Genomic DNA, 72,089 nt, shown 5'->3' on the forward strand with positions numbered 1-72,089 from the left:
TTAGTAATTGAATAAACTATTTTTAAATTATCTTGCGGATTGTTAACTCTGTGAATCATGCTGATTTGAATAATTATAATTTATTCTATTTATTATTGTTGACCCTTAGTGAGTGTCAAAGTCGGCCATCTCGTCTCTACCATTTCGAGATTAGGCATGATACTTACTGGGTACACGTTGTTTACGTACTCATGCTACACTTGCTGCACTTTTTGTGCAGGACCTGAGAACAGGTGCTATCGTTGGACCTATCAGCGCGCACCCGCGTTATCCGGAGGCTTAGTGGTGAGATGCTTTCTGAGCCGTTCTGCAGCAACTAGTGCCTCTTCCTGAATTTTTATTCTATCTATTTCATTCCAGACAGTATTTGTAATTTTTGTATAATCTACTAGATGCTCATACACTTGTGACACCGGGTCTTGACACACACACTAGTAGAATGTTTTGATTTAATTATTTTCTTGTTTATTTTAATTTACCAGATCTTTTCATATTGTTTTAATTCTTGCAAGTAAGAAGAGTTTAATTACTCGGTTAATTTTAAAAAAATTGAATATGGATTTAAATTACTAGTTGGCTTGCCTAGCTATAGTGTTGGGCGCCATCACGACCTATAGGTAAAATTGGGTCGTGACAACTTTAAAGGAAATGATGAATAGTATGCTTGTTAGTTCTGGTGCTCCGGATAATCTTTGGGGTGAAGCCATTTTATCTACTTATCATTTACAAAATAGAATTTCCTATAAGAAAACCGGTAAAACTCCTTATGAGTTGTGGAAGGGCTATCCACCTAATTTGAAATATTTGAAAGTGTGAGGGTGCCTTGCAAAAGTTATGTTGCCCGATCCTAAGAAAAGAAAAATAGGATCTAAAATATCTAATTGTATGTTTATTGGGTATGCTGAAAGTAGTGCAGCATATAGATTTTTAGTAGTCAAAAGTGATGTGCTTGAACACAATACTATTGTTGAAACAATAAATGCTGAATTTTTTGAAAATATTTTTCCTTTAAAATTTGAGAATATTCCTGATGCTCCTATTATTCCAAGTGATAATATTTCACATGTTCCAATTATTCAAAATTATTTTGAAAGTGAGGACTTAAGAAGAAGCAAAAGACCAAGGAAAGAAAAATCTTTTGGTAATGATTTTTATACTTATCTTGTGGATAATGATCCTTTAACATATTCTTAAGCTATTTCTTCGTCTAATGCCTCATTTTGGAAAGAAACTATTGATGTAGAAATAAATTCAATTTTACAAAATAAAACTTGGATTTTAGTTGATTTACCTCCGGGAGCTAAACCCATTGGTTGTAAATGGATTTTTATGAAGAAACTCAATCCGGATGGTTCCATTGATAAATACAAAGCTAGACTTGTTGCAAAAGGTTTTACCCAAAAGCAAAATGTTGATTATTTTGATATTTATGCTCCTGTAACTAGAATTTTCTCAATTCGTATTTTACTTGCCTTGGCTTCTATTTATAAATTTTTTATTCACCAGATGGATGTTAAAACTGCATTTTTAAATGGTGATTTGGAAGAAAAAGTTTATATGGAGTAACCTGAGGGTTGTATAGTGTCTAGCCAAGAAAACAAAGTATGTAAATTGTTAAAATCTTTGTATGGTCTAAAGCAAGCACCTAAACAGTGACATGAAATTCTTTATCAAGGATTGATTAATGATGATTTTTCATCAATTGAAGTAGATAAATGTGTTTATACAAAATGTGTAGATGGTACATGTGTTATTATTTGCCTTTATGTGGATGACATGCTTATTTTTAGTTCTAGTCTTGATTTGGTACATAAAACCAAATTTTTCTTGTCTTCTAATTTTGAAATGAAAGACATGAGAGAAGCTAGTGTTATTTTAGGCATAAAAATTATAAGAGATGGCAATAGCTTGATGTTAACTCAAGAACATTATGTTGAAATTCTTAAGAAATTTGATAATTTTGATGTGGTACCAGTAAGCACTCCTTATGATGTTAGTAGTCAATTAAAAAAGAATAAGGGAGATGCTATAGATCGAAATAAATATGCTCAAGTTATTGGTAGTCTAATGCATTTGATAAATTTTACTAGACCTGATATTGCATATGTTGTGTGTAGGTTGAGTAGATATACTCAAAACCCAAGTCATGATCATTGGAATGCATTAGTAAGAGTAATGAAATATTTGAGAGGTACCATGAACTATGGTATTAAGTATAGTAGATTTCCCACTGTATTAGAAGGATACAGTAATGCTAACTGGATCTCTGATTCAGATGAGACAAAATCCACTAGTGGTTATGTATTCACCCTCGGTGGGGGTGTTGTGGCATGGAAAACAGCTAAACAAAAAATAATAGCTAGATCTACCATGGAATATGAGTTTGTGGCATTGGAATTGGCTAGCAATGAGGCCGAGTGGTTAAAGAACCTTTTGGCAAGTATTCCACTAGGAATAAAACCGACACCTTCTGTGTCGATGCATTGTGATTGCCAAGCTGCAATAGCCATTGCTAAAAATAAATCCTTTAATGGGAAGAGTAGACATATCCGATTGAGACATAATATGATAAAGCAGCTGCTGAAAGATGGATTTATTTCCATAGATTATGTGAAGTCAGAAGTGAATTTGGCCGATCCTCTGACTAAACCTTTGGAAAGAAAATTAATATCTGAAACATCGAGGGGAGTGGGACTTTTGCCAATTTGAGTTATATCAACTATGATGGTAACCCAACCTATGTGATTGGAGATCCCATGAAGTAGGTTCATATGGGTAATAACAAGTCACTAGTTGATCAAATGTGCACTAATTAAATTATGTCCCTTCCTATGGTATGTGTATATAGTGCAAGACTGCAAGGAATGGGAGGCTGAGCTATTAAACTCTTAATCTAATAATCCATAGCTTTTACAGGTAGTGTATTGTGCTGCAGAATACACTTGATGAATGGACCTATATGAGTGTGGAGTGGGGCCGCTCCTATGAAATTTATGGCAAAATTTTTTTTTAGAGCACTCATGAAAACCAAGCGTGCGCATGGCCTATTAGCGCAAAACCGCGATAAACAACGAAGTGTGTGCGGGTATAATATGATAGATAAGACACTAAACTTACAAAAGAATTCTTGGTTCATAGAAGTTTTGAACTTTACCAATTGTTCTGTAAGTTTAATCTTATTTTATCTAGGTCTGGTTCATAGTCCAAGAAACACCAAATTCGACGCATTATGCTCATTTGTGAAAACCCAGCAAATTTTTAATATTATTATTTCATTATTTTTTTTTAATATTATTTTTGAGATATATGGGGGATTGATAGAAAAATTATTTTGATATCTCAAAAAGAAATATTCTAAAACTATGTCTAGATTCATTTTGTTAACATTATATTATTGAGTCTTTATAGTAGTAATTATTTTGAATATATTATGTAACATATTATTTGATAAAATTGAATTCAATTTTGGCTAAGTGCTATAGTTATGAGAAAACACGTTTATATTTTGAAAGAAATCAAATCTGACCATTTGATTAGCCTTAATGGCTTTCATTTTGAAACAACATTTTGAATAGTCTTTGAATGACTATTATGAGATTTGTACGTTACTATTTTGAAAGTCAAAATATAACGTTTGCTTAATCTTAATGGATTTGTTTGTTGCCGTTGCTTGCCAGCGTATGTCCACTTTTGGACTATATAATTCATTTTACATTCACTTTGAAAAGTAGAGAAAAAAAGTGTACGAAACAGAAAGCAAAACTCTTCTTCTAAGTAGAGTGAACAAAGTTAAACTTTTCTTCCTTTTTCTTTGTTGCTTGGTTTTCTTTCTCATTAATCTTTATTGTTTTTGCTCCTGGTTATATTAGAAGAGCTTGTTGAATCCCGAAAAATACGCCTAATAATATTCATCACGATATGAGCGAAATATCCTTAAAGACAATGTCCTCGACACGCCTTAAGCTAAACCTTTTATTCTCTATAATCATCCAATTTTTTCCAACAAGCACATCTATAAAGAGAAGTTTCTTTTATGTACATTTACCTTTATTTACCTTTGTCTACTTTCTTCATTAATAAAAGAATAATGTTAAAAATATTCTAAGAGCTCTTAGTATTGAATTTTACTATTAGTTTATTAATGTAAAATCTTAACTAGCTTTTATATTTGACAAAATAGTAATTTAAGTTATTTAGTTTCTTGTATGTATATTTACCTTTGTCAACTTTATTCATTAATAAAAGAATAATGTTAAAAATATTCTAAGAGCTCTTAGTATTTAATTTTTACTATTAATTTATAAGGTAAAATCTTAACTAGCTTTTATATTTGACAAAATAATAATTTAAGTTCTTTTTCTAAATTGTAGGAATAATCATTTAATTATTTTTTTAATATTTAAAAATAGTCACTTTATTATTTTTCTAATACTTAGGACTTTGATCTAGAAATTTATGTTATTTAATTGGAATCCTTCTTATAAACTACATTTAGATTTACCGTATCGAATTCTAATCACTTGAGAAGTATTTTTTTTAATATTAGGTTTTTGAGTATCCTTTTTGTTATAAAAATTTAGTAGTATTTTTTTAATATTAGGTTTATGAGTATCTTTTTTGTTATAAAAGTTCCTTACTTTCCTTTTCATTATAGAAAATCTGGTTTTTGAGCTTCTGCTGTCATCTGGTGCACTGTGCTTCGCGATCGCGAAGCCATTCCTGCGATCGCGAAGAGAAAATTTTAAGCCGTGAGTTTTACTCTTCGCGTTCGCGAAGATAGGCACGCGAACGCGAAAGGCTAGCTCCCAGTACACTGCGAACGCGAGCTCAAAGCTGCGATCGCGAAGAAGGAATGATGCAGAAGCTGAAGCATCGAAATTGTGCTACGCGATCGCATAAACTTGTACGCGATCGCGTAAGGCTGAAAAGTTATTCTCTGCGATCGCATGGCCTTATACGCAATCGCGTAGTGTTAAACAAACCTAGGCAAATTTTGTTCTACGCGATCGCGAACGAATTTCCGCGATCGCGATGAATAAAAATCTAAAAAACAGAACTTGAGTTCTAGAAATGGAGTTTCGACCCATTTTCAACCATTTCTAATTTTTGAGCTCGGGTAAGGCGATTCTTGGGCGATTTTCACGGAAAAATATTGGGGTAAGTGTTCCTTATCCTATATTGATTATATTTCATGATTTCATATTCATTTATATCATGAATCCGTGAATTTATGGAAGAAAAATAAGATTTTTATAAAATCTTCCAAAAACGAAAATTTAAGATTTGATGGTCCATTTGACATCGAAATTTGATAAATTTTGTATGGTTGGACTCGTATCAGAACGGGTGTTCGAATTTCGTAAGTTTTTTCGAGATTTGAGACGTGGTCCCACTGTCGAATATTTTAATGAATTTCGAATTTTTATCCGAAAAATTAGTAAATTCATATGGAATCAATTCGTATGATTCGTATTGAGTATATCGAATTGTTTGTGAATAGATTTAAAGCTTTTGGAGATAAATATAAAATGAATAGTTGTGGTCGAGTGATTGATTGGAATTTGCAAAGCGAGGTAAGTGTCGTGGTTAACCTTGACTTAAGGGAATAGAACCCTTAAATTATTTGTTATGTGAATTGCATGTGAACAACGTATAGGCGAGGTGACGAGTGTCTATACGTCGTCAAATTAATTGTTTGCCTGCTTATTTAAAAAATCATAAATTATTTTAAATCATGAATTAATTATTATAATAATTGTTTCTCTCCTATTCTTTGTCAAATATTAATTCTTGAATTCCTGCATTAATTGTTACATGCTATTTGAATTATGTGCCTTAATTGTTATTTGACATTTAGCATATTAAATATTAAACTACATATTTTCTCTCTGATTTCCATAATAATTTGCTATTTGCCTTTGTTTGTTTCATAATTAAATTATAATTATTGTATGCTTGTTGTCTTATAATTTTATATTAATTATTGCATTTATTGGGGAAATTTCTTCTTTAAGAATTGGTAAATAAATATGTTGGAAGATCGGGTTGCACGCCGCAACAGAATTGATTATAATTAATATATTGGAGGATCGGGTTGCGCGCCGCAACAGACTTATTTAAAAGTCCATATTGGAGGATCGGGTTGCACGCCGCAACAGACTTATTAAAAGTCAACATTTGGGGGATCGGATTGCACGCCGCAATAGACTTATTTAAAATTCAATATATACACTTGATTAAAAATAATTATATGAGAGGATGGAAAATGAATATATTGTGAGAGCGGGTTGCACGCTGCAACAGAATTGAATGTGAATATATTGTGAGAGCGGGTTGCACGCTGCAACAGAATTGATGGAAATGATAATTGGTTATGACTGCTGAATTGACTTCAATTATTATTAATGAGTTACCAGATTTATTTATATTATTGTTGTTATTACTAATATTGCGTACATGTAATGTAAGTGACCCGCCTTAGCCTCGTCACTACTTCATCGAGGTTAGGCTCATCACTTACCAGTACATGGGGTCGGTTGTACTGATACTACATTCTATACTTCTTGTGCAGATTTTGGAGTTGGTCCCAGTGGCGTACCATAGACTTGCTCGGATTTCAGCTACTTAGAGGAGACTTGAGGTATAACTGCACGACGTCCGCAGTTCTAAAGTCCCTGTCTACTTTACTTCAGCTGTGTGTTTATTTCTAGACAGGTTTATTTTATTCAGGACCTTATTTGTATTATTCTAGAAGCTCGTGCACTTGTGACATCAAATTCTGGGATGGTATTGAGACACCGTTATTTTTATGGATTATTCACTATATTTCAGACTTTACTTCCTCAATCGTTCTTTGTTATTAATAAATTTAAAAATTGATTAAAAATTGGTTAATAATATTCTAACGTTGGCTTGTTTAACATGTGAAATGTTAGGCGCCATCATGGTTCGAAGGTGGGAATTTCGGGTCGTGACAGTTGGTATTAGAGCACTAGGTTACATAGGTCTCACGAGTCACGAGCAAGCTTAGTAGAGTCTGAAGGATCGGTACAGAGACGTATGTACTTATCTCTCAGAGGCTATGAAGTTTAGGAACAATATCACTTCTTTCTTATTCCGTCGTGCGAATTTATTCTATCATCAATGATTGAACCATTCTACTCTTATTCTCTCGCAGATGGTGAGAACATGTAATACCTCTATCGATGGACAGGGACCAGAACCCCCGGTGGCAACTATGGTCAGGGGTAGAGGTCGAGGCCGAGGTCGTGCTAGAGGCCGAGGTAGAGCTCAGTCCAGAGCTCGAGCAGCTGCACCTGTTGAAGAACCTCAGGTGGACCTTTAGGAGGAGGTTTCAGTTCAGAATGTATCAGTTGGACCAGTTCAGGTCCCGGAAGGATTCATAGCCACTCCAGTGCTTCAGGACGCTCTAGTCCAATTGGTGAGTCTTATGGAGAGCGTGGCCTAAAATGGTACATTTCCAGTGGCACCAACCGTCTCACAGGCTGGGGGAGGAGCACAAACTCCCCCTACTCCCGCTCCGGAGCAGATAGCTCCCCAGAATTAGGCTCCAGCAGCCCCGCCAGTTGGTGTAGTTCAGCCAATTGTTGCGGCACAGACCGGTGATAGGCCCGCCATGTCTTTTGAGGCCTTATTGAGACTGGATAAGTTTACTAAGCTCTTTCCAGTTTACTTCAGTGGTACACCTTCTGAGGACCCACAGGATTATCTTGAATGCTGCCACGAGGTGCTGCGGAACATGGGTATAGTTGAGACTATTGGGGTTGATTTTTCTGTATTTCAGATGACGGGTTCCACCAAGAGGTGGTGGAGAGATTATACATTGACCCGACTATTCGGATCTCCTGCACTTACCTGGGAGCAGTTCTCTCAGCTATTTCTGGAGAAGTTTCTCCCTATCACACTGAGAGAGGAATTCCGCAAGCAATTTGAGCGTCTACAGCAGGGCAGTATGACTGTTACTCAGTATGGGTCCCGTTTTATAGATTTGGCCCGTCATGCTCTCCTTTAACTACCTACGGAGGGAGAGAGAGTGAGGAGGTTCATTGAGGGACTCACTCACCCTATCAGACTTCAGATGGCCAAGAAGACTGAAAGTGAGATTTCTTTTCAGGCGGCTGCTAATGTCGCAAGGAGGATCGAGATGGTTTTTGCATAGGAAAGAGGGCAGAGGTCCGATAAGAGGCCTCATCAGTTCGGTGGTTTCAGTGGTGCCTTGTCTGGAGGTAGGGGTAATTTTAGTAGGGGTCATCCTCCCAGACCGTTTCATTCAGCACTTCATGCATCTCCCAGTGCTTCAGGGAGTCACGGTCCTATTATGCCTTACTCTAGGCAGCCGACATTCAGTGCACATTCAGCTCCTATCAGTGCTTCACCACTCTAGAGTTACTACAGTGGTTATCCAGCCCATTTGGGTCAGCTTCAGCTTCAGCAGCCACGGCATCAGGATGGGTGTTATGAGTGTGGGAACATTGGTCACATTAGGAGGTATTGCCCTAGATTGGCGAGTAACAAATCTCGGCAAGATTCTTGTGCCATCATACCAGAACTGGTTGCTTCACCGCCTGCTCAGCCAGCTAGAGGTGGAGGTCAGGCCAATAGAGGCGGAGGTCAGGCCATTAGAGATAGAGATCAGACTGTTAGAGGTGGAGGCTATCCAGTTAGAGGTCGTCCCAGGGACGCAGTTCAGAGTGGTGGGGCCCAACCCCGATTTTATGCTTTTCCAGCTAGGCCTGAGGCCGAGTCATCTGATGTTGTGATCACATGTATTATTCCAGTTTGCCATAGAGATGCTTCAGTTCTATTTGATCCAGGATCTACTTATTCCTATGTGTCCTCCTATTTTGCTTCATATTTGGTTGTGCCTTGTGATTCTCTGAGTGCTTCTGTGTGTGTATCTACACCGGTGGGAGACTCTGTTGTAGTAGATCATGTCTATCGTTCGTGTGTGGTTACTATTGGTAATCTTGAGACTAGTGTGGATCTTCTACTTCTTGATATGGTAGATTTTGATGTCATCTTGGGTATGGATTGGTTGTCCCCTTATCATGCTATATTGGATTGTCATGCCAAGACAGTGACCCTAGCTATGCCGGGGTTACCTCGGTTAGAGTGGAAAGGAATTCCTGGTCATTCTACCAGCAGGGTTATTTCTTATATTAAAGCTCGGCGTATGGTAAAGAAAGAGTGTCTAGCCTATTTGGCTTATATTCGCGATCCTAGTGCGGATGTTCTTTCTATGGACTCAGTACCAGTTGTTCGTGAATTTCCAGAAGTATTTTCTGCAGATTTGTCGGTGATGCCACCCGACAGAGATATTGACTTCTGTATTGATTTGATTCCGGGCACTCAGCCCATTTCTATTCCACCATACCGTATGGCCCCACCGGAGTTGAAAGAATTGAAAGAGCAGTTACAAGACTTGCTTGATCAGGGATTCATTAGACCCAGTGTCTCGCCCTGGGGTGCACCAGTATTATTTGTAAAGAAGAAAGATGGCTCGATGTGGATGTGTATAGAATATCGGCAGTTGAACAAGGCCAATATCAAAAACAAATATCCGCTGTCAAGAATTGATGACTTATTTGATTAGCTTCAGGGTGCCAAGGTATTCTCGAAGATCGATTTGAGGTCTGGTTACCATCAGTTGAAGATTAGGGCATCTGATGTCCCTAAAATAGCTTTTCGGACTCGGTATGGGCATTACGAATTCCTAGTGATGTCATTTGGGTTGACAAATGCCCCAACAGCATTTATGGATTTGATGAATCGGGTGTTCATGCCTTATTTGGATTCTTTTGTGGTTGTATTCATTGATGATATCTTGATTTACTCCAGCAGTCGAGAGGAGCATGAGCAGCATCTTCGAAGTGTGCTTCACACTTTGAAGAATAATCAGTTATATGCCAAGTTTTCAAAATGTGAGTTTTGGTTAGACTCAGTTGCCTTTTTGGGGCATGTTGTATCGGCAGAAGGCATAAAGGTGGATCCTAAGAAGATAGAGGCTGTTCAGAATTGGCCTAGAACTACTTTAGTTACAGAGATCCGGAGTTTTCTGGGTTTGGCAGGTTATTATCATCGGTTTGTGGAAGGGTTTTCAACTATAGCAAGCCCACTGACCAGACTGACCTAGAAAGGTGTCCTATTCAGATGGTCAGACGAGTGTGACTTGAGTTTTCAGAAACTCAAGACTGCTTTGACTACGGCGGCATTGTTGATATTACCCACAGGTTCAGGATCGTATACAGTATATTGTGATGCATCTCACATTAGGCTTGGTACAGTATTAATGCAAGATGGCAAGGTGATTGCATATGCATCGCGGCAGTTGAAAGTTCACGAGAAGAATTATCTAGTTCATGACTTAGAACTGGCAGCCATTGTTCATGCGCTGAAGATTTGGAGGCATTACCTCTACGGTGTCTCGTGTGAGGTATTTACTGATCATCGTAGCCTTCAGTATCTGTTCAAACAAAAAGATCTTAATTTGAGGCAGAAAAGATGGTTGGAGTTGTTGAAAGACTATGATATTACAATTTTGTATCACCCCGGCAAGGCCAATGTGGTGGTCGATGCTTTGAGTAGAAAGGCTGTGAGTATGGGCAGTCTTGCGTATATTCCGGTTGGTGAGAGGCCATTAGCCGCAGATGTTCAGACTTTGGCTAATCAGTTCGTGAGGTTAGATGTTTCAGAACCCAGTCGGGTTCTAGCTTGCACAATCGCTCGGTCTTCTTTATATGAGCGCATCAGAGAAAGGCAGTATGATGATCCTCATTTACTTGTCCTTAAGGACACGGTGCGGCACGGTGATGCTAAACAGGTTGTTGTGGGGAGAGATGGAGTTCTGCGAATGTAGGGTCGTAATTGTGTGCCTAATGTGGATAGGCTTCATGAATTAATTCTTGAAGATGCACACAGTTCCAGGTACTCTATTCATCCAGGTACCGCCAAAATGTATCAAGATTTGCGGCAACATTATTGGTGGAGGAGAATGAAAAAGGATATAGTTGTATATGTAGCCCGGTGTCTGAATTGTCAGCAAGTTAAATACAAGCATCAGAGACCTGGTGGTTTGCTTCAGAAGTTAGAAATTCCTGAATGGAAATGGGAGTGTATCACTATGGATTTTGTTGTTGGACTCTCACGGACTCAGAGAAAATTTGACGCAGTTTGGGTCATTGTGGACAGGTTAACCAAATCAGCACATTTCATTCCAGTGGTAGTTACCTATTCTTTAGAAAGGTTAGCTAAAATTTACATTCGTGAGATTGTCCGCCTTCACGGTGTGCCCGTGTCTATTATTTCAAATCGAGGTACGCAGTTTACCTCACATTTCTGGAGGGTTGTACAGCGTGAGTTAGGCACGTGGGTGGAGTTGAGTACAACATTTCATCCACAGACAGACGGACAGTCAGAGTGCACTATTCAGATATTGGAAGATATGCTCTGCGCTTGTGTTGTAGACTTTGGAGTTTCTTGGGATCATTTCTTGCCACTTGCGGAGTTTGCTTATAATAATAGCTACCAGTCGAGCATTCATGTGGCTCCATATGAGGCATTATATGGAAGGCGATGCCGTTCGCCAGTTGGCTGGTTTGAACCGGGAGAGGCTCAGTTATTGGGTACCGATTTGGTACAAGATGCCTTGGATAAGGTCAAGATTATTCAGGATCGACTTCGCACAACTCAGTCTAGGCAAAAGAGTTATGCTGATCGTAAAGTTTGTGATATTGCATTCATGGTTGGAGAAAGAATATTGCTCTGGGTTTCACCTATGAAAGGTGTAATGAGGTTCGGAAGGAAGGGCAAGTTGAGCCCTAGGTATATTGGACCCTTTGAAATTCTTGAAAGGGTGGGGGAAGTAGCCTACACAGGCTTGCATTACCACCTAGTTTATCAGCGGTTCATCCGGTGTTCCATGTGTCTATGCTCCGAAAATATCATGGTGATCCGTCCCATGTGTTAGATTTTAGCTCAGTCCAATTGGACAAAGATTTGACTTACGAGGAGGAGCCGGTGGCTATTCTAGCCTGGCAGGTCCGATAGTTGAGGTCTAAGAGTTATCCTTCAGTTCGGGTGCAATGGAGAGGTCAACTGGTAGAGGCATCTACCTGGGAGTCCGAGTCAGACATACAGAGTAAATATCCACACTTATTCACCAGCTCAGGTACTTTTTCCAACTCCGTTCGAGGACGAACGTTTGTTTTAGAGGTGGAGAATGTGATAATCCAAAATGTCATCTTTAAATTTAATAAGTAATTATGTATTCTAAGATCTCTAAAAGCACCATTTATCATTCCCCGACTTGCGTGCGCAGTCCGTACAATTTTTCAAAAAGTTTTTATGTGAAAAATAGATTAAAATGTGAAATAGAGCTTTAAAACTCAACTGAGTTGACTTTGGTCAACATTTTGAGCAAACGGATTCGGATAAGTATTTTGACAATTCCGGTAGGTCCGCATCGTGATTTGGGACTTGGGCGTATACCCGGAATCGAATTTCGAAGTCCCTAACCCGAGATATGGAATTTTGATAAAAAATTAAAAGCTTGAAAGCTTAATAATTTTAAGAAATTACTGATGTTGGATTTATTGACTCCGAGTCCGTATTTTGGTTTTGGAGCCCGGTATAGGTCCACTATAATATTTATGACTTGTCTGCCAAATTTGGTGAGAATCAGAGTTGATTTGACGTGATTCGGACGTCCGGTTGTGAAAATATAAGTTTTAAAATTTTCTTGCAAACTTCCTTTGATTTGATGTCCGATTCATAGTTCTACGTGTTATTTTGGCAATTTGATCGCGTGAACAAGCTCATATGATATTTTAGGACTTGGGTGCATGTTTGGTTTGGAGCCTCGAGGGCTCGGTGAGTTTCGGATAGGCTACGGGATGATTTTGAACTTAGAAAATCTGATTTTTGAGCTTCTGCTGTCATCTGGTGCACTGTGCTTCGCGATCGCGAAGCCATTCCTATGATCGCGAAGAGAAAGTTTTAAGCCGTGAGTTTTACTCTTCGCGTTTGCGAATATAGGCACGCGAACGCGAAAGGCTAGCTCCCAATGCACTGCTAACGCGAGCTCAAAGCTGCGATCGCGAAGAAGGAATGAGGCAGAAGCTGAAGCACCGAAATTGTGCTACGTGATCGCATAAACCTGTACGCGAACGCGTAAGGCTAAAAAATTGTTCTCTGCGATCGCATGGCCTTATACGCGATCGCGTAGTGTAAAACAAACCTGGGAAAATTTTGTTCTACGCGATCGCGAACGAATTTCCGCAATCGCGATGAATAAAAATCTGAAAAACAGAACTTAAGTTCTGGAAATGGAGTTTCGACCCATTTTCAGCTATTTTCAATTTTTGAGCTCGGGTAAGGCGATTCTTGGGCGATTTTCACGGGAAAACATTGGGGTAAGTGTTCCTTATCCTATATTGATTATATTTCATGATTTCATACTCATTTATATCATGAATCCATGAATTTATGGAAGAAAAATCAGATTTTTATAAAATCTCCCAAAAACAAAAATTTAAGATTTGATGGTCCATTTGACATCGAAATTTGATAAATTTTGTATGGTTGGACTCGTATCGGAACGGGTGTTCGGATTTCGTAAGTTTTTCCGAGATTTGAGACATGGTCCCACTGTCAAATATTTTAATGAATTTCAGATTTTTATCCGAAAAATTAATAAATTCATATGAAATTAATTCCTATGATTCGCATTGAGTATATCGAATTGTTTAAGAATAGATTTGAAGCTTTTGGAGACAAATTTAAAAGGAAAAGTTGTGGTCGAGTAATTGATTGGAATTTACAAAGTGAGGTAAGTGTCGTGGTTAACCTTGACTTGAGGGAATAGAACCCTTAAATTATTTGTTATGTGAATTGCATGTGAACAACGTATAGGCGAGGTGACGAGTGTCTATACGTCGTCAAATTAATTGTTTGCCTGCTTACTTGAAAAATCATAAATTATTTTAAATCATGAATTAATTATTATAATAATTATTTCTCTCCTATTCTTTGTCAAATATTAATTCTTGAATTCCTGCATTAATTGTTACATGCTATTTGAATTATGTGCCTTAATTGTTATTTGACATTTAGCATATTAAATATTAAACTGCATATTTTCTCTCTGATTTCCATAATAATTTGCTATTTGCCTTTGTTTGTTTCATAATTAAATTATAATTATTGTATGCTTGTTGTCTTATAATTTTATATTAATTGTTGCATTTATTGGGGAAATTTCTTCTTTAAGAATTGGTAAATGAATATGTTGGAGGATCGGGTTGCACGCCGCAACAGAATTGATTATAATGAATATATTGGAGGATCGGGTTGCGCGCCGCAACAGACTTATTTAAAAGTCCATATTGGAGGATCAGGTTGCACGCCGCAACAGACTTATTAAAAAGTTCATATTGGAGAATCGGGTTGAACGCCGCAACAGACTTATTAAAAGTCAATATTTGGGGGATCGGATTGCACGCCGCAATAGACTTATTTAAAAGTTAATATATACACTTGATTAAAAATAATTATATGAGAGGATTGAAAATGAATATATTGTGAGAGCGGGTTGCATGCTGCAACAGAATTGAATATGAATATATTGTGAGAGCGGGTTGCATGCTGCAACAGAATTGATGGAAATGATTGGTTATGACTGCTGAATTGGCTTCAATTATTATAAATGAGTTACCAGATTTATTTCTATTATTGTTGTTGTTACTAATATTGCGTACAGGTAATGTAAGTGACCCGCCTTAGCCTTGTCACTACTTCGTCGAGGTTAGGCTCAGCACTTACCAGTACATGGGGTCGGTTGTATTGATACTATACTCTGCACTTCTTGTGCAGATTTTGGAGTTGGTCCCAGCGGCGTACCATAGACTTGCTCGGATTTCAGCTACTCAGAGGAGACTTGAGGTATAACTGCACGACGTCCGTAGTTCTGAAGTCCCCGTCTACTTTACTTCAGCTGTGTGTTTATTTTTAGACAACTTTATTTTATTTAAGCCCTTATTTGTATTATTCTAGAAGCTCGTGCACTTGTGACATCAAATTCTGGGATGGTATTGAGACACCGTTATTTTTATGGATTATTCACTATATTTCAGACTTTACTTCCGCAATTGTTCTTTGTTATTAATAAATTTAAAAATTATTTAAAAATTAGTTTATATTATTCTAACATTGGCTTGCCTAACAAGTGAAATGTAAGGCATCATCACGGTCCAAAGGTCGGAATTTCGGGTCGTGACAGGTATGTCATAACGATTTTCTTATTACTCTTAACATAGCGTTCTTATTGGATAAAAATTATAATTACATTTAACTATGTAAAACTTGGGATGAGTTAATATTAAGATTTGAATCAACAAAAATAAAGTATTATCTTTAATGTTAAGAAGAAATAATTAAGTCATTAAATTAATTAACCAAAGAAAGTCTTTAAATTAACTAATTTGCAAAAAATTCGAGTCATTCTTTTCGAAATACATCATATAAATCAGTTGTAGTATAGTATTAAGAATCAAATTGTTAAAAGCACAAACATTAAACAATAAGGGTGAAATATTAGAAGATAAAATATATTCTAAGTGAGTTGTCATTAATTATTTTATTTCTTTTGGTATCCATTTAAACAAAAGACAAAACCCTATAATTTTCTATATACTAAGTTTCTTATTGTATAATATTAACTTAATATAGACATTTTAAAACTTAGCATTTGATAACCTGATTTGTGTATCCCTCTCGTACACACATTTTATTCATTGATGCTAGGCACACGTGCAACGCACGTACACTAAAGCTAGTATTAAAAGTATTTATACTATATTAAAAGCACGAACCCTTAGCGAAATATCGTTCGCATTTTTTATCCTTTTAAAATAAAGTTTACACTGGACAAGATAGTCTTTCGATTATTTTCTTAATATTTAGAAATATTATTTAATTATTTCCCTATATTTAGGAATAAAGATTTAATACGTTGGAGTATCAAATTTCTCTTTTTAGGTTTAGAAGGGTCTTTTTTAGTTAATAAAATTTTGACATATTATTCACACGCAACTCATTTTGACATATTATTCAAATTTCATGTTCATTCATAGGTTGTACTCCTTTTAGGTTTAGTAAAAACACAAAACACTTTGAATTTCTTTTTGATTTAGGAGTCTTTATTTTTTTAATAATATTTTCTTTGTCTATTTGAACTATACACAATTAAACCTTATTTGCATTATATAAGCGACTACTTCTATTAAAGAAACTATGATTCCATATTTTATTATCAAAACTTTGTGTTGTTCGAGTATTGAGCAAAAAGATTTTGTATTAGTAGTTGAATTTTGAATTCACGTATTTGTATTAGTAGTTGAATTCATTCGCAGACTAATTTGAATTTTGCATTCACGTATATTATTTATATTATTTTTAAAAGTTTATTCTTATTAATACGAGGATCACGCGCTATATTAAAAGTACGAAACCCCTTAGTGAAATATCGTTCGTCTTTTTTTACCCTTTAAAAATAAGTTTTACACTAGACAAATTAGTCATTTAATGCTTTGGTAATATTTAGGAGTAATGTTTTCCTTATTTTAACTACTTTGTAAGAATTTCTATATAAGATTTTAAAATTTTTACCTTATAAATTATTTTTTCTTGTTTGAACTATGTAATATAAATATAATATTATTTGAAAATTTAGATGGGAGAGCATTCTTGCCTATGTTCCTCCTCTATTTTATTTATTTATTAACTCATGTAGTTATTTCTAATTTTAAAGCTTAATTTGGTAGGTTTTAGTGTTCCCTAATAAGGATGCAATATCAAAAAAATAAAAGACAATATTTTTTAGATAGTATCTATTATTAGGTTTACAAATTGTAGTTATTTTCATAAAATTAATTTGTAAGTGTTTCTTTAAATTGAAAGCTTAATTGATAATTTATATTCTTTCTTGCTTGGATTTTTGAAGACACGGTACCTCTTTCATCTTTATTTCATTGCTCAAATAATTTATAATAAAATATTTATATAACTTTTTAATATCTTGTACTTATTGAGATAGTATATTGAAATGCAAAACTATAGAAAGTCAAACAATAAAATATACAACCTGCAGACTAGGCGTTATTTTCGTTTTAAATTAGTTTGCTTTGATATTTGAGCTCAACTTTACGTCAACGTCACTTTCTACAATGGAAAAGTAAAGGATTTCACATGCAAGGGTCCATCAATGGAGCGTGAGAGCCATGTGCTAAGAGGCAGTAACCTAAACTTGAAAATGCAGAGATAACAAAAACATTTAAAATGAGAGAAATTAAATTAAATTACATATAGAGAGAGCTATTCTCACGGATCTTGCCTGCCTTTTATGGTCCATACTATCTTTTCTTTAAAATATTGTAAACTATATATAGGTGACACGTATATTCTATATAAACCACTCATTTTTGTGTTCTTAGCCAATAGTAAGTTATAGATCCTAATAGGTAGTACTAAGAATATCTGTAGGAGAACATCTTTTTACGAGATCAATCATGGCGACTTATCATCAGAACAGAAAAGTATCTTCCTTGGTCCGAACGATCACATCTCCTTTCAGAAAAGCTCGACGAACGTTGTTCAATCAACAATCACCAAGGGATAAGAAGTCGCAACAAGAAGGTATGTAAAGTATATTGCATATGTTGTGTGTGTCACAAAAGCTAATCTAGGATTTAGAGTAACACAACAACAATCCAGTATAATTTCATAAGTGAGGTTTGGGGAGGTTAGTATGTGCGCCAACCTTACCCTTACTCTGAGGGGTAGAAAAGTTATTTTCGATTTAGGATTTAGAGTCAGTAAGTACGAAATGTGTCTGTATAACGTTTAAGCATAAACTTCTTAGCTTATGTACTTGTGGATTGACTTAAAAGCAACGAGTTCAGTTTGATTTGCATTTGTATGTGTCAGTTCTCTGTCGATTTTCTGTCGTTATTTTATCGACTGATAATAGACTCTTTTGTGGTTGCAGGGCCGGAAAACCATATAGTAAATTTACAAGTTGAAGTAATGGCTTGTCCATACGAAGATGTTCAAGTGATGTGGTCAATTTTAGACAAGTCGAAGCCTAGAAATTGAACCTTTGTTTTTTTTTTTTTGGCATAAGTTTGTTTGGAGAATCTATCAAGAATCAAGCCAATCTGTATATACTTGATTGTTGTCTTGTTGATGTGGTGGCTATAATCTGACGCCCAAAAGCAAGATTTGGGGTTTGTTATTGCCTCTAGTTTGGTATTTCCCCCCACACAAAGAAGAAAGAGAAAAGAAAAAAGAGATATAGACAGTTGATTAGGTAGAGAAACAGTTGACAAATTGGTTGTATTCAAGCTCAGACTTGTTTTGATACCGATTTGTTTTTTTGGTTCTTTCAGCTAATCCCCATGATTAATGGAAAATCATGGAGAGATTATACTGTATTGGATTTGCATTATTATCTAAAATCATTTCAATTATACATTCAAGTGTTGTTTGATTCACACACTAGCTATGCAAGAATTATTATTTATGCGATAAATATTAGTAATATATATGATGCAATTAATAATTGGTATCATGATGTGATCAATAAATCAAGAAATTATTATTTGATGATTGAGATTGTTATGCCGAAATTACTTTAATAGCATTATTAAGGTTTTGTATTTTAATGGATGCATTGCTAGTAGACATTCTTATTCATATTATATTTAAAATAAAATAAATATATAAATTATTGCATAACATAAGTAATGCAGATATTATATGATATTGTCAACCAAATGTTGCATTAGTTATTCATATATTATTTTTCTAATACGATTAAATGCTGCATTATGCGACGATTATCTTTTCATATGCAGTCAACCCAACATTGTATCGTTTTATTTGAAACTTGATGCCAGTATTAATCATACTAATAAAATCAAATTAGTATGTTTCCCAAAATCTAGCTGAGGTCTGTACTACCAAAATAACCATGATCTGCATTAAGTTTGTCTAAATTGAAAGGCAATATCATAAAAAGTTGGAAGTACAAAGGGAATCTAAGTTCTGATGTAAAGGAACCATAAAACCAAAAAGAATTGCAGATCATACATTTAAACTCCAGTTCATCTCACTTCTTAGACATGAGTTTTACAAACTGGGAACAAATGGGAAGATCACAAAAGGTCATTTGCACAACAAAAAAGAAGAACAAAAGAAATCTGCACTTTCTAAAACTGAAGGCCGTGTTCTCTTGCAGCATCAGCAAGAGCTTCAATCCGCCCATGGTAAGGATAACCTCCTCGGTCGAAGGCTACTTTAGTGATTCCTTTCTCTAGACAGGCCTTAGCAATAACCTCCCCAACTTTCTTCGCCACGTCCTGCAAACAAAAGCTTGTTATGATGAGCATGCTGTTCATAAACAAGCATAAAAAGTATTCAAACAACTAAACTCTGATACAAGAAAACTGTCGAGATAATCACAGATTCACAATCACATCATATAATAAATCTCTCCTCTTTAAATAACACCCTTCCAAGTGTTTTTCTGTTTTCTGTTTCTTAGTTTGTTTAATCATTTTCGTATGGAGGAGAGGAGCGGTTTCCCCTGTGCCTAAGAGGTTCAGAAAAGAGATGCAAATTTGAAAATGAAAATGGAACAAATCCACAAAATCTTCAATGTTGCAACTGACGGTACCACGTGATAGTACGTATATGTTTTATGGAATAATATCTAACAGCATCAATACGATCCTAGTCGACGGAAAGAATTCCACCATGAACATAACTCAGCACATGTATGCATAGGGAGATAAGGCGAAGGTTGTTAAATTTCCACGAATGTGCAATCAAGCAAGGTTATAAGCATGGAGCCTCAGGGCATTTTAACGACAAGAGCAACAATTTCAGACGACCTAGTAATAAAGACAAAGACAACAACAGTATCTTGTGTATCTTTGCAGGGAAATACAAAATTTGGATAATGAGAACCAAACAGCTCTTCTCATAATCCCTCTTAAATCCGCATTACCCTAATCTTCTGATTTAAAGTATTATCTTTATACTTCCCACTTCACTTCTGATCTTTTAAGTCCAGCCTCACAAGGATGTTCTCCGCCCCAAACAAATCCTATAGAGCCTCTAAAGGATATTCTTTCCTTCCATATAAAGAGCAATTTTTCTCTTCTAAGGACAGGTTATCTAAAATTACAGTTAAGGTCCTCTTCTGAAGGCAGGTTTTTGTAATGCCACCTCCACAACAAAAATATAAGCTGATAAATTTACATGCAATCATGTAAACTGTAAAGAGAGCAAAAAATTTGGATGGTATTTGTCGTACAATTTGAAACTTTCTGCAACAGACAATTGAAAACTTCAGATAGTCAGAGGTATATTCTTTCTTCTTCTATCCAGCAAACAAGGGATGAAGTGATAAAACTTGGGCAGAAGTTTTCCTGCCAGGTTGTGCCAGTTCTCTAATTTTTCTGCTCCAAAAGTCGGTAGTTCTTACAATATCTTTGAATCTCCCAATTTAGTCTTCAGGCTCAAGAAAGTAAAAATTTTTCAAGTCTTAACTCTCTACTTCTCTTTTGGATGATAAAAGTAGCTTGAGATCATTTAACTACAAGCAAGATTATTTTAGCATATTATTGGAAATGTTTACTAGTGAACTATTTAAAATATATTTGTATAATTCATTTCTTACAACCTCTATCTAACCAAACTTTCTGCTCTTTATATGTATGTATTTGCCAAATTTAAGTATCTAACGCTAAATGCATCAGGTATTTGAGCACTTTTCAGTTCAAGAGATTCAACTCTTTCCAGTTTTTGTAAAAAACACACAGGACAAGGAAAATGTGTAGTCCAGAGCTCACAAAGGGAAACGTTTCCGAATTCTAGGAACATGACTCAAATTCAGCTGATTCAGGACGACCTTCCCATAGTTGTTTTTTTCTTCCAGAATTTCATCTCTTGATCCGCCTCACTCTCTCATACAGTCATATATACTTTTCTAAGCATTGCCGTTAACCTTTTTGAGAAAACATATTTGAGAACTTACTGCAGTGGGGCCAGCAGAGTAGTCGAATTCCTCAGAGATCGGTTTCTGCATTGTTGAAGCAGATGCCAGTGTGTGCATCTTGGAGTCATCAATTACTTGAACATAGATGTGCTTGTTGGAACGGAAGACACACAATCTTGGTCTTTCAGGTGTCCCTTCAACCTGAAAGTCAAAAGATGTGTTGTAGACTTGATCTAGATGAATAATGCACTTTAAGACTCGTGCAAGAGAGTGCGATCTTGCATAAGCCAAAAAGAGGACCAAAAAGAATAGGACCAAGAAAGAGAAACCACATCATGACCACAGGTCAAATAACAATTAAACAAGTGGCATATCAATCACAAACAGACGTTCAACAAGAAAAAAATTCTATTCTATTTAAAAAATAAAAAAACTATTTCATATTGTTGAGACGGAAACAAAGAGAAAGGTGGTCGAGGGTTAATTACCTGGTTATATGATGTATAGAAACATGTGCAAATTGTCTTATGCAAGTGTGGATGTATCGTTCTTCGATTTCACAATTACAAGATTAGAAGATTTAAGGTCTCAAATCAACAAGGAAAAAGAGAGGCCATCTTTTCAACACAGTTGAATAGAGGTGCTTTCTTTGTCTAAGGAATCAATATAAACAGACAACTCTCATTCTCTCGACAAGCATCTTCGTGCCAAAATGTTGATGACTTTTTATATTAAATTGCTTTTAAGGAACCATATTTTCAAGAAAGCATATGTAATGCTGCTAAACACCAAAGATGATCCATCTATCCCTTGTTTCCTCCATAATTTCTGGTAACGCAACCAACTTGATAGTGGAATTCTTGGAAAGAGACGAATCTAACATAGCTTCCTACAATTCTAGGAAGGATATCAGACAATAAATTTTCTTTCCCCTCCAATTCAACATCAACATTTATCAAGCTCAACAACAATGCTATCTTAACTTCTTTCCTTGCCTCTTTACCACTCCCTTTTCTCTGCACAACCTTCTTCGATTCCAAAACCCCAGTTAGTCCAAGTATTTTCTGCAAATTTTTAGCTGAAAGAACACTTTTCAGGTCTGACCAATATCAAAGCTTCTTCAAGCAAATTTCAAATGCAACAAATGGCTTTGTCTTTTTTATTTTATTTTTATTTTGCACTCGGTGTCCGGTTTCTGCATTGGAGACCGACTAAATCCAAATTTGCGCCAGGAAGTCATACATTAGGGGGTAAAGCGCTCCCTAACAATGACTCTATAACCAGGGCTCAAACTAGAGATATCTCTGATTAAGTACGAAGAAGTACTTACCACTCCACCACAACCCTTGTTGGTACAAATGGCTTTGCATTTTCACAGTTAAACAAGATTAATTCTCTCCACTCCCCACCTGCCCCTCCATGCCCCCCAAGAAAACCCCAATCAGAAAAGGTGGATTTTTGTTATGCTCTGCTAGTTATACACTCCATTGCACCACTAACCCAATATTTGGGACTTGGGAATTGTACAACCCAGAATGCATGGAGTACAAATTACACATATTGGTAAAAACAAGACTAACCTTACCAAAACTTAAAAAACCCCATTGAAAAGGTGGTTCTTTTTGCTTCCTCTGAGAGCTAAACACCCCCATTGCCCCACAAATTCAATTTTTAGGACTTGGGATTAGTACAACGCTTAATGCATAGAGCACAAATTCAAGAACCCATTAAGAAATTGCTATGCTACATATTGGTAAAAACAAAATTAACCTTGCCAAAAAGAAAAAAAACCAATTGACATGGCTACATTGTACAACAAATTCACTAACTGGGACATGGATTTTTACAACTCTGAATGCATAGAGTACAAATTCAAGTCCCTAAGAAGAGATGCCACATATTGGTAAGAAGAAGATTAACGTAAGACATTGTAGGGAATTGAGTTTAATACCTTCTTGCGAATACGAACATGTCGGGCAGTTCTGTCTTCCCGTCTGGTTGTGGCCTTGGCTTCAACTGTAAGAGGCAGAGCTAACGTCACCAATTTGGTACGGAATGGAAGGCTAAGCTGCTTGTTATCGGCGCAAGCGTTGTGAAGAAAAGAAAGTGAAAGTGAAGTACAAGCCATGGCTTTTTTGGTTCAAATATGATCTTCAGGATAAGAAGTGGATGAGTCGAGAGCTTATATATACTACAAGGAAGAAAGCATAACAGGAAAACGACGTCGTTACGTCGGTCTAATTGACAGAACGTCTCCGTTGTATGTAATAAGAATAAGAAAATTGAAACTAACAAAAAAGAAATTAGTGTAATATATGCGAACTGTTTTAGCATATAACCAACACAGTAAGGACTAAACTGCAAACCCGTAGGCTATTTGTGTAAAGATCTCTTTATAAAATGGCCTATATTGCTATTTCGGAATTTTCAGAACCCACTATTGTTTAGTGGCTATTAATTTTCTATAGCTACAATATACATAATTACTTTTATAGCTACCATATACATGATTACTTCTTATAGCTATTATTCAGTTGTTACAGCAGTGTATTTGCGTTGAATACAGCAGCAAAAAACACCTAAAAATCAGCGCAGTTCAGCTATACGTGCATGTATTCATATGTATTAGCGCAATGTATTCATGAATATAGCAACAAAAAGCGCCTAAAATCACCAGTCCATACTCGCATGTATTCACATGGATTCACGTTGCTGTATTCACGAATATAACAACAAAAACCGCCTAAAATCAGGGCAGTCCAGCTGTACACGCATGTATTCACATGTATTCGCGACATGTATTCATTTATACAGTAACGACAATCACCTTAAAAATAGGTATTCACTGTATTTAACTGTATTCAATGTAATTATATAATTTCAAAGCTTCACTTTGTTTCACTCTTTTGTCCAGCAGTATATATTTAACAGTATGTATTCAATGTATTGTAGAATGTATTCATATATTTTTTAATTAATATAATTTATGTATTCAGATTTATATATGTATTCAAATGTATCTGCAGTATATATTCATATGTATTTGCACTATAGATAACCTGCTATACTTCATGTATTCAATGTATTTTTATGTATTTAACTGCATTCAATGTAATTATATAATTTCAATATATAAATCTATTTGTAAAGATACCATTAAAAATATTTTAGTAAAGATACCACTAAAAAAAGAAAAGGATGGATTGAATCTCTGAAGATTGCTCTGTTTTTGGGGTGTTTTTCGGTTGAGTATCTTTTCTATAACTGGAAATATAAATTTTGTGTGTTATAATTGAGTTTGTTGAGTTATATTAGGAGTCTATCGCGTTAATTGATTCACTTACTATTTTTAAACAACTGAAAACCTTTTTTTCGCAAATTCCATTACTGTATTCACGAGTACAGCTCGCGAATGCAGTCGAATACATTCTCTGCTTAGCTGGATTCCCCTGTTTTCCGCCGAGTTTTACTATTGTATTCATGAATATAGTAGCAAAAATACATTGAATACAGTCTATAACAACTGAAAACATAACTATAGTAAGTAATTTAGTAAATGATAGCTACAGCAAGCTAATAATCACTAAAACATAGTGGTTTCTGAAAATTCTCTCTTATAGAAATGTGCCTATTAATCATAATCTAGTACGCGCTGTTTTAGAATGAGAAAATACCAGCTATGTTCGTTTATAAGTAGCTTATTACAAAAATTGGCCAATTCATAAAGTATTATTAATATTAACTAAATATTACTAATATTAGTCAATTAGCTATTTTGTAGCTAAAAAAAATTAAATTTTTTCTTTCTTTTGAGTGAGTGTTATTAGAATTGATTGGGTACATGAATCTCAGTTGGGATGATTTGGTGGAGTTTTGAGATAGTTTGAATTGAAAATTCAAAGTATAAGATGAACATAAAAAAAAATGATATGTGTATCACATATGTATCGTATTTGTATCAAATGTGTATCACATGTATACCCATATATACCCGTGTGTGAGAACATGCGCGATACATGTGTTGCAGAAGAATTTTTTGAACTCGATTTTAACTATGAATTTTGATATAAAATCAGTCCAAATCCCCTCCAATCTTCCTCAAATTTAGTATATTTACTCATCTATATGTTTTCAATGAATCTCAACCATACCCATTGAAAAATATCTTTTTTTGCTTAGATTTATATATATATATATATATATATATATATATATATATATATATATATATATATATATGTTTGTCACCTTATTTACTACCTCATCCATGAAATGATTAGAGGTTGATAAGTTGGGACTTATTTGGGACATTTTCGTAAGATTTCCTTTTAGAATACCATCCTACTAACATGGCATATATAATTTGGTACGATATTACAAAATAATCATAATCTAGTACGTACTGATTTAGATTATTGTATTCGGGTGAAACCGAACCCATAAGCCGACCCGGTTCCCGATAAAATAAATCGAGTAAGGAACGCGATGACAAGGAACCAAAATCAAGGTAAGAGACTCGTCGAGTCAGGTACCTGGGGCACGACGCCCGCCCTCGAGTATATCGAGGCCATGACCCTAGGATCGGTCAAATCCCAAAAGATTTTGGAGAGTATTATTGGGCAATCGAACACGATTAACAGAAGGCCATAATATCCGTGACCAATCGGGTATCACGACGCAGATCTCGGCACGTACCGACGAGAATCCAGTGATTAGTTAAACATGAGATTTTTACCTTTAATGGAATTGTACCTAGAGTAGGATTCTTCTACCATATAAAGGGGTCTGATTATTCGTTGACACATTATAACACACATCCCAAAGCAATATATTATAACTTTCACTGTCATTCATAGCTCTTATTTCTCGTTCATCAGTGCTTGCCATTGTGAGTCCGGATTGAGGGTGGATATTTCATCAAGACTGAAATTATCCTCCTCACGTGGTTTGAATTTACTATATATTTATTTGTTTAATCTAACGCAATTTATCGTTTGTATCGAATTAATTCACGCATCCTTAAAACCACTTACAAATTTAACTGTTATCCATTTTTTAGCGTAAACAGTTTAGCGCCCACCGTGGGACTGAGGATAATAGTGGCAATTTGGTACAAATTTTCATAACGCACCATATTTTACACTTGTTATTTGAAGTGTCTTTAATTTTAAGTCAAAGTTCAAAATGTCGAACTCCCAATCTGCACCTCTAAATGTGGAAGCCGAGTCTGGTCACCACGGCGAGAACAACAATATGGTACCCAGTAATGAGGTGCCACCCGTCGATCCCATTAAAGTTTCGGTCGCAGACCCGATTAACGCTAACTCACATGTGGCCATCAATGCGAATCTGCCTACCGATCTTAAGAACAGTGTATGCGGGGGAGTCCGATCGATAGCCCAAAATACACACGACGGTGAAGGAGATGGGATTAACTTGCGAGTGATCTTCAAAATGCTATAGGCTTAACATGCAGTGATAGCCTAGCTGCAGAACCAAAGCCACGCCCCCAGCAGAATTGAGCCCGAGCCGTCCCGGGAAATCACTCGCAGAAACAAACCAATCAGGGAGAGGCTGAGTGAAGCTGAACCCGAGACTAACTCTAAAATCATAAAAATGCTCGAGGAACTGACAAAACGGGTAGAGTAGGGAGAAAAGGTGGAAACTTACAAATCCAGAGTCAACCAAATCCCAGTAGTGCCACAATATTGAAGTGCCTGGATTCCAAGAAGTTTGTTCAGAAACCGTTCCCTCCGAGCGCAGCTCCGAAGCCAATCCCGAAGAAGTTATGCATGCCCGAAATTCCTAAGTACAATGGAACAACCGACCCAAATGAGCATGTGACCTCCTACACGTGCTCCATCAAAGGGAACGACTTGTAGGATGATGAGATAGAGTGTGTCCTGCTGAAAGAATTTGGGGAAACTTTATCAAATAGAGCTATGATATGGTATCACAACTTACCCCTAATTCTATTGACTCGTTTTCTATGCTTGTAGACTCATTCGTGAAAGCACACGCCGGGGCAATGAAGGTCGAGACCAGGAAGTCAGACCTTTTCAAAGTGAAACAGAGAGATAATGAGATACTTAAGGAAATCGTGTCCCAGTTTCAAATGAAACGAATGGACTTGCCTCCGGTCGCGGACTATTGGGCCATTCAGGCCTTCACCCAGGGACTCAATACTCGAAGCATGTTGGCTTCACAACAGTTGAAGCAAAATCTGATAGAATATCTGGATGTAACTTGGGCTGACATACATAATCAGTATCAATCAAAAATTAGGGTCGAAGACGATCATCTTGGGGCCCCTTCCGGGTCCGTTTATCCCGTCAGAGCTATTGACAGATCCAAAAGAGACATTGATTGTGAACCACAATCAAATAGGGACCGATATCAACCATACAACAGAGATCGAAGAGGTAATGGGTCCGGGTGAAACCTCGTGAGAAGCAAAAGAAGAAGCAATCGAGGTCAAACTAACCGGGGACTCATGAGCAAAAGCGGTTTTGACATTCCCAGCGGGCCTAAGGAAGTACCAAAGTTATCGGAGTACAACTTCAACGTCGATGTTGCTGCCATCGTATCTGCAATTGGACGCATCAAAGACACCAAGTGGCCTCGACCTTTATAGTCCGATCCAGCCCAAAGGACCCCAATCTAATGTGTAAATATCATGGCACTCACGGCCACAGAACGGAAGATTGCCGATAATTGAGAGAAGAAATAGCCGGGTTATTCAACAACGGACATCTCCGAGAGTTCCTGAGCGATCGAGCCAAAAACCATTTCAAGAATAGGGACTCTAATAAGTAGATCGAGCGGGAGGAACCTCAGCATGTCATTAACATGATCATCGGTGGGGTCGACATCCCCAGGGGCTGATGTTAAAGCACACCAAAGTGTCCATAACTAGAGAAAAACTGACTCGAGATTACGTACCAGAAGGAACCTTATCTTTCAACGATGAGGACACCGAAAGCATCGTGCAGCCACATAGCGATGCAATGGTAGTATCTGTACTCATAAATAAATATCGAGTTAAACGTGTGTTAATTGATCTAGGTAGCTCGGCCAATATCATCAGATCGAGAGTAGTAGAGTATCCGGGTCTACAAGACCAAATTAAGCTTATAGTCCGAGTTCTAAACGGATTCAATATGGCATGTGAGACCACTAAAGGGGAGATAACACTACCGATGAACACCGCCGAAACCATTCATGAAGCAAAGTTCTACGTGATCTAAGGAGATATGAGATACAACGCTCTGTTCGGGAGGCTGTGGATTCACAACATGAGGGCAGTGCCCTCGACACTGCACCAGGTGTTGAAATTCCCAACGCTATGAAGGATTAAAATAATTTATGGAGAACAACCGTCCGCAAAGGAGATGCTCGCGATCGACGAGGTGGTCCTGATATCCGCACTTTCTATACCAAAGGATTTGAGTTTGGTCGCCAAGGGAGGGACCAAATAACAATCACCGAAACCAGCCTCGACCGAACCGGAGAAGCAGAGGACAGATGAGGATGATGACTACGAAGTTCCCAGATCCTTCATAGTCCCCGACGATTCCGACGCCACCAAATTAACAATCGAAGAACTGGAGCAAGTCATATTGATAGAGCACCTACCCGATCGTAAGGTATACCTGGGCACAGATCCCACCCGAGCCCTCTCTAACATAGATTGTTTTGCTTGGTCCCACCTCGACATGGCATGGATCCCACCGGAGATAACTACCCATAAGCTGAGCCTGGATTCGAAGTTCCACCCGATCAAACAGAAAAAGAGGCTTTAGTCCAAAGTCAAGCATGCATTCATCAAAGATGAGGTATCTAAACTCCTTAAAATAGGGTCCATCCGGGAGGTTAAATACCCTGATTGGTTAGCAAACGTAGTGGCAGTCCCTAAACAAGGGAATAAATTAAGAATGTGTGTAGACTACAAAGACATGAATAACGCATACCCCAAGGACTCTTTCCCTCTGCCCAAAATTGATCGCATGATCGATGCGATGGTCGACCATGAAATCCTCACCTTTTTTGATGCATATTCCGGGTATAACCAAATTCGGATGGACCCGGGCGACCAAGAAAAAACGTCCTTCATCACTAAGTACGGCACTTACTGCTATAACGTAATGCCATTCGGACTAAAAAATGTCAGTGCCACTTACCAACGCCTAGTAAATCGATTGTTCAAAGAACAAATAAGAAAATCAAAGGAGGTTTACATTGACGATATGTTAGTTAAGTCCCTGTGAGCAGAGGACCATTTAAAACATTTGCAGGAAACCTTCAACATATTAAAGAAATACAATATGAAATTGAACCCGGAGAAATGCACATTAGGGGTTGGGTCCGGGAAATTTATCAGATTCATGGTGTCTAATCGGGGAATCAAGATCAATCCCGATAAAATCAAGGCCATAGAGGACATTACCGTGGTGGACAATTTCAAGGTCGTTCAAAGACTAACCGGGCGCATAACCGCGTTGGGTCGATTTATTTCAAGGTCATCCGACAAGCGCCATCGGTTCTTCTCGTTATTAAAGAAGAAGAATAATTTCTCATGGACATCGAAGTGTCAGCAAGCCTTGGAAGAACTCACATGTTACTTTTCGAGCCCGCCTTTGCTTCATACTCTGAAGGTAGATGAACAGTTGTACCTATACTTAACGGTATCCGAGTGTAACGACCTGGCCGTTCATTTTGAGAGAATTAGCCTCGAACCCCTATTTATTGCTCCATCTACTTCAGTTAGTGGTTATGTAACTTGCCGGGAGGATTTGTTTTTGGTTTCGGATTGAAATGGGACACATAGTCCCTAAAATAGAGGTTTAAGTCATAGGAATTGGCCGTAGTTCGAACTGTGTGAAGACGACTCTAGAATGGAGTTTTGACGGTTCATATAGCCCCGTAGGGTGATTTTGGTCTTAGGAGCATGTTCGTATGTTGAATTGGAGATCCGTAGTCATTTTAGCGTGAACTGGCAAAAGTTGGAAATTTGATGAATTTTGGAAAGTTTGACAGGGAGTGGAATTTTTGGTATCGGGGTCGGATTCCAATTTTGGAAGTTTGAATAGGTCCGTAATGTCAATTATGACTTGTGTGCAAAATTTGAGGTCAATGAGACTTGATTTGATAGGTTTCGGCGTCGGATGTAGAAGTTTGAAACTTGGAAGTTCATTAGGCTTGAATCGATGTGTAATTCGTATTTTTAGCATTGCCTCTCTACTCCTTCGGGGTAGGGGTAAGGTTTGCGTACACACTACTCTCCCCAGACCCCATTAGTCAAATTTTACTGGGTTGTTGTTGTTGTTGTTGTTGTTGTTGACAAGTATGGTTGAGGTCCCAGGGGCCTCGGGTGGATTCCGGATGGTTAACGGACCAAATTTGGACTTGGGAGAATGAGTGAAGGCACCAGCTCTGGTGTAATCGCACCTGCGCAAGATTGACCGCAGGTGCGAGCCCGCATAAGTGGGAATATGGGTGCAGAAGCGTGCTGGAGCAGTGTGGGCAGAAGTCGCAGATGCGAGGAAAATTCCGCATCTGCAAGACCGCAGTTGCGGACAAGGAGGTCGCATGTGCGCTGGAGCCGCAGAAGCGGATAACTTCTCACAGAAGCATGTATGCAGAAGCGGGATGGGAACCACAGAAGCGGAGGTAAGGCAACTTAGGCAAAACCGCATAAGCGGTTCATTTTTCGCAAAAGCGGGACCGCAGATGCGGTCAAGTGATCCGCAGAAGTGAAAACACTGGGCATACTCTATTAATTCAAGGGCTCGGGATTTTTATCATTGTTGGACATTTTGAGCTCGGATTTTGGTGATTCTTGAGGGCATTTTCGAGAGATTTCTTGAGGTAAGTCTCTTGTGCTTATTTTTTTTATCATTAATCTTGTTTTCCTATTGACTTTCCACCTAGTTAGTGTGTATTTAAGGTAAAAATTGGGAGTTTGAGGTTAGGGAATTGGAGAGTTGATTTGAGGAATTGAGTGGCGATTTGGTGTCGAATTTTGGTAATTTTGGTATGGGTGAACTCGTGGTCGAATGGGTGTTCGTATTTTTTGACTTTTACCCTATTCCGAGACGTGAACCTGGGTCGACTTTTGGGCCGAATTTTTGATTCTTTGCTAAAGTCGTAAATGTATTATTTAAATTAGTTCCTTGTAGTTTTATTCATGAGATGTAATTTCTTTTGGCTAGATTTGGGCCATTCGGAGTCTGAAAAATGAAGGAAAGGCATTCTTATTGATTGATTGAGCGAGATTTGAGGTAAGTGACTTGTCTAACCTTGTGGGGAGGGGGTGAAAATCCTCTTAGGGTTTGCTATTGTTGTAAAAATTTGTGATATGTGAGCACCGTGTACGCGAGGTGACGAGTGCGTACACGGGCTGATTATGGAAAATTCTTGTTGATTTGTCATCTTTTGAATTCCTTAACTAAGGTGTCTTCTTTTAAAAATTCATTAACTGAGTTGCCTTAGCATATGTAGTGATCATGTTTAGCCTAGTATCACATGTCTACGTGCCTTAACGTTTACTTGCAAATTTGCGCAACATGTTTGGATGAATTTCCTACTTTCCTTGATTTGAATTAAATCTTTAACTGTAAGATCCTTGCTGTAAATTCGTGTTTCCTTCGATTACCTGCTGCATATTTACTTTGGGACTACAAGGCAGTTCCTCAGGAGATCCCCCTGTACTGCATATTTACTTTGGGACTACGAGGCGGTTCCTCGAGAGATTCCCATGTACTACATATTTACTTTGGGACTACGAGGCATTTACTCGGGAGATCCCCCTGTACTGCTTATTTACTTTGGGACTACAATGCGTTTACTCGGGAGATCCCTCATGTACTACATAATTACATTTGGGACTACGAGGCGGTACCTCAGGAGTGCCCCTGTAGTTTACCTCTATTTACCGTGCTGATATTCTCTGAAACTTCTTATTGTTTAAATTCTCAGTCATTTCAAAATATTATTATATCTTCTGTCTTACTTTTCTTTTAAATCAGTAGGGTCCTGACCTGATCTCGTCACTACTCTACCGAGGTTAGGCTTGACACTTAATGTGTACCGTTGTGGTACTCATACTACACTTCTGCACATCGTTTTGTGCAGATCCAGGCTCTTCCCACCAGACTAGATACCAGTGAGTTGGACCGCACATGGAGACTTCAAGGTATATCTGCCAATGTCCGCAGATCTCGGAGTCCCCCTCTATCGTTACTATGTTGTTTTCCTTATTTTTCTTTAGACTCTGATGTATAGAGACACTTAGTATTTGCTCTTAGAAGCCTGTGACTTGTTTTCACCGGGTTTTGGGAGATATAATTATGGATTTGCAGTTTTATATTTATATATCCAGTGTTGAGATTGGAGTTTAGTTCATTATTCTTAGATTCCGCAAATTGTTTGGCTTACCTAGTCTTAGAGACTAGGTGCCATCACGACATCATACAGAGGGAAAAATGGGGTTGTGACACTGTGATAGCGGTAGTGGAGTCCTAGTCCGGGAAGAAGAAGGTATGCCAATTCCTATTTACTATGTTAGAAGGACTCTAGGCGAGGCCGAAACTAGGTATCCTCACCTGAAACAATTGGTGCTCGCTTTGCTAAGCGCCTCTAGGAAGTTAAAATCGTATTTTTAATGGCATCCCATATGTGTCGTGACTACTTACCCATTGAGGAACATAATGCATAAGCCCGAACTCTCTGGACGATTGGCCAAATGAGGCGTGGAAATTAACGAGTACGATATCGAATATCGACCCCGAGCCGCCATCAAATCTCAAATTTTGGCAAACTTCACACCATCCCTAATACCCGAGGTCGAAAAGGAGTTGTTGTTGAACTCGGGGACCTCCTCCAAAATCTGGATCTTCTTTACGGACAGGGACTCAAACGCGAAGGGGTCCTGACTTGGCATCGTGTTGAAGCCACCGACGGGTAATGTAGTTAGGTAATCTATTAGAACTGTATAATTGACTAACAACGAGGCCGAGGATGGGGCCATGATTGCAGGTCTCGAACTGGTTAAAAGCCCTAGGGACGAGGTGATTGAAGCTAAGTGTGATTCCCTCATTGTGGTGAACCAAGTCAATTGAACGTTTGAAGTCAAAGAGGAGTGAATGCGAATGTACCTGGATAAACTACATGTGACGTTACATCGGTTCAGGGAATGGACTTTGCAACATGTACCTCGAGATCAAAACAACGAAGCCGATGCTGTTGCCAACTTAGGATCGTCGGTTGATGATGATGAATTCACCTCGGGAATGGTCGTAAAACTCATGAAATCGGTAGTGAAAGAAGGCCAAGCCGATATAAACTCGACAAGCTTAACCTGGGAATGGAAAAACAAGTATATAGATTACCTGAAGACCGGAAAACTTCCCTCGGATCCTAAAGAATCGAGAGGTTTGCGCACGAAGGTGGCCAGGTTCAGCTTGTCCGAAGACAAAACCCTATTCAGGAGGACGTTCGATGGCCCATTCTCCATATGTCTGGGATCGGGAGATACCGAGTATGTTTTGAGGAAAGTTCACGAAGGCACCTGCGGGAATCATTCATGTTACACCCTATATTTTCGTACATAAAACTACGTCGTGAGCAAACTAATGTAGGACCAAATATGAGATCATATTTGAAAATATATAAAATAAGATAATCATGTTACCTCAGAGGTTACAAATATTGAAGATCATGAACAACAAGTACAAAGAGGGTTGGAAGGTTCAGAAGCTAAATGAATTGAAGAAAGTAATTTTTCGACGAAAGTCGACAAGTTGGGAATGTTATATCATACACTTTTGGGGTGATACCAGGGGGTTTAACATGATAATGAGGTTATATTATGAGTTATATTAGTCGTATGGTAGTCGTGTGTTATGTTTTGAAGTCAAGCGAGTGGTGGAACAAAAGTCGATGAAAGTCATCACAAGTTACGTTCATATATTTTACTAAAACTTTGGGTCAAATATAACTGTGATTTTCTCCCAATATACTTAGAGTTATGGGGTGTTCCACCCATCAAATTAAATATCTATGAGTCTATTTTCTAACTCATTAAACCGTTTGTCAATACGATATCAGAGTAGAGAGATATGGGCATTTTTGCGAGACTGCGCAGACTGTCACCTACTTGCTTAAACGAGAATCCAAAAATGAGCCAGTTCGGTAGTCAAAAGAGGAACTTTTAAATGCCTACGCCCTTCATGTATTAGACTTATAATAGGGCAAAATAACCAGACATAACCTCTACAAAAATCCTCCCAAAAATCTTCCACAAATTGATTTTCTCTCCCTTTCAAGTTCTAATTGGAGGTAAAGCCTAGAGTTTGAAGAACCAAGATAGGAGCTGAGTTATCCAACAAATAAGATTAAGGTGCGAAGAGGCAAGTTCGACTTGGTGATTGAAAAGATTGGGATAAGGTATGTTAAGGCTAAACCTTTCCTTCATTTGGCATGATCCCGTAACTATATATGTTTGACAACGAGATATAAAGAGAAGTTCGTATTCATGAATTTAGTCACATTATCCTAGTCTGAGAAGTTACAGTATTATTCCTTATCGAGACTCTATATTCAATTTAGTATTGTCTTCTTCCAGTTAAGAGAGCAGCAAGCCTATATATACAGTATTACAGTATTTTCATTACCATCGAGTTATAATTGATGGGCAGGCCCCTATTGGGCAACCTCTGATCAGATGGAAAGTTATATACCGAGCCTAATGTGGCCGAGCGCCTATGAGCGAGCCCAGCATGGTCCGAGATATAGAGCCTAGTATGGTCGAGCGCCTATGAGCAGAGCCTACTACTATTGAAGGAGTTGAGTCAGTATCAGCAGGTAAGTATATCTCCAGATCATCTTTGACTTCCAGTTAATTTCAGTTATCATATTATCAGTTCAGTTTCAGATTTCAGTTATTTTATTGCCTTACATACTCGGTATATTATTTCGTACTAACGTCCCTTTTCTGGGGGCGCTGCATTTCATGCGTGCAGGTTTAGATAGACATACGGTTAGACCTCCTCAGCAGGTGCTCCCCGAGTTCATCCTGATTGGTAAGCTCCACGTCCTTCGGAGTTATCAGGTCTAGGGTTTCGTGTACATCTTTTGTATGCATGTATATATGTTATGGGTTGGTCGGGACCCTGTTCCGATCATAATATATCCATTAGTAGAGGCTTGTAGACATATCTTATCAGTTAGTGCAGTATGTTGGGCTTGTAGGCCTGGTATGTATATTTTGGTGGTTTGTCAGTTGTAGTGGTTATAATGGCCTTGTCGACCCAGCTTTATATTGATGTTTAGTCAGTGCTAGTTTCCATTCAGTTTTATATTTTGCTTTACAAATTGTCTTGCAATATGGCCCCATGGCCAAATTATGACATTATATGTTCAGAGTCCCTTAGTCGCAATTTGGTACGCTAGGTTAGGTAACGCATCGGGTGCCGGTCTCGCTCCCAAGTTCGGGGTGTGACAAACTTAGTATCAGAGCAGTTCTGTCCTAGGGAGTCTACAAGTCGTGTCTAGTAGGGTCTTGTTTATAGATGTGTTGTGCACCACATTATATAACCAGGGAACTACAGGACATTTAGAAGTTGGTTACCCTTCTTTTAAATCTAAATCGCACTGTAGAACTGAGTTATAGGAAATTTGAGTTAAACTTACGTGTTGGTGTTTGCATACACAAATGACAGTGACTAGGAAGACTACAGTTAGCCAGAGGGGAGATACAACAGCAAGTGAGGGGACCTGCATGGTACCCCTAGTAGATGGGTCCCAGTCTGAGGCCCAAGGCGAGACACCTACTCAACCATTACCGGCTCCTCCACTACCTGAGGAGATTCCTACGGATACTGCACATCCAGTTCCCCCTCCACTTCCATCAGATCAGGACTTGAGGAGTGCGGTGCATTTGTTGACACAGTTGGTAGGTACCCAGAAATAAGCTAGGGCATCAGCTAGTGCAGGATCTTCTGAGGGGTCTGGGAGTTCAAGGGTCTGAGAGTTTATTGCTTTGAGTCCCCCAGAGTTCACGGGGACAAATCAGAGGGAGGACATGCAGGATTTCATAGATCAGCTTCATAGGATCTTTCGGGTTATGCATGCCACAGAGAAAGAGGCAATTGAGCTAACAGCTTTTTGACTCCGAGATATAGCCATCCTTTGGTACGAGGGATGGGAGAGGTCCAGGGCACGTGATGTACCTCCAGCTAGTTGGGAGAATTTTTCAGATGCCTTCCTTGACCAGTACTTACCGCGGGAGATCCGACAGGCTCGGGTCGATCAGTTTCTAGCCCTCAAGTAGGGCAATATGAGTATTCGAGAGCATAGTCTCCGTTTTGACTCATTGGCCAGATATGCACCATCCATAGTTGCTACTATGTGGGACAAGATCCACAGGTTTATAGCAGGGTTAGCCCCAAAGTTGACCGAGGCATGTGTCACCGCTGCATTGCATGATAGTATGGATATCTCCTGGATTCAGGCATTTGCTCAAAATATAGAAAGGGATAGGCGTCGGCAGCAGGGTACAGAGAGGACTGAGCAAGGGCAGCGTAAGAGGATAAGATTTCCTAGGTCTCAGGAGCAGTCTCAGGGTAGTTATAGGTCCCAGTACTTCGGATGACCACCTAGGCATGACCGCTATAGGGTTACAGGTATGACCGCTATACCCAACCAGGACCAGGTAAGAGCTCACGGGCGTCGGGTTTGCAGCGACATCGAAGTTCAAGGTAGACATGGTTATTTCCGCCGTGGTGTGAAATATGTGGTAGAGGACACTTGGGCCAATACCGAGCAGGTTCTGATGCTTGTTATACATGTGGGCGTACGGGGCATATGATACGAGATTGCCTAAATAGAGATTCTGGGGGTATGGCACAACCAGTGAGTTCAACAACAGGATCATCTATGTCGTGCATGCTTTACAGCGCGCGTCTCAGTCTTCGGTTGGTAGAGGTCGAGGCAGAGGTAGAGGTTCCAGTTCAAGTGGTAATCATAACTGTATTTATGCTTTAGTGGGTCGACAGGACCAGGAGACTTCACCAGACGTTGTGACAGGTATATTGACCATTTTCTCTCACGATGCTTATACCTTGATATACCTAGGATCTACATTATCATATATTACCCCATTTGTCGCGGGTAAGTTTGATATAGTGCCTGAAATACTAAGTGATCCTTTTGCGGTATCTACACCGGTAGGAGAATCGATTATTGCTAGACGGGTTTACCGAGGTTGTCCGGTGACAATCTGTAGTCGTCAGACCTCAGCTGACCTAGTTGAGATAGAGATGATGGATTTTGATGCAATCATGGGCATGGATTGGTTGGCATCTTGCTATGCCACAGTTGATTGCCGAGCAAAGACAACCAAATTTCATTTTCTGGATGAGACAGTCCTTGAATGGGTAGGTATTATAGCGACACATAGAGATAGGTTTATTTCCTATCTGAAGGCGAGGAAAATGATCACAAAAGGGTGCATTTATCATATTGTGCGAGTTAGAGATGCAGTTACTGAGATACCTACACTTTAGTCTATTCTCGTAGTCAAAGAGTATGCAGATGTGTTTCCAGATGAGCTTCCAGGTATTCCTCTAGAGCGAGAGATTTATTTTAGCATCGATTTGCTTCTAGGAACTCAACAATTATCCATCCCTCCGTATAGAATGGCACCTGCCGAATTGAAGGAGTTGAAGGAGTAGTTAAAAGATTTGCTGGAGAAAGGTTTCATCAAGCCCAATACCTCATCTTGGGGTGCACCGATATTGTTTGTGCGGAAGAAAGATGGCTCGCTGAGGATGTGTATCGATTATAGGCAGCTGAACAAGGTAACCATTAAGAATAAGTATCCACTTCCTAGGATTGATGACTTGTTTGATCAGTTGTAGGGGGCTAGATTCTTTCCAAAGATAGATTTGAGGTCGGGATACCACCAAGTCAGAGTTCGGGAGAAAGATATTCCGAAGACAACCTTCAGGACCCAATATGGCCACTTCGAGTTCCTTGTCATGTCTTTTGGATTGACGAATGCACCCTCCGTATTTATGGACTTGACGAATAGCCTATTCCGACCATTTTTAGATCTGTTCGTGATAGTATTTATTGATCATATTCTGGTTTATTCAAGTTCAGAGGATGAGCATGCGGACCACTTGCGAGTGGTTCTACAAACCCTTTGTGATCGTAAGTTGTACGCTAAGTTTTCTAAATATGAGTTCTGGTTGAAGTATGTAGCAGTCTTGGGGCATATTGTATCCGATGAAGGTATTAAGGTAGACACTCAGAAGATCGAGGCCGTGAAATCTTAGCCTAAACCTACCACTCCGACAGAGGTTCGTAGCTTTCTAGGCTTAGCAGGATACTACCGGAGGTTTGTAGAGGGTTTTTCTTCCCTTTCTGCACCATTGACGAAGTTGACGCAGAAAGCAACTAAGTTTTAGTGGACGGAGGCTTGTGAGCGGAGTTTCCAAGAGCTTAAGAACAGGTTAACCTCAGCGCCAGTTCTAACATTTCTAGAGGGTCCAGAGGGTTATGCCGTGTATTGTGATGCCTCAGGTGTCGGATTAGGATGTGTCCTGATGCAACATGGGAAGGTAATTGCGTATGCTTCAAGGCAGTTAAGGAAGCACGAGAAGAATTATCCAACCCATGACCTTGAGTTAGCTACGGTTGTCTATGCACTTAAGATATGGCAACATTATTTATATGGTGTTCATGTTGATGTATTTACAGATCATAAAAGCCTGAAATATATCTTTAAGAAAAAAAATTGAATTTGAGACAAAGGCGATGTCTTGAGTTATTGAAATATTACGATGTTAACATTATCTACCATCTAGGGAAAGCTAATGTTGTAGCAGATGCCTTAAGTCGCCGATCTATGGGTAGCTTAGCACATGTAGAGGCCGAGAAAAGACAATTAACTAGAGAGATTCATAATTTGGCTTGTTTGTAGGTTCAATTAGTAGATTCCGACGATGGCGGAGTTGTACTCCAAAACACTGCAAAATCATCTCTCGTAGCTGAAGTCAAGGAAAGGCAGTACGAGGACCCATAATTGGTCGAGTTGAGAGAGTGAGTTCCGCAGCAGAAGAAGCCGTTATTAAAGCTCAAGGGAGATGGGGTTTTCAGATACACGGGTCGTCTATGTGTTCGATATGTGGCAGGGCTATGAGGCAAGATTATGTCAGAGGCAAATTATTCGTGGTACTCCATTCATCCCGGGTCGACGAAGATGTATTATGACATTAAGGATGTGTACTGGTGGAACGATATGAAGAAGAACATTGCTGAGTTTGTCACTCAGTGTCCTAGTTGCCAGCAGGTGAATGTAGAGCATCAGAAGCCCGGAGGGCTAATGCATACTATAGAGATCCCGACATGGAAATGGGAGGCGATAAACATGGACTTTGTCATGGGTTTACCTCGTTCTCATTGTAAGTTCGATTCTATATGGGTGATAGTCGATAGGCTCACAAAATAAGCTTATTTCCTACTGATCAGATCTATATATACAACAAAAGATTATGCAAAGTTATATATTAAGGAGATAGTGCGGCTACACAGAGTACCGGTATCTATTATATCTGATCGTGGGGCCCAGTTTACCACACATTTTTGGAGGTTATTTCAGAGAGGTCTAGGGACTCAGGTGAATCTCAGCACAACGTTTCATCCATAGACTGATGGACAAGTCGAGTGCACAATTCAGACGCTCGAGGATATGTTACGAGCATGCATGTTGGATTTTAAAAGAAGCTGGGATGAATATCTACCTCTTGTCGAGTTTGCATATAATAACAATTACCACTCCAATATCCAGACGGATACGTATGAGGCTTTGTATGGGCGTAAGTGTAGATCTCATATAAGGTGGTTTGATATTAGAGAATCTGGGTTACATGGGCCAGACCTAGTTCAGTAGGCTGTAGAGAAAGTAAAGCTTATCCGGGAGCGACTGTTGACGGATCAGAGTCATCAGAAGTCATATTCTAACATGCGGCGACAGGACTTAGAGTTCGAGGTTAATGACTGGGTATTCTTAAAGGTATCCCTTATGAAGGACGTGATAAGGTTTGGCAAGAAAGGCAAGATTAGACCAGGGTATATTGGGCCTTATAGAATCATTCAGAGAGTGGGCCAAGTAGATTATGAGTTAGAATTGCCCTCAGAACTGGAGTCAGTCCATCCGGTATTTCACGTATCTATGCTACGGAAGTGCATTGGTGATCCTACCAGAGTGGTGCCCACGGATGATGTACAGATTACGGAGGACTTGTCATATGAGGAAATTCTAGTTGCCATCCTAGACTGACAAATCTGCAAGCTATGAAATAAGGAGGTAGCCTCCATGAAGGTTTTATGGAGAAGCAAGAATGTGGAAGATATGACTTGGGAAGCAGAGGAAGAAATAAAGTATAAATACCCCCACCTATTTCAAACTGAAGATATGGCTCGAGATTGGGATGCTACAACACAACTCTATTCAGGTTAGTAGGTCATCAGGTAAGCTCTTATTTCCCCACTTTCAGTATTTATGATTTACGACTGTGTGAGGCAAATTGTTGCTATTTATAGACATTGGCCATGTGTGGCATGCATAGTATGTTTTCTGGTTACGTGCAGGTTGTTTATATTCAAGTGTATGGATGATACTCTCGCAAAAAATTTCCAAAGTCTCTAAGAGTAAACATTGGAGGACGAATGTTCCCAAGGGGGGAATCATGTTACACCCTATATTTTCATACGTAAAACTGTGTCGTGAGCAAACTAATGTAGGACAAAAAATGAGATCATCTTTGAAAATATATAAAGTAAGTTAATCATGTTACCTTGGAGGTTACAAATATTGAAGATCATGAACAACGAGTACAAAGAGGGTTGGAAGGTTCAGAAGCTAAAGGAATTGAAGAAAATAATTTTTCTCCGAAAGTCGACAAGTTAGGAATGTTATAGCATGTACTTTTGGGGCGAGACCATATTTAACATGATAATAAGGTTATGTTATGAGTTATTTTAGTCTTATGATAGTTGTGTGTTATGTTTTGAAGTCAAGCGAGTGGTGGAACAAAAGTCGGTGAAAGTCATCACAAGTTACGTTCATAAGTTTTACTGAAACTTTTGGTCAAATGTAACTGCGATTTTCTCCCAATATACTTAGAGTTATGGGGTGTTCCACCCATAAAATTAAATATCTATGAGTCTATTTTCTAACGCATTAAACTGTTTGTCAATACGATATCAGAGTAGAGAGATATGGGTTTTTTTGCGAGACTGCGCAGACTGTCACCTACTTGCTTAAACGAGAATCCAAAAATGGGCCAGTTCAGGTCATCCAAAGAGGCCTTTTAAAATGCATATCCCCTTCATATATTAGACTTATAATAGGGCAAAATAACCAGACATAATCTCTGCAAAAATCCTCCCAAAGATTTCCCACTAACCCCAATTGATTTTCTCTCCCTTTCAAGTTCTAATTGGAGGTAAAGCCTAGAGTTTGAAGAGCCAAGATAGGAGCTGAGTTATCCAACAAATAAGATTAAGGTGCGAAGAGGAGAATTCGACTTGGTGATTGGAAAGATTGTGATAATGTATGTTAAGGCTAAACATTTCCTTCATTTGGCATGATCCCGTAACTACATATGTTTGACAACGAGACATAAAGAGAAGTTCGTATTCATGAATTTAGTCACATTATCCTAGTCTCAGAAGTTACAGTATTCTCCCTTATCGTGACTTTATATTCACTTAAATATTATTTTATTTCAGTCAAGAGAGCAGAGGGTCTCTATATATATACAGTATTATAATATTTTCACCACCATCGAGCTATAATCGATGGGCAGGCCCCTATTGGGCAACCTCTGATCAGATGGTAAGTTATATACTGAGCCTACTGTAGTCGAGCGCCTATGAGCGAGCCCAAGATGGTCAAGATACAGAGCCTAGTATGGCCGGGCACCTATGAGCGAGCCTACTACGGCCAAGCAGGTACACGTACCGAGCCATATAGGGCCGGACATTTATTTTACTTACTATATTGAAGGAGTTGAGTCAGTATGAGCAGGTAAGTATATCTCCAGATCATCTTTGACTCCCAGTTACTTTTAGTTATTATATTATCAGTTCAGTTTCAGTTTTCAATTATATTATTGCCTTACATACTCGGTACATTATTTCGTACTGACATCCCTTTTCCGGGGATGCTGCATTTCATGCGTACATGTTTAGATAGACAGACGGGTAGACCTCCTCGGTAGGTGCTCCCCGAGTTCAGCCTGATCAGTAAGCTCTACGTCCTTCGGAGTTATCGGGTCTAGGGTTTCGTGTACATCTTTTGTATATATGTATATATGTTATGGGTAGGTTGCGGCCTTGTTCCGATCATAATACATCCATCAGTAGAGGCTTGTAGACATATCTTGTTAGTTAGTGCAGTATGTTGGGCTTGTAGTCCTGATATGTATATTTTGGTGGTTTGTCAGTTGTTGTAGTTATGACGGCCTTGTCGACCCAGCTTTATATTGATGTTTAATCAGTGCTAGTTTCCATTCAGTTTTAAATTTTTCTTCACAAATTGTCTTGCAATATAGTCCCATGGCCAAATTATGACACTGTATGTTCAGAGTCCCTTAGTCGCAATTTGGTACGCTAGGTTAGGTGAGGCACCGGGTGCCGGTCTCGCTCTCAGGTTCGGGGTGTGACAATTCGGGTGACGAATCGTTGGTTCATAAGATAATCAGAGTTGGATACTACTGGATCGATATGGAAAAAGACGCAAAGGAGTTCGTGCGAAAATGCGATGAATGTCAGAGACATGCACCGATGATTCATCAGCCTAGGGAGCTGCTACATTTGGTCTTGTCACCCTGGCCATTCATGAAATGGGTATGGACATCATTGGCCCCCTGCCTTGGGCACCCGGTAAGGCTTGATTCATATTATTTATGACTGAGTATTTTTCTAAATGGGTGGAAGCACAGGCATTTGAGAAAACTACGGAGAAAGAAGTTATCGACTTCATTTGGGACCACATAATATGTCGGTTTGGAATGCCGGCCGAGATCGTGTGCGACAATGGGAAACAGCTCATCGGCAGTAAGGTGAGTAAATGTTTCGAGGACCATAAGATCCAAAGGATCTATCAACACCCTATCACCCTAGTGGGAATGGGCAGGCTAAGTCTACGAACAAAAACATACTCCAAACTCTTAAGAATAGGTTGACTGACGCCCTGTGGGCATATCGAACGACCTCAAAGTTTAGTACCGTGGCCACCCCGTTCTCGTTGGTCTACGGTGTCGAAGCGCTAATACCGATCGAAGTAAGGGAAATGAGTCTTCGGTTCCAATACGTGATCGAAGAGTCAAACGACGATGCCATGAACACGAGCCTGGAACTGCTAGATGATAGGCGTGAGGCCACCCTCGTCCGACTGGTCGTCCAAAAAAAACTGGTCGAAAGGTATTACAACCAGAGAGCCAACCTCCGACACTTTAATATCGGGGACTTGGTGTTAAGAAAAGTGACACTAAATCCCCGGAACCTGAATGAAGGCAAGCTGGGACCGAATTGGGAAGGTCCATATCGAATTGTCGAGATCACCGACAAAGGATCATACAAACTCGAAGCAGGGAACGGTGAGCGACTACCGAACAACTGGAACGTGACCCACTTAAAATGGTACTACTGCTAAGGTACTACCCCATTCATTATTTTCTTTACATATGTTACAAATTGAACTAACAATTACAGGCAACGACTAAAGAATGATGCAGTTATTAGGCCTGAAAGAACTCGTTGCAATCGTTTTCCCTTGAACTAGTTTTGCCCCAAATGAGTTTTCCGGCAAGGTTTTTAACGAGGCAACATTAGATCGTGCTAACTTAGAATTGAAGACCGACTATGAAATGGAGTCGAGGGTCATATCAACAGTATCCGAGCCCTCTCTACGATCAGCCTCGAATACTGGGGGCCATCACCCTTGATAATGATTTTAGCAAGGAAGGAAACTTTGTGCTCGAACAGTCTGGGATTGGTGGATAAGATTTATTGTATGGGCTAAACGGTCAAATAAACCATTCCCACATAGACCACTTAAGACATAACACGAAGCTTGTACACATTTGCCATCTTGTATGTTGCACACAGAAATGAAAGAAAGTTTCTACCTTGCAGATGCATATTCTGTCTCATAAAAACTACTACATTTTGTTTCTTAAGGACATCGGCCCCAAGGACCAACTCTATCCGGATCCAATAGATCACCCCACTCGAGGACTGTCATCAAAGGAAAATGCGGACGGCTCGGGCTATCGAAGTCCGGGGGCACAAAAACCTATTAGGCAGTTCTCGAACTTTAAAGGCTACGACCGCCCCCATTCGGGGACTGCCGTCCTAGGCACGCCCGGATGGCTCGGGCATCGAAGACCGAGGTAATAAACCTTTTGGGAAATATACAAACGTAAAAGTCTACGAGCATCTTAAAAATGGCTTAGAGACGTCCGAAATCTGTAACCAAAATATAAGGCCTTCAAAATTTTCAAACGGTCCAAAGACTACCCTCAGCAAAATTATAATCTAAAAACTTCTAAGTAAACACTTTGGGGGAAGCTTCCGGTCATACCAAGCCCCCATGAGTTATAAACAAAATCATATCGAGAACAAGCCTTGTTCGAACCTCCAAGAAAGACGTTATTACTACGTGCTAAGACATTTGAAATCTTTACAATCGTAAAGAAAAGCCAAAAGAAACAAACTTGAAAATTGCCAAAGGGAAAAAAGAAAAAGCCTTGTATATATAAAGATCTTTACAAAGGTCAAACATCCTCAACAAAACATACAAAAACAAAGAAAAATCTACAAGGCACCTAAGCCTGATCTTTGCCGGAGCCCGCCTCGTCACCGGGACCATCAGAGTCTTCTCCGCCCTCGGATCCGCCGGAGTCCTCGGAGCCTTCCTCATCCTCGGGATATGCCAATATTTTAGCCTCGGCCTCGAGCCTCTTAACGTTTTTGATCTCGACTGTTAAGTCGAAACCCCGGGCAAGAACTTCCTCGATAGCCTCCCTTCGGGACTGCCACTTCACATAATCGACAGTAACTTTCAGGCGGTCCTGGCTGCCTTAGCATCAGCTTTGTACTGGGCCATCATCTCTTTAGCATCGACCCTAGTTATTTCCGCCACTGACTTGGCTGGTTTAAGCTCCTTGGCGAGGGTATACCGTTCGGCAGCGGCCGTGCCTAGTTGAGAATGAAGGTCTTCGAGTTTTTGGGACTGGGCCTCAACTTTCTCCCTCGCCGCCCAAAGTTGGGACTCTGTCGAGGCCAACTTCTCTCGAGCAGTCTCCTTTTTAAGTGCTTATTTCTTGCCAAAAATCCTACTTCTACAATTGGTAGGTCACCGGGTTCTTCAAATAAGTCGTGTTTTTCGTGGTTTTTCCATGTTACAACTTCCGTACCAATTCGGTCGATCCGGAATGGATCGGTTAAATATTCCATTAGGGAGCCTGGTCTTGACTCTTCTGTGTGGTATTCATTCTCGTTCGGCTCTTGGAATCACATCCAGCAATGGTTGGAACAGCTCACAAAATCTAACCACTTCACCTACTTCATTGCCCCCAACCGTTTCTCGTACCTCTATTAAAATAGAATGGTTTCATGTTCTTTCATCAATTGGTTATTCCTCTCCGTTCGTATCTCCTTTTCCAATTTCGGTCTCGATTAGTTCATAAGATTTAAAGGCCAATTCTCCTCTGAACCCTCGATTCGATTATTTTCCAAGAATGTTGAGTTGGGTATGTAAGCCATGTATCTGGGAGGAACTTAAATAAAAGAAGGGCTTTCAGTTTTTTGCACCCCGTTTTGGTCTTGCAACTATTTAAAAAGAATATATATAAGAATCCCTATTTTAGAATAAAGATTATATATATGTCCAATTTCTAGTGGTGGTGGAACCAACCAAGATGTATGTTGTCCGACCCGACCTCAGACTCTTTCTTCCCAATCTATTTGGCTCTCTGGCCGTATTTATTTAGGTGGTATTCCGAGATCGAATTCCTCCCAGGAACACACGAAACAAAGATATGAACTGGGTAAATAGAAATGGAAAAGAGATGTTTCTATTTCATCCAAATTAGAAGCTTTTTCTACATCCATATGATCTACTAAAGTAGATCGGTATTGACCATATAATAAAAGCAGATCTTGGTCCATGGAGTCCCAAGAAGGTAAGAACTCCAACCTGTCCGATGCTTCTTCGGCCAAATACGATATACAAGTGGGACCTGCACTATGAGCAAGCTATGCGAAAAACCGCTTCTTTTTTCTAGTTTCGAAACAACTTGGGTGAAATAGGGTTCTACCGGGAAACCATGGATTTTTAGTTTTCGCCATTGGTTACTGGTTGAGCCACAGGAATGGAATGAGATAATAATCCCTGGAGATCTTTCCTCTCCACTTACTCGTAACAGGCTTTTCTTCTATAGAAGACTTCTTCCGAATGGCATAATTGTCCGACACTACGTTCCTCGATCATCAAGGAAAACTGACTCCTCCTTCTCCTTTAGGATAAGATCCTCTTTGGTCCTTCTTTCACTAATGGTCTCGCTATTTTCTAGTAGTAGTAGTTCGCGCGAGGAAATCTCTTTTCTATCGCTTGCCCTTGCCTTTCACTCTCATTTGGTCTCTTTCTTCTATAAAATAAAGCGAAGCAAAGCGCAAGGCAAAGAAGCAGCCAGCTGACTGCCCCCTTCCACTCGGCCTTTCTTCGTTGTGTGAATAAGGTCTTAGTCTGTATGGGCATTCTGGGAAGGTCGTAATAAGTCGCTAGTCGAAGGTTTAGACTAATCGCAATTCATCACCATCTTGCCCGCTTCCAATTGATGACTGGCTATTATATAAGTGTTGACCTAAGCCCCTGCGCAGGGGCTCGGCTCCCGAACCGTACGTGAGCTGTCTCGTATGGCTCTTCCTAAAAACTTGAAGCCCCCTCTCTCTAAATAGAAAAAATGCATTTACAAGACAAAAAAGACTTTTTCAAAAAGCCTTCGCCCTCATATTCAACAGAGCTATTAGAGAAGCAGCTTCGTTCCTTGACTTCTTTTCTCAGTCAAGCTTCCTTAGTATAGTCTCGGTCCATAGTTGTTGACTCCGTTCCTTATAGCCTAGTCTATATCCACAGTTGACGTGACTCTGCACCGACGCCTTTCCCTTTGTATAGTATACGACTAAGTGACTTCGTAACCTCAACGTACTTTTTTTCTTACTGTAGCATAGGCCTTCATCGGGCTTTCGTCCCTTCGCCTATAGATGGCGGCTTGGCTTCGCTATCGCTCATGACTTGGTATAGAGTCGTGTAGTCGTCGGTTTTACCACCAGAATGCCTATGAGATAGTGGTCGGCCTTTCGAATGCCTTCTTCCTGACTTTTCTGAGAAGCCCTTTACGACTATACTATAAAGGACAGGGGGTGTTCACCTTTGGAAACTTAGCTACTTAAGTCCTTCTCATAAAGTCAAAGTAAAGGCAAACGACATTCCGTTCTACAACTACAACACTGAATATTTCTTATTAATATTAAACATCTTAATAGTAGAACTACTTTCGTACTACTAAACAAGGAAACCTTCGGCTCCCTTTGTTTGAGTAAACGCCGCTTATTTTAGTTTACATTCAAACCAAAGTAAACCAAGCCTAAGCGGTCACGACATCTTGTTGATATTGATTGGGGAGTTTGATGGAGTTTAGCTGACTGAACCTAGAAAGTCGCCGTCACTGGTACTTTTTTATTTTAATTTTACTCTATAGGTAGGTATCGACGGGGCTTGCGTAATGTAGTTGTAGTTAAGGCTGAAGTAGCGCTTTTTATTTTAGAATATCTACCGAAGTACCAAAGGAAAATGGGGCTCCCAGGCTGGGACATCTAGCAGAATGCTTGGCCTCCTGCGCTGGAAGCGAGAACCGAAGGGTGAGCTTATGGCGGTTAGCTTCTAGCACTAAATAATAGGCATTAGGCATTCTGAGCTGAAAGGAGGCAAGCAAATGAAGGGAGGCATTACAGGCCGATTACAAGAAAATCAAAGCTTCGTAGACTCGGTCAAGTCGCTTATAGAATGTTGACGACTATTTTCCACTTAATTAATAAGTGAAGGGAAGAGGGAAGTAAGGCTTAGCGAGCTTTATAAGGCCGACCACTACATAAGCTGTTGGCGGAGAAAGCTCAAAGAGCTTCACGTCATTCATTACTAAGCCAAGTTCCCAGGTCTCCGAATCAGCCCGCGCTTTTTCAAAGAATCCTGCACCCATGGGCATACGGCCTGGTAGGCCTTCCCTTTCCGCCGAAGCTTCATGGGCGTTGCCCCGTTCCCCAATCAAATGTTTGTATGTGAGCTATACTCCGCGAGGAGCCAAACGGGCTTATGGCCTTGCCATTTGACCGCTTTTCCCGTGTGACTAGGAATGCTCAGTGACAAAATCTCAATTGTAACCGCCTGGCCTCTCTTGCTACCACGGTAGCACCTAGTGTGGTCAGCACCAATCGTGTTCGAGAAACGAAGCTTACACTCATTCATATTGGTTCATCCTGCTATGCCCTAGGCCTTTTGCTCTTATAACGTAAAAGGTGGCCGGCCATTCGTCAAGGCCCAGGAATCCACTGTACATATCAGCGACAGGATTTGATACCCGCATCCAATCGAAGTTGCATTATAGTGCTCCCCTAACATAAAGGGGAGCTTTTTCTAAGTGGGTCGCTTCGCGCAATATATTGCTTAGGACCAATGGGTCACACGATAGGTGCACGATCTACTTTGCACGTTCCATCCTTCAGCCCTTCGCCTATCGGCTAAGCAGGAAAGCTACCTTGATCCGTCTTCAACTTCGATTCGTTATGCTCAGAAGCTCCAACAAGCCCTAAAGTCTCTTTCCACCTAAAACTATGCCAAGAGAGCGTTGCTTTACGTTTGATCCTTTGTACCCATAGAGTTCTCCACTTTCGGATCTCGCAAAGAGAGATCCTCCCTTGAGTGGACAGATAATTACGGCCACTAGATCCTCCATACTCTTACTAAAGTACACTTAAGAATCAACCAATCTTGAAAGTTCTGTGGACAACTGACATACCTTGAATCTAGCCTGCAATCCTTTCCCAATTCTATTATCAAATTTCTAGTTAGAGAAAGAGCTAACTGCTGCCAAAATGCAGCAGTTTTTCTTATATACGATAGCAGCCCCTGCCCTCCTTATTCAAGTAGTTCAAGAGTGAAAGGGCGTAGTGAAAGAAGGGAAAGATATCTTTCAAAGATATTCTACCCATAAAGGCAATACTAGATTGGCGAGACAAGAGAGAAAGCTTAGAAAGTAGTAAGGTGTCTATGGGGATTTCCTTACAGGTAGTGACTATACACTTACATATCGAACAGATCTTACTCTCAATGGAGTCATTTCGATATGACCTAGGAACTTACAGAATACCGAAGTTGGATAATCGGTAGAAGAATGATTGGCTAGATCATTTGCTTCACTGCGGAAGAACCCCTTTCTACGCTACGTTCCCAATAAAAAACCGTCATCCTTCTGTCGCCTGTTAGCCACACTAGACCAAGAAAAGGCAAACTAATCAACCAAGACTCAGTCACGACCTTTGTACCCTCGCGACTACTTTCCTTCCCAGATCTTGCATCCATTATCTTCGCTTTTCAGATATGGTGACATTACTTGTATGTGGGGAAGTGCCAGATCTTTACGGATCATAAGAGCTTGAGGTACTTGATGACATAGAAGAAGTTGAACCTTTGCTAGGATGGCACACTTCTATTCCGGGGATGAGTATGTGTTCCTCAGGATAGTGACCTATGCCATGATATCTTGGAGAAGGCGCATAGCTCACCTTTTTTCCTGCACCCAGGGAGCACGAAGATGTACATGACGCTCCTCCAACAATATTGGTGGAAAGGTATGAAGAGGGATGTCGCTGAGTATGTGGATAAATGCTTAGTGTGCCAGCTGGTTAAGGCTGAGCACCAGAGACCAGCAGGACCCTTACAACCAGTTTAGATACCACAGTGAAAATGGGACGAGATAGCCATGGACTTTGTCTCTGTATTGCCGAAGACTACGAGGCAACATGACGCCATTTGGGTGATTATTGATCGGCTGACCAAGTCAACTCACTTCCTGCCAATCAATATGACTTACTCTACGGGCAAGCTAGCCCAGATATATATTGATGAGATAGTGCGCCTACACTGGATACCATCATCCATAGTATCAGACAGAGATCCACGGTTCACTTCAGCCTTGTGGAAGAGCCTACAGAAGGCTTTGGGTAGCAGAGTGAGTCTTAGCACAACCTTCCATCCTCAGACCGATGGCCAGTCTAAGAGGACCATCCAGATATTGGAGGCTCTTGATTTTCGAGGTTATTGGGACAGACATCTACCATTGGTTACGTTCGCCTATAACAAGAGTTAGAACCTAATTGGTCCATTTTGCCCTTCCACTCTTCGGCCATGGCCTTGACCTCGTCCATCTCGGCTCGAAGCTGGTCGATCCGATCAAGCTTTTGCTGGACCTGCGGGTTTTGAGCGTTAATCGCCATGCATAACTCATCGTCACTAACTTTAAAGATATTTACCTGTTCCACCAGGGCGTCATGTTCTTGCTAAGCCGCGTCCAACTCAGCCCGTAGATTCTTGACTTCTCTTTCACGTTGCTCACTGAGAAGCTTATACATGTCCCACTTCTCAGCAATCTCTTTGACTTCGGCCTCAAGTTGGCTAAGCTCATCCTGGTACCGAATAAAGGTTTCGTGTTGGAGCACCGAGGCCTACAGAATGTGAAAAAGAAAAGGCATTAGAGTCATAAAAAACTGAATTCATAGATAAAAGAGTGTGATAACACTTTACCCGATTCAGCGCCCGTTGCACTTCGTTGAATAAGCATAGCGCATCCACCCCGTTCATTTTTTCCTGGTCTTCTTTGGTTACTAGGCACAGAAGGTAACTAGATATCCCGACGTGGGCAGAAAGAACCAGTAAATCCTCCAGGATGGTGATAACCACTGCTCGCTTCCGGCCAGGATCCGTGCTAGGAGTGAGAAACTGGTTGATCAACCTCGGGCGCGAGTTCGGCCCACCGACCTCTGAGGATGGACTCTTCCTCGGCACCTCTAAGTCGCCCAACCCGGAGAAGTATTCTAGGGAGGTTGAGTCTACACCATCGAAGAAGCATCAGAGGGGATCCTCCGCTCCATGAGCCCCTTAATTGGATCGCTCATTCATCCCTAGGGCTTCATTGAACATGGACTCTGTGAACGAGGCAGATCACGAAATTTCTATAACACTGGGCGGGGCGGAGCCGGTGACTCGAGAGGTCTCGACCCTCACATATGTATGAGCTTTGTAAACTTGAGAGGGATTAGCCCCCATCGTTTCCTCCTCGGCTGCCACTGGTTCCTCGGAAACGGACGACTCGCGGGCCACAAAAAGGTCATCCTCCTCGGGCTCGTCCCTCAGCCGGTAGAGTGAATCCGAGTCAGGCATTCGAGATCTGGAGCTTTCCTTTGGCTAACGAGCCAACCTTCTCCTCGATTTCTTCTTCTCCGAGCTCGGGGAACTCGGTGCCCTCTTTTTTTTCTTCTACCTTGTTGTGGCTCTAGGCTGCCCTAAAGCAGAAGGATCAGCGGGCAGGTCCTTGCCCCCTGCCAAGGGCCTAAGCTCGATGGTCTTAGGCAAGCTTGCAAAAAACAAAAAGAGAAGCAATAAGGGCATAGTGTTGAAAAAGAAAGTTTAGTGCTACTTACTCGGAGAAAGGAATCTTACTGTGAGAACGGGCCTCCCTGCGGCCCTTCGAGAGCTCGCGCCACAAGTGCTCTGCATAAGACATCTGCGATCAAATACCTGCGATTCACTCCTTGAGTCGGGCAATGGTGTTTCGAACTCGAGCGAGGGCTGCACCACAACAAACACCGATGAGAAAAGGGAAGATAAAACGTGAAATTGACGTTTAAAAGAAGTTATACTTACGCGATACGTTCCACTTCTCGGGGAACGACCTCCACTCGACAGGTATCAGGTCGGCAGTCCTCACTCGGACAAAGCATCCTTGCCAACCCCGATCCCGGTCCTCATCGATACTCAAAAATGGGGCTTTACTGGCCCAGCGTACAAGCTTTATCAGCCCCCCGGAAGATTTGGAGACTGTATAAGCGGAACAAATGGTCGATGGTGAATGTACACGAATCAATTTTATTAACGAAGAATCGAAGGAGGATCACGATCCTCCACAATGATGGGTTGAATTTGGCCAAGGCATACATCGTACCTCCTGCAAAAGTCCAAGATGACCGGGTCCACCGGGACTAATGTAAAGGGATAAGTGTAAATACTTAGATATCCCTCAACATGTATGGTGATATCATCATCGGGCTCGGGAATCACTAGATCCTTATCCGCCCAACCACAGTCCTTTCGAACTATATAAAGAACGACCTCAGTAATAGAGCAGATATACAGTGACACATCCTCGCATCAGCCTTGAATCGAAGAGGGCTTTTCAACCTTGAAGTCGTCATTGAACGAATACCCCTCGGGGACGAACATTTTCAAGGGTGATTGGTTACCGGTTCATCAGTGGCCGCAATCGGAACTGACTTCTCGAGGACGACCACATCAGGGGCGGTATCCTCGACCTTAGTGGTCGGCTGTGAAGATGAAGGAACATCATCTAGGGAACAGTTTTGGAAGTATTTGCCATTTCTTTTATCTGGTTAAAAGGGTTTTAAACTATGAAGGAGAATGATGGGATGGGGGGGTGAGAACTTGCTAATAAAAACAAGCACACTGGCTTAAGTAAGGGGTAAAAGAAAGGTTGTAACTTGAAGAACGAAGGTAAGAATATTGAGGGATGACAGAAGACTGTAATATCTTAAAGGATCGAAGGTAGAAGCTTAGTCCAAAGTAAAAAATGAACGAAGGAAGGGGTATTTATAGAGGCATGGCACCGTTTCACATTCAGGCACGACCTGCCGACGACTGACATACATTAGGGGTCATTGTGATGCGACTGACGGGACGTTTCGGTTTCTTTGTCGTTTTGTGTCGCATCGTGTTGGAGAAGAAATCGAAAAACTCATGTCGTTCCTCGTCGTTTCCGTAAAACTTGCTCTCTGAGAAACGAGGGGACTATTTGTATACGGGTGAAATCAGACCCATAAGCCTGCCCGGTTCCCGATAAAATAAATCGAGTAAGGAACGCGATAATAAGGAATCAGAATCAAGGTAAGATACTCGTCAAGTCAGGTACCGGGGGCACGACGCCCGCCCTCGAGTATATCGAGGCCATGACTCCGAGATCGATCCAAATTCCAAAAGATTTCGGAGAGCATTATTGGGCAATCAAACACGATTAACGGAAGGCCGTAATATCCCTGACCAACCGAGTATCACGGCGCAGATCTCGGCACGTACCGACGGGAATCCAGTGATTAGTTAAACGGGAGATTTTTACCTTTTATGGAATTGTACCTAGAGTAGGATTCCTCTATAAAGGGGGATATGATTATTCGTTGAACACATTGTAACACGCATCCCAAAGTAATATACTATTATTTGCAGTGTCATTCATAACTCTTATTTCTTGTTCATCAGTGCTGGTCATTGTGAGTCCGGATCGAGAGTGGATATTTCATCAAGGCTGAAATTATCCTTCTCACGTGGTTTGAATTTACTATATCTTTATTTATTTAATCTAACGCAATTTATCGTTTATATCGAATTAATCCACGTATACTTAAAACCACTAATTATTATCTATTTTTTAGGGTAAACAATTATTATTATGATATATTAATATAAGTTGATAGATAGATAATGTGGAAATTTGAAAAGTAGTAGTAATAATTTTACAAATAAATATTTTTCTTCAAAAGCAACTAACTAAATCCAAACGTCAAATTACCATTTCAAAAATGTATTCAAGATCTTTTAAACAAAATTGTTTTTTCAAAATATTGCGGAACTAAAGTGTCGGAAGCAGATTCGGCCAAATTCAATAATTTTGGTTCGAATTATATATGTATATCTTAAAAAATCTATTAAATATATAATATAAATTATTAACATAAAACACAGTAACTTAAAATAACTAAAATTCGTTTGAAATTTTGATTCCGCCTCTATGTCTAAATCAGTGTTCAAACCTAAGGGCCAAGTGTAAAGATAGACAAAGAGACCAACAATGTATCCACAGAGCCAGCAAACCTAATACTATTTGATATTGAATGACACGTAGAGAGCTCATATTGACTACTGTGTTTACAATAGCCATACAACTGACACGTGTGCCCACGTATTATGCCACTCGTCCACTAACCTATAGCATAACTCTTCTTATATATATCTGAAATTTTTTCCAGACTCAACCAGATCATTTTCTTGTTTGTGTAATACTATCAATTCATTGCTCTGATCTAGTATTCTTCACTTACAAATATAGTTTGTTTGGTTAATATAATTATGGCTTCAAGAAACATAAGGGAGTTGATTTATGTGTTGTTATTAGTGGGATTTGTGGTTATTTCTATGTCTGGTTTGGTGATTTGTAAGGAAACTAATGAGGAAATTGAGCAGCAAAGTAAAGAAAATTCAGAGTCTTGGACAGGATGGGCTAAAGATAAGATTTCTGAAGGTCTTGGTTTTAAATCAACTGATGATGATTCTGCTGCTAAACAAGCTTCCGATTCAACTATGGATGCTGCTAAGAATGCCAAAGACAAGATTACTGATACTGCTACAGGTTAATTATTATGGCCTATACTATTTTTTATGTAGTTTAATTAGTTTACATAGATTCTATATTCAAGTTCGCGGTCAAAATTAGTACAAGAATTTTGACCCTCAATGTTCGAAATTTACAAGTTGATTGGGGTTGGGACGGCGGGGGAGTATCAATTTATAGTAGTTAAACTTATAATGTAATTAACTTATATATTACCTACAGTATAATTGTTCTATCCGCGTATGAACTTAATTGTCTTTTTAAGTTTAGTAAGTTGAGAGTGTAATATTTTTCTTACACTTTCCAACTCAGTGGCGTAGTTATAATTTTGCGGAGTTATAATTTTTATTAGGGGGTTAATATATAAAGAGGAAGTTAGCATATAAGTACTAGGTAGCAAAATGTTATATATATATATATATATATATATATATATATATATATATATATATATATATATATATATATATATATATATATATATATATATATAAACGTGTGATCCACCAATTTACTGAGTGATTTTTCTTACCGCTGCGCTTACGTCGCGTTCGGACCCAACAATGTGAAAGTACGAAAATGCTCTAAGTTAACGAACAATAAAACGGATGTGCTAAAGCGCAACACCGATTTTATATTATATGCATTTCACTATAACATATTTTTTTAATCGTTACTAAGTAGGATTAGCAACAAATTGCAATTTTGTAGTAGTGATTATAGAAATGTGGATGCGAGTTAATTGTGGAAAAATTTGAATGAAATGCAGGAACAGGACAATACGTAGCAGACAAGGCAGGAGATATAAAGAACACAGCAGAAGAAGCAAAGAACAAAGCATACGAAACAGCAGAAGCAGCAAAACAAAAAGCAACAGAAAAATCAAGTGAAGCTTATTCAAAAGCAGGAGAAGAAAAAGAAAAAGCATATTCAGATGCAGAAACAGCAAAACACAAGGCATCAGAAAAGGCAGAAGAAGCAAAGGAAAAAGCAACAGAAAAAGCAGAAGAAGCAAAACAGCAAATGAAAGGAATGGGAGAAGAGAAAGCAGAAGGAGAAACAGAAGAACATATGAGTTGGGCTAGAGAGAAAGCAAAAGAAGGATATGAAAGTGCAAAGAGCAAAGCAGAGGAAACATTGGAAAAAGCAAAGGAAAATATAGCTTCAAATTTGGAATCAGCTAAGGAAAAAACAAAGGAAATTAAGGAAAATATAGCTGGCAAAAAGCGAGACGAGGAACTCTAAATTAGAATTATATCAAGATATGTAATAATATAGTGATGATAACAGGTGTCGTTAATTTTTTTTTTTTGGGGGGGGGGGGGGGTGGGTCTTTTTGTTGGTAATTTTTCCAGGGTGGCTTTTCTAGGTGTCGTGAAATTGTTGTGTTAGTATTTTTATGTTTCCGTTGTATTATCAGGGTTAGTCCGTCTACTTTTTGTTAATAACACTTTTGCACCTTCTTGCTTGTAATATTTTAGTTTTGTGCATTAGCAGTGTCAAATTACAATTTACAAATATGCAGTCGGTGCTAAATAACATGGCCAGCAATTAATGTTACGAGATAGTATTTATGCTGAACGTTGGTCGATAATGCTGGAAAATTTGGCTAGGTTTAATGTTGAATGCGAGTATTTATGTTTAATGTGTGTTGGGCTGTTGGCTATGTAGAAATGTTGGCCGAGTTATCTTTTAATTAACAAGATTATGTTAAATTTGTCGACAGTCATGAAAATTAGGAACTGTCAAACTTCTATGTTGATAGTTGTATGAAAATCTTCGACTATCAAAATTTAGACGCAATTTTTCATGAAAATATGGGAGATGTAATTAGAAAACAAGGCAAGTTAAATTGGTAGTTACAAACCATATAAGTCAAAACAAAGTTTGGCGACGATAAAAAATAGACAAAAGAAAAATATACTAAAAAAGCTATAATTTAATATGGTTCGGTTAATGAATTATATTTAAAAAAAAATTAATATAAAAATTATTAACAGAATAACAATAACATACTCAGTATTATCTCACACCGTGAGGTTTGGGGAGGAACCCCTACCTTATGAGGATAGAGGTTATTTCCAATAGATTTTCGGCTTAGGAAAGTATAAGCACCACATTAATAAAAATATAGATAAGAAGGGACAGTACCAAAAAGCCATATAAAAGCAGAATAAAAATAATAAGATAGTAAGTTAATCAACAATAAAAAAAATAACGGTTAGTCATAAAAATTTAGTACCAACAGAAAGCGAGGCTGCATGCCAATACTAATGTTATGAACACTCTAGACTACTTACTCTACTACCTTAATCCTCGACCTCCATACCTTCATACCAAGGGTCATGTCCTCGGTCAGCTGAAGCTGCACCATATCTTGTCTAATCACCTCTCCCCACCTCTTCTTTGGCCTACCTCTACCTCTCCGTAGGCCCTCCAATGTCAACCTCTCACACCTCCTTACCGGGGCGTCTGTACTCGTCCTCCTCACATGACCAAAATACCTAAGTCGCGCTTCCCGCATCTTGTCCTCAATAGGGGCCACACCCACATTGTCATAAATAACCTCATTTCTGATCCTATCTAACCTGGTGTGCCCGCACATCCATCTCAATATCTTCATCTCTGCTACCTTCATCTTTTGGACATGAGCGAGCTTGACTGGCCAACACCCAGCCCCATACAACATCGTTGGTCTGACCACCACTCTGTAGAACTTACCCTTAAGTTTCGATGACACCTTCTTGTCACACAAAACACCGGAAGCAAGTCTTTATTTCAACCATCATGCCCCAATACGATGTGTGACATCTTCATCAATCTCCCAACCCCCCTGAATAATAGACCCAATATACTTAAAACTCCCTCTCCTAGGGATGACCTGCGAGTTCATCCTCACCCCTCTTTTTCCTCCTTGAGTCTCGCCACCGAACTTACATTCCAAGTATTCTGTCTTGGTTCTGATCAACTTGAAACCTTTAGATTCTAGGGTCTGTCTCCATACCTCTAATTGCGCGTTCACACCATCTCGCGTCTCGTCAATCAATACAATATCATCTGCAAATAGCATGCACCACAGCACCTCCCCTTAGATGTGGCGCGTCAGTACGTCCATCACCAGAGCAAACAAAAAAGGGCTGAGTGCTGACCCCTGATGCAACCCCATCATAACTAAAAAATGGTCCGAGTCCCCACCCACTGTCCTCACTCAGGTCTTTACTCCATCATACATGTCCTTAATCAACCTAACGTAGGTAACAGGTACACCTCTAGCCTCCAAACTTCTCCACAAAACCTCCCTCGGAACTTTACCGTACGCCTTTTCTAAGTCGATGAACACCATATGCAAGTCCTTCTTTCTCTCCCTATACTGCTCCATCAATCTTCTAACAATGTGGATGGCTTTTGTAGTCAAATGCCCCGGCATAAATCCAAACTGGTTACCGAAAATAGACACACTCCTCCTTACTCTTAGCTCTACCACTCTCTCCCAAACTTTCATAATATGGCTAAGCAGCTTGATACCCCGATAGTTATTGCAATTTTGGATATCATCCATATTTTTGTATACAGGAACCATCATGATCCACCTCTACTCTTTGGGCATCTTCTTCGTTCTAAAAATTACAATAAAGAACCTAGTAAGCCACTCCAAGGCTTCCTTGCCCGTACTCTTTCAAAACTCCACCGTGATTTCATCCATCCCAGTCGTTTTGCCCTTGCTCATCTTACGCATAACCCCCTCAACTTCATCAACTCTAATTCGTCTACAATACCCAAAGTCACACCGACTCCCGGAGAGTTCCAAATCACCCAGTACAATGCTCATGTCCCCCTCCTCGTTCAAGAGATCACTATGGAAGTAGGTCTGCCATCTCTGACGGATAAGCCCCTCATCTAACAAAACTTTACCTTCTTCATCCTTGATACACTTCACTTGGTCCAAGTCACGCGCCTTGGCTAACCTGAACAACCTCTTATCCACACCTCGCCCCTCGAGTTCCTCATACAAACGACTAAAAGTTGCAGTCTTGACCGCCATAACTGCTATCTTTGCCTCTTTCTTAGCCAACTTATAATGATCCCTATTCGCCCTATTCTCCTCCTCGTCTACATTTTCCCCTAGTTTCAGATACGTTACTTTCTTGGTTTTCACTTTTCCTTACACCTCTCCATTCCACCACCAGTATCCCTTGTGACCACCAGAGTAACCCTTTGGGAACCATTAATACCTCTCTTCTGGCTTCCCTAATGCACTGCACAGTCGTGGTCTACATAGCGTTTGTGTCCCCACTACTCTTCCAAGCCCCCATAGTCACCAGCTTGACCCCCAACTCCTGCGCTTTAGCTTTTGTCAAGGCTCCCCACTTGATCCTATGTTGGCTATACATCACTTTCTTCCTCCTCTTCCTCGTGATCTCAAGGTCCATGACCAGGAGCCTATAAAGGGTCGAGAGGTTCTCAATCGGGATGACCTTGCAATCCGTGCAAAGGCCTCTATCGGACTTTCTGCAGAGTAAATAATCAATTTGTATCTCAGCCACCGAACTCTGGAAGGTGACCAAGTCCTCCCTCTTTCTTCGGGAAACTCGAGTTTTCTATCACCAAATCAAATGCTCTAGCAAAGTCCAGTAGAGACATTCCTCCTCCGTTTTTATCTCCAAAACCAAAGCCACTGTGCACATTATCATACCCTCCAAACGTCGCTCCAATGTATCCGTTAAAATCTCCTCCTATGAAAAGCTTCTCTGTATGCGGATACCACGCACCATCTCATCCAAATCCTCCCAGAAACGCCTCTTGACTTCCTCATCCAAGCCTGCTTGGGGTGCGTACGCACTGATTATGTTCAAAGTAAAACCTCAAACCACTAGCTCAATAATCATCAACCTGTCATTCACCCTCCTAACCTCCACCACTAGTTCACGGAGGTCCTCATCAACTAAAATACCTACCCTGTTCCTGCCCCCCACCCTCCGAGAATACCAAAGTTTGAAACTGCCCACATCCCGCACCTTATCTCTAACCCGCCTAGTCTCTTGTACACAAGCTATATTAATCTTCCTTTTCTCGAGAATCTTCGCTAACTCTACAGATTTTCCAGTCAAAGTTCATATGTTCCAAGACCCCACTCTTAGCCTAGTAGCTTCCTTAACCCTCTTACCCCCCTGCACCCCCTCCCCCGCGCTGACACCCCCGGGGACAAGACCTTACCCTACCATCGTTCAACAAAGCCACTATAATCTAGGAGTCACTACGCAAGCACTATCCCGAAAACAAGCGCCAAAAATAAAATGGATTACCGAAATATAAACTACCACTAAAGGTCGCAAAACAGGTGAAAAAATAAAATAAAGGAACTAACGGGAACTATAATCTACAACTAAAGGTCAGACAAACAGGTAAAGAAATAAAATAAAGGAACTATAATCTACAACTAAATGATAGAAAAATAGGTGAAGAAATACAATTCAAGAGCTAAAGAGGGCTATAATCTACAACCAAAGGTCACAAAGAAAATATGCAATAGAGATTCAAAATAAAGATATAAACACGTAGATAACAATATAAACAAGTAAGCAAAGCTATCACTAATACAATTAATTTAATAATGCTAGGACAAATACTAACTAAAGATTCAAGAACAAAATAGGCAGGCAAGGAGATACAAGTACGCTAAAATATCAAACTATTAAAATATCAAGACAAGGGAAGAACAATAGAATTTGAATTGCAACCCTTGAAGTTAACGAAAATTCGACCGGCGGTGGAAAACCCCCCTATAGCTGAGAACTTCTCTCTTTCACCAAATAGAGGAAATTGTTGCTACAATTTATGACTTGGGCTTGTTTAACTTTGATTGGATGTACACCGACCTCCACGAAACCCTTATCGATGCAATCGGGGGAAAAAATATTAAAGAAGTGCGCAAAACTGGGTTATTTGGGAATTATCGGAGAAAGTGAAAGTTCAATGAAGACGATGTAACTATATAGATCTGCAATTTAATAAATCAAACGAAAAAAAAAGATTTGGCCAAAGCGCTGTAAGTGAATTGTTTTTGTGTAATGGTGCGTATCTTGAAAATGATTTTTGTGCTGTTTCCGACTCTCCAACGAAAGCAAAGATATTATTTTCCGAAGACGTCAGGTTGTTCGTCCACAAATTGGGGAAGACGAATAAATCAAGTTATTTTGTATCAGCTGGTCTAAGTTAAAGTTCAATCAAAGAGAACTTAGTTGTGGTGACTTTAATTCACGGAAAGATTCTTGTTATTATTATTAACAGAATAATTTTTATAAAATAAAACTTTCTTAATAATTACATTATAGATGCTATCGTGTTATGTTTGAAGGAGAGATCCTCAATTTATAGAGGTCAGTATAGTAGAGATTTATATTTTTTTTTTTTAAAAAATAAAATTAATTATAATAAATATTTTACCATTCTTCAAGTAATAAGGGAAGAAATAGCGTGGGATAACCACTTTATAATAAGATATTTAGTTTATATCCAATATTTTTAATGCTGAGCACAAATAGCCACTAATCTATTAAAATTAATACGAAAAGACGTTGTTACCCTTTCTTTATGAGTGTTGTGTAAATATTAAGGACATAGTGTCATTAACATTTACACTGCACACATGAAGTTAAGGACGCCGTGTCCTTAACATTTACACTACACATATGAAGTTAATGATATCATGCCCTTAATATTTACACAATACTCATAAAGTTAAGGACATTATATCATTAACATTTACACTATACATATGAAGTTAAGGACATGTGATCCTAAAGTTTAACAACAGAAGGTGCAAATACAAGTTAAGGACATTATGTCTTTAACATTTACACTGCACACATGAAGTTAAGGACGTCGTGTCCTTAACATTTACACTGAACATATGAAATTAAAGACATGATGTCCTAAAATTTAACAACGGAATGTGCAAATACAAGACACTTTGTTCTTAATATTTACACAGTATTTATGAAGTTAAGGACATCATGTCCTTAATATTTACACAATACTCATAAAGTTAAGTACACTATGTCCTTAACATTTACACTGCACACATGAAGTTAAGGACACCATGTCCTTAACATTTACACTACACATATGAAGTTAAGGACATGAGATCCTAAAGTTTAACAACAGAAGATGCAAATACAAGTTAAGGGCATTATGTTCTTAACATTTACACTACACACATGAAGTTAAGGACGTCGTGTCCTTAACATTTACACTGACCATATGAAGTTAAGGACATGATATCCTAAAGTTTAACAACGGAAGGTGCAAATACAAGACACTTTGTCTTTAATATTTACACAGTATTTATGAAGTTAAGGACATCATGCCCTTAATATTTACAAAACACTCATAAAGTTAAGGACACTATGTCCTTAACATTTACAAAACACTCATAAAGTTAAGGACACTATGTCCTTAACATTTACACTATACATATGAAGTTAAGGACATGAGATCCTAAAGTTTAACAACAAAAGGTGCAAATACAAGTTAAGGACATTATGTCCTTAACATTTACACTACACACATGAAGTTAAGGACGTCGTATCCTTAACATTTACACTGAACATATGAAGTTAATGACATGATGTAGTAAAGTTTAATAACGGAAGATGCAAATACAAGACACTTTGTCCTTAATATTTACACAGTATTTATGAAGTTAAGGACATCATGCCCTTAATATTTACACAACACTCATAAAGTTAAGGACACTATGTCCTTAACATTTACACTATACATATAAAGTTAAGGACATGAGATCCTAAAGTTTAACAACAGAAGGTGCAAATATAAGTTAAGGACATTATGTCCTTAATATTTACACTGCACACATGAAGTTAAGGACGTCGTGTCCTTAACATTTACACTGAACATATGAAGTTAAGGACATGATGTCCTAAAGTTTAACAATGAAGGTGCAAATACAAGACACTTTATCCTTAATATTTATACAATATTTATGAAGTTAAGGACATCATGCCCTTAATATTTACACAACACTCATAAAGTTAAGAACACCATGTCCTTAATATTTACACTACACATATGAAGTTAAGGACATGAGGTCCTAACGTTTAACAACAAAAGGTGCAAATGCAAGTTAAGGACATTATGTCCTTAACATTTACACTACACACATGAAGTTAAGGATGTTGTGTCCTTAACATTTACACTGAACATTTAAAGTTATGGACATGATGTCCTAAAGTTTAACAACGGAATGTGCAAATACAAGACACGACGTCCTTAATATTTACATAGTATTTATGAAGTTAAGGACATCATGTCCTTAATATTTACACATCACTCATAAAGTTAAGGACATTATGTCCTTAACATTTACACTGCACACATGAAGTTAAGGACACCATATCCTTAACATTTATACTGCACATATGAAGTTAAGGACATGAGGTCCTAAAGTTTTACAACAGAAGGTGCAAATACATGTTAAGGACATTATGTCCTTAACATTTACACTACACACATGAAGTTAAGGACGTCGTGCCCTTAACATTTACACTGAACATATGAAGTTAAGGACATGATGTCCTAAAGTTTAACAATGAAGGTGCAAATACAAGACACTTTATCCTTAATATTTATACAATATTTATGAAGTTAAGGACATCATGCCCTTAATATTTACACAACACTCATAAAGTTAAGAACACTATGTCCTTAACATTTACACTATACATATGAAGTTAAGGACATGAGATCCTAAAGTTTAACAACAGAAGGTGCAAATACAAGTTAAGGACATTATGTCCTTAACATTTACACTGCACACATGAAGTTAAGGACGTCGTATCCTTAACATTTACACTGAACATATGAAGTTAAGGACATGATGTCCTAAAGTTTAACAACGAAATGTGTAAATATAAGACACTTTGTCCTTAATATTTACACAGTATTTATAAAGTTAAGGACATCATGTCCTTAATATTTACACAACACTCATAAAGTTAAGGACACTATATCCTTAATATTTACACTGCACACATGAAGTTAAGGACACCATGTCCTTAATATTTACACTACACATATGAAGTTAAGGACATGAGGTCCTAAAGTTTAACAACAGAAGGTGCAAATACAAGTTAAGGACATTATGTCCTTAACATTTACACTACACACATGAAGTTAAGGACGTCGTGTCCTTAACATTTACACTGAACATATGAAGTTAAGGACATGATATCCTTAATATTAGCACAGGGGTATTTTTGTCCGGGCGGGTAAATAATTATTAAGCACTGGCTAAAAGGTAAATACATTTTAAGTGGTGACTAAAGAGTAAAGACATCTCTAATTAGTGGCTAACCGTGCACTTTCCCCGTAATAAGGCTCCGAGCCGCTGCTCCATATCCGCTTGGGGCTAGCCTCTTATCTTGGAAGCTGGGGCCCATACTAATAATAGGCTGAAGAAATGGCGTGGGATAACCACTTTTTAACATGGTATTTAGTTTTTATCCGGTATTTTTAATGCTGCGCAAAAATAGCCACTACTCTATTAAAATTAATACGAAAAGACTTTGTTACCCTTTCTTCATGAGTGTTGTGTAAATATTAAGGACATAGTGTCCTTAACATTTACACTGCATACATGAAGTTAAGGACGCCGTGTCCTTAACATTTACACTGCACATATGAAGTTAAGGACATGATGTCCTAAAGTTTAACAATGGAAGGTGCAAATACATGACACTTTATCTTTAATATTTACACAACATTCATGAAGTTAAGGACACCATATCCTTAATCTTTACACAACACTCATAAAGTTAAGGACATCATGTCCTTAATATTTATACTGCACACATGAAGTTAAGGAGATCATGTCCTTAACATTCAAACTGCACATATGAAGTTAAGGATATGAGGTCCTAAAGTTTAACAACAGAAGGTGCAAAAACAAGTTAAAGACATGATGTCCTTAACATTTATACTCCACATATGAAGTTAAGGACATGATGTCCTAAATTTTAACAACGGAAGGTGCAAATACATGACATTTTGTCCTTAATATTTACACAATATTCATGAAGTTAAGAATACCATGTCCTTAATATTTACACAACACCCATGTTTAGCACAAGTGTATTTCGTTCGGACGGGTACAAATTTATTAAGCACTGGCTAAAGAGTAAATATATTTTAAACAGTGGCTAAAGAGTAAAGACATCTCTAATTAGTGGCTAACTATGCACTTCCCCCTAATAGGTTTTGGACGAAAGCCTTGAGCCACTGAAGAAATGGGCTTGGATGCCCTTGTTTACGCAGAAAATTACATTTAATGACCTTGAAAATAAATAGTCTTAATTTTTTGACTCTCGTTTGTCTTATAGACAAATTTTAAGGTCAAAAGTAAACAGTGTCGCCCATGAGGCAAGAGAGGTACAACACTTATTATAATTAAAATTTTACCGATGAGGCAAGCGGAGTTAAAAAATCAATAATGACATTGAATTGTCCTATTTGTGCAAATCACACTTGTTTATGAGTAGACCTTAGTTGCAGCTTGTCGCCAAATTGTTTTCAAGTATATTTGCTTGATAACTGAAAACAAACATCTGAACTTTCCAAACATAGATTCATAGTGGTAGTAGTAGTTTTTGGGGCAAGTGCACAGATAGTCATTTTTAGAAATGCTATTTAGAGATTAATCAGTACTTATTTTATTCTGAAACTTAAAACTAAAACTCTTAATTTCAGGATAACTCTAGATATTTTTGTCCTGAAAAAATTGAACTGAAAAACTGAAATTAAGGGTGCATTGGCTAATTCCTAAATCTTTAGAGTGGCTACCTTGTGTCATTTCTACGTAGTTGTTGGACCTTAGCTGATTTGCTTTGACTAATGAGCTGCCCCATTTCTATTTGGACCTTAGCTGATTAGCTTTGAATGGAAATAGTACAACTTAACTCTCGTCAGTTTGAAATTGAATTGAATTACATGATTCGACAGGAATTTTCTGTATTTTATTTTGGATTTTTGACCTGTAAGAATTAAATATTTTCTAGGAGATTGACCATAAAATTAAAGAAAAATTTACAAGGAACCATAAAACCAATTGAGTGTAAGGAATTGCAACTACGTCAAACTTTTTTATTGATAAAATAGTACGGGCTAACTCGTTTTCGGACTGGTAATTGAAAAATAGTCAGCGTTTGCAAAGTCATTAAAGAATAGCCACTATTTTGCTGAAACACGAAAAGTTTCAACATAATATGCTAGATTATGGAGTTCATGTGTATAAACTTTCAGCATATTATGTAGGAACTCCGACACATGGAAAGTTCCAACATAATATGCTGGATTATGGAGCTCTTGCATATAATCTTACACTATAATATGTTGGAACTGCAGGACATTAGAAAATTCTAAAACATTGTGCTGGAATTTCATATGTAAAAAATTCAAACTCCATTATATTATGCTGGAATTTTTTCGGATTCTAAAGAGTGTTTTTGTTCAGATTTTATTTTTACATGAAAAAATGGCTAGATTTCGATTATTTTTGAAACTGTGGCTATTTTTCAATTACCAATTTGTAACTACCTGATTTGTCATTTTAAGAATTAATGCCCCGTTCAGTGACTTAAGGTCTCGAGCAGCTTCGTAATATGTATTATGATCCGCGGGTATGGCCGAGTTTGATTTTCGGAAGATTCAGCATTAAATTGAAAGAACAATTCCTATTTAGAAGGTTAAATGAAAAGAGTTGACCAGAGATTTGATTTATGTGTAAACGACCTCGCATTCGAATTCTGATGACTCCAATAGTTCCGTATGGTGATTTTGGACGTAGGAGCGTGTCCGAAAAATATTTTGGAAGTCCGTAGTGGAATTTGGCTTGAAATGACGAAAATTGAATTTTCGGGAAGTTTGACCGAGGAGTTGACTTTTTGATATCGGGGTCGGAATCCAATTCCAAAAATTTTCATAACTCTGTTATGTCATTTATAACTTGTGTGCAAAATTTGAGGTCAATCGGACTTGATTTGATAGGTTTCGGCATCGAATGTAGAAGTTGGAAATTCTTAAATTTCATTAAGCTGAATTGGGGTGTGATTTATGATTTTAGCGTTATTTGATGTGATTTGAGGTTTCGACTAAGTCCGTATGATATTTTAGGACTTGTTGGTGTATTTGGTTAAGGTCCCGAGGGCCTCGGGGTGAGTTTCAGATGGTTAACGGATCAATTTTGGACTTGGTATTCGAGCTAAAGAATGATGGTTTTCTGTCACTGATTTCCTTCTACGCGATCGCATGAGAATGTCCGCGATCGCGTAGGCTCGTTTGAGGCAGTGATGATTTTATTTTTCGCGATCGCGTAGCTGTGGAAGTTTGTTATTCGCGAACGCGAGTAAGTGGAGCAGAAGTAGAGGTCACGTGTTTTGGGTTTCGCGATCGCGTGGACGAGTCCGCGATCGCGTAGGCCTGTGAGTTTGAGCTTCGCGACCGCGTAAGGGTTAATTTGGACAGTGGGAGAATTGTGCTTCGCGATCGCATGGACAAGTCCGCGATCGCGTAGAGCAAATGTCTGGGCAGCAAGTTTAAGTTCTGTTCGTCCCATTTTTTTATTTTTGACGAATTGGAGCTCGGGCAGAGGCGATTTTCGGGAGATTTTTAAGGAAAACGTTGGGGGTAAGTGTTCTTAACTCAATTTTGGTTAGATTACTCGAATACATCGTTGTTCTTAACATTTAATTGGCGATTTAAGTTGAAAAAATTTGAAAACCCTCATGGATAGATTTGAGGATTTGAAGGTCGAATTGATATCAGAATTTAGTCATTTTGATATGGCTAGACTCATGGTTGAATGGGCGTTCATATTTCGTAACTTTCGCTGGATTCCGAGACATAGGCTCCACGAGCGATTTTTGGGTTAATTTCTGATTTTTATTGAAAAATATAGTATTTTCTTATGGAATTGATTTTATAATTTTTGTTGACTGTATCAAATTAATTGTGACTAGATACAAGGATTTCGGAGGCCAATTCGCGTTGCAAAGGCACAACGGAGTAAATAATTTCACGGTTAGAGGTAAGAATGTTGTCTAACCTTGAGTAAGGGAAATTCCCCTTAGGCATTGAGTCTTATGTGCAAATTGTGTAATTGAAAATCATGTACGCGAGGTGACGAGTACGTACTTGGTTTATATATGTAAATTACATTGGTTAAGATCCTTAGACGCCCTTATGTATTAAATTGAAAATTATTGGCACTTATTAAATCCTTTAATTGTGTTGCCTAAATCCTTGTTTTATTGGATTTGTTTTTTATATAATGATTTGGTGTGATTGCCACCTTGATTTTTATGTGAAATATTATTTTGTTGAGTTGTTCACTCGCGAAAATATTATTTTGTTGAGTTGCCTAAATCCATGGGCTCCTTATTGTGGAAAATAATGTATTGTTGAATTTTGTGCGAGTTGTAATATTTGAGCACTTGATGTGCAATCTGTGATAAATTGTAATAGTTGAGCACTTGATGTGCAATCTGTGATAAATTATAATAGTTGAGCACTTGGTGTGCAAATCTGTGATATGTTGTAATATTTGAGCACTTGAGGTGCAATTTATGAGATGTGATATTGGCACGTTATATTGTTGGAAAGTTTTGTTCGGGTGTTTGCACGAGGTTTCTGTCGTGCTATTATTACTATTGATTTATGCACATGCGGCATGACAACTCTCTCTCTCTCTCTCTCTCTCTCTCTCTCTCTCTCTCTCTCTCTCTCTCTCTCTCTCTATATATATATATATATATATATATATATATATATATATATATATATATATATATATATATATATATATATATAATGGATTTGCGCATGTGGCGAGACAAGGTGGAAATATTATTATGCGCGTGCGGCGAGACAAGGCGGACATTTACTTTATTATTGCGCACGTGGCGAGACAAGGCGGGCTATGTCGGGAATTGAATTGTGGTGACTTGTGATAGCCTAGGGGCATTGTTGTTGTCTTGCATATTTACTTTTGGGACTACGAGGCGGTACCTCGAGATATCCTCTGTTGAACATTTACTTTTGGGACTACGAGATAGTATCTCGGGAGTGCCATTTTGTTGACATCTCTCTATGGTTGCACTTGTCTTTGATTATTTTGTATTTTCGTGATAGGTCAATCCTTGTGACCTGGCGTGATGTATTATTTGATTTTACTATGTGTTTGTATTCTTTGTTGTATTGTGTTGGTTTGAGCCTTTTAGTACGAGACTCTGAAGATTTATATTTATGATTTTTACCGATTTTCGATGACTGAGTTATTTTAAATAAAAGAAGTTACTATTATGTTTTGAATTAATAAGTTTTACGTCTGAAGCAATAGATTATCCGATGTTTTATTTAAATTGAAATGTCATTTTTCTTTACTCAAACTATTTCTAAAATAAACTCATTTTTTTGTTGAATTCTTACTTGGTTTAAAATTTGTAACCTTACTTTATTGAAAATAAATTAATCGTGTGGATCTTATGTATTGAAATATTTGGCATGAGAGTTGTTTGGGCGGTTGTGATTAGAGATATGGGCACGAGGTGCCATGAAAATATAAAAGGGGATCGAGAACCGTGTTTTATGATTATTCTATGAGATATTTATTTGGAAGAGTTTTATATTCGAAGGACACTTATTTGAAGAAATATATTTGGAGGGTATTTATTTAAAGAGATTATATGTGAAAGACTTGTTTAATTGGTTGTTCTTGTGTTTCTTATTCGTCTGAGTAATAATTATGGTATTTTTTTTGCCTTACTATTTATAGCATTAGTGGATTATTGTTGCTATCACTGCAAATTATTTTCGATTATTTTGGTATGGCACAGGTTATTTGACTACCTCGTCACTACTCCACTGAGGTTAGTCTTGATACTTACTGAGTACCGACTGTGGTGTATTCATACTACACTTCTGTATATTTTTGTGCAGAGCCAGGTAATGTAGAGTCAATTGACCGATCGCTAGCAGTACGGATCTTGCTGTGGAGACTCAAGGCAAACCTGTTGCTGTGTTCGCAGGCTTCAGAGTCACCTTCTGATATTGTACTTACACTGTTTTATCTCTATTTCAAAACAATTGTATTTATAGGCTTTTCTGGTAACTCAGTAGAGGTTATGACTTGTACTACCGGTTTTGGGAATTATAAATTTTATAGAGATTTCTATTTCAAAAATTGTTAGATGTTATTTAATTATTGTTGTTATTTAGTAAATGATAGGCTTACCTCGTCCCTAAGACTAGCTGCCATCAGGACATCTTACGGAGGGAGATTTGGGTCGTGACACAGTTGTAATTTTGCTATTTCTGGGCCTATAAAAGATTTTTTTTCCTTTTGACGTGATTATCCTGAATTGCTGAACGGACGTTTTCACCAAATACAAAAAGAAAAAAGAAAAAGAAAAGAATCGTACATATTTTCGATGGTTAAGTTACTCTTCCTAAGTAATTTCTCAACCCTTATTCCATATACTAGTAATTGTTTATTTATATTGTATTTTATGCAATGCCTTAAAAGCCAAATTTGTAACATAAACGATGCGGCGGCTAATCGAGTAACTTAATCAAGACTAAAAAGAGAGTTGACAAGCAACAGAAGAAAACCTAACGTTAATTGACATAATTAGGTCACTACAAATTCTTTGTTAAGCAAGTGTACGTTAGACTAAACATGTTTAGCTAGTCAAATTATATTGAGCGTGTAGACATTTAAATTTTATTGAATTTAATTTCATAAAATTATTTGGACTGTACTTTAAATTTTTCACGACCCAATTTCACCTATAGGTCGTGATGACGCCCAACACTACAGCTAGACAAGCCAACTAATAAATTAAACATATATTGATTAAACTTTGAATCCAAGAAAAATAATAAAATACCAAATTCTACCAATGTGTGTGCCAAGACCTGGTGTCACAAGTGTATGAGCATCTAGTAAATTATACAAAACTCCAAATACTGTCTGAAATAAAATAGACAGAATGTAAATATAAAAAGAGACACTGGTAGCTGCAGAACGGCTCAGAAAGGTAGCTCAGCACTATGCCTTGGGATGACGTGGATATGTGATGATAGGTCCTCCACTAGTACCTATCTCAGGTCCTGCACAAAAAGTGCAGCAAGTGTAGTATGAGTACGTAAACAACGTGTACCCATTAAGTATCAAGCCTAATCTCGAAGTGGTAGAGACGAGATAAACGACTTTGACACTCACTATGGGTCAATAATAAAACTTGAAATAAAACTAGAATATCTAAATCAACATGATTCACAGAATTTACAATAATTTATTTAACCAACAGAAATAATTAAATTCCTTTAAATGCAACAATTCTCAATATATTAATTAAATTTCTTCAATTCCAATAAATTTTCAATTTATCAATTAGTTTCGCAAGCTGAAATAAACTATCAAAGTATCGTGTAATTATTATTATTAAGCACGATTTCTACCGAGGTCGTTCGGCCCATCCATAGTATTGTGTACACTGCCGAGAGACATGCGGCACGATCCATAGATGCATCTATCCTGCCGACGCGTTCGGCCCGATCCACAAAAAAGGAGGATATTTTTTTATGTACCTCCGGAATAAGAGTATTTATTGTAAAATTTATTCGAGAGGATAACAATTTATTTCAACAATTAATTAATCTAAATAAAAATTAAACATATGAAAATTTCATATTTTATTACCTTTCATAATAATTCACAATATATACATCAAATAATTTAATTAATAAACAATACAATTTACACAAGTAATTCATGCTTTGAGTCCTAAACTACCCGGACTTTAGCATTAATAGTAGCTACACACGGACTCTCGTCACCTCGTGCGTATGTAGCCCCCGCAACTAGCAATAATTATTTAATTTAATCACCTATGGGGTAAATTTTTCCCTCACAGGATTAGACAAGAGACTTATCTCAATTTGCTCCAATTTAATCCACTAGAAGGCCCTTTAATCGATTATCCAACTTTGATTGGCTCGAATTTAACCAAAAATAATTCGATACAATCACTAAAATTTATAAGAATTAATTCTATAAGGAAATACTACATTTTCAATAAAAATTCCGAAATTAATTAAAAATTCGTCAGTGGGGCCCACATCTCGGAATCCGG

General features: G+C 38.7%; 2 protein-coding genes and 1 long non-coding RNA gene across 3 annotated transcripts; 2 read left to right on the top strand and 1 right to left on the bottom strand.

Moving 5' to 3' along the window:
• The first annotated feature begins 17,509 nt into the window (after positions 1 to 17,509).
• On the top strand, positions 17,510 to 18,540 carry LOC107771279 (uncharacterized). Its single transcript, XR_012699470.1, has 2 exons — positions 17,510 to 17,709; positions 18,062 to 18,540. It is a non-coding gene; the product is annotated as an uncharacterized LOC107771279 (long non-coding RNA).
• Positions 18,541 to 19,060: 520 nt separating this feature from the next.
• LOC107771278 (large ribosomal subunit protein uL18c) lies at positions 19,061 to 23,246 on the bottom strand. Its single transcript, XM_016590620.2, has 3 exons — positions 23,028 to 23,246; positions 21,116 to 21,277; positions 19,061 to 19,433 (listed from the first exon to the last, which is right to left on the bottom strand). Exons 1-3 carry the CDS (start codon positions 23,202 to 23,204, stop codon positions 19,284 to 19,286), a joined length of 489 nt encoding a protein of 162 aa, XP_016446106.1. The 5' UTR covers positions 23,205 to 23,246; the 3' UTR covers positions 19,061 to 19,283.
• Positions 23,247 to 54,516: 31,270 nt separating this feature from the next.
• Positions 54,517 to 56,355, top strand: LOC107771277 (uncharacterized). The gene is made up of 2 exons (XM_016590619.2): positions 54,517 to 54,900; positions 55,652 to 56,355. The coding sequence occupies exons 1-2, from the start codon at positions 54,621 to 54,623 to the stop codon at positions 56,125 to 56,127; spliced, it is 756 nt and encodes a 251-aa protein (XP_016446105.1). The 5' UTR covers positions 54,517 to 54,620; the 3' UTR covers positions 56,128 to 56,355.
• Positions 56,356 to 72,089: the final 15,734 nt, after the last annotated feature.

This window comes from Nicotiana tabacum, chromosome 15, assembly GCF_000715075.1.
Source record: "Nicotiana tabacum cultivar K326 chromosome 15, ASM71507v2, whole genome shotgun sequence".
Classification (NCBI taxonomy): Eukaryota; Viridiplantae; Streptophyta; class Magnoliopsida; order Solanales; family Solanaceae; genus Nicotiana; species Nicotiana tabacum.

Bases quoted from the DNA above. Each gene is read 5' to 3' on its own strand.
- LOC107771278 (XM_016590620.2), bottom strand. From the start codon at position 23,204: ATGGCTTGTACTTCACTTTCACTTTCTTTTCTTCACAACGCTTGCGCC. The intron at 21,278-23,027 runs GTATTAAACTCA...TTTGACTTTCAG, and splicing joins ATGTTCGTATTCGCAAGAAG to GTTGAAGGGACACCTGAAAG. The intron at 19,434-21,115 runs GTAAGTTCTCAA...TTTTGTTTGCAG, and splicing joins ACTCTGCTGGCCCCACTGCA to GACGTGGCGAAGAAAGTTGG.
- LOC107771277 (XM_016590619.2), top strand. From the start codon at position 54,621: ATGGCTTCAAGAAACATAAGGGAGTTGATTTATGTGTTGTTATTAGTG. The intron at 54,901-55,651 runs GTTAATTATTAT...AATGAAATGCAG, and splicing joins GATTACTGATACTGCTACAG to GAACAGGACAATACGTAGCA.